The sequence below is a fragment of the Bos taurus genome, chromosome 4, assembly GCF_002263795.3.
Source record: "Bos taurus isolate L1 Dominette 01449 registration number 42190680 breed Hereford chromosome 4, ARS-UCD2.0, whole genome shotgun sequence".
NCBI classification, from domain to species: Eukaryota; Metazoa; Chordata; class Mammalia; order Artiodactyla; family Bovidae; genus Bos; species Bos taurus.
In genome coordinates, this window is record NC_037331.1 from 70000652 (window position 1) to 70072740 (window position 72089).

A 72089-nucleotide genomic window follows, 5' to 3' on the forward strand; every position below is an offset into this window, starting at 1 on the left:
TTGTGACAAGTTTATGATCTGAGAACTAGAACAAGGCCCCAAGGCCCCTGGGTGGGTGAATGGAAGCCTTCAAGATGCCATCGTCTTTCCTTGTCTATTATTATGTATTGAAAGCAAACTAACCCACAACCCCAAATTATAATGGTTTAACACAGCAGAAGTTCAACAAGAAGTTCAACATCTTGCTTGTTGGACCAATTAAAGTCTGTCTGGTGGGTGCCTTTCATGCAGCGATTCAGGGATGCAAACATCTTTTGTTCTGTGGCTTCCTCCATCCCCAAGGGCCTGGAAGTTAGTTGTTAGATTGAGACAGGTAGAAAGAGGGAGTGAAGGGCTGCATATGAGATGGTCAGGCCTGGAAGTGGGGTGTCTCACTTCTTTCTATTCATATTCCTCTGGCTGGGAGCCATTTACAAGGCTGCCTTTCTGCAAGGGAGGTTGGGAAATGTCGTCCATCTGCGTGCCCAGCAAGGAGATGGGATGGGTCTCGACAAGCCCGCAGCACTGTCATTTTCAGGCTTTGGGAGGTTTATGTTGAGGGGCAGAGGGCGTGTGATCTTTGTTGTTGGATGGACTTGGGTTTGGATACTGGTTGGACAACCTTTGGCAAAGAATCAATCTCTTTTAGCCTCAGTTTGTTTAGCTGGGAAATGCGGGCGGCTTGTGGGGTTACTATGAGAATTAAATGGTTGTAAAATGTCTATGTCACAGTACACTTTCACCTTGATTTTAAACACCACTGGGATGAGAAAGAGGGGAAAGGAGGAGAAAACAGACTGAGTTCCTGTGTCTTATTTTGTTCAGCCCTGTGTGCCTGAACTGCCAAGCAGGGCCCAGCTGAGTCCAGAAAGCAGGCTCCATCAGATGCCGAGAGTGGTGGCATGTTCTTCTGTCTCTTATTAAATTTCAACACAATTCATCCTAATCGACATAGCATTTTGAAAGGAAAAGAAAAACAATAACTCAGGAGCATCTATTTTATTTGATTAATAACAATTCAGTCATTTAGCATATAGTTCCTGCTTGAGATTTTAAGCCTTCATGCTCAGGCTGAAACTGACACATCTAGAGAGCAATGATTTAACTGTTTTCTTTTGAAAAAAATAAATTTCTGGCTAGCAGTGGAAAGAGAAATGATCTAAACAGCAGTTGTCACCTTTCACTTAGGGATTTTGATGCTCTAAGACGAAATCTGGCTCTCAAATCTGTTTTCTCACCTTGGGTAAGACCCTGGGGGAAGGGACATGGCTCAAGTCTCCTGACGTACCCAGGACCTGGCACATTAAGGGCTTAATAAATATTTGCTGATATTGAATTAATAAATGAATGAAGACAGGTACACAAGTAATAACAATGAAAACAACCCATTTGCCTCACACACCAAGGTTTTGGGTGGGCAGGGAACTCCCTCTATTGTAGTTTTGAACTCTGTGAATGGTTTCTTTAATTGTAAAGCTAATAATAAAATGTACAGACACACACCCACCCCCTACCCCCACCACCCCCGCCACCGCCACCCCCTACTCCACCACCACCACCTCCTACCCCACCCACCCCCTACCCACCCCCTACCCACCCCCCACCTCCCGCCTCCCCCAACACACACCCAAGGCGACATTCTACAGGGAGATAAAGCCAAGAAGCCTGACTGTGTTTACTTTTTATGGCACTGTCCTTTAAAATAACCTTCCAAGCCGGGTTAGTTAAGATGAGTGGCAATGGCATATTGAAAGTAATAAATAAAACGACGTCCGGGGCTCAGAAGGTTAACGTTTTTTTTTCAAGAAATTATTTTCCCAAGTCCAAGGGTAAAATGGCGCCTGGAATTACCAAATGTGATCCTGTAGTGCCCCCTGGTGCCCCTTCTATGGAATTGCCAGAGCCTGTAATTGTGCCCCGCTTTAGTCATTAGCATGATTCTTGATTTATTTATAAGCTTGGGGCTTACTTAGAGGCAGAGTGGAAGACGCAGGAGGAGGCTGGGAAAATCCTTTCTTTCAGTCCTTTTTCAAATGGGTTACCACCACAATGTCAAAATAATTAATACATTAACACTGGTCTAATATTTAAAACTGAAGCCGTGTGCTATCTTGAAAAAAAGCTCTTTCACCTCCAAAAAATTATTGGTTTTTTAATTTTATTTGTCAGAAGGCAGATTATTAAGCAGTTTCTTTTGCCCATTAAGAGGTTCTTTGTAAATCAGTTGGACAGAGGACAGTTTTTAATTTCAGAGATTAATTATCACATACAATAATTGAGCCATTTTTTATGTTTTTCTTGAGACCTATTCATTTAAATAAAAGACATACAGAGCTAGTCTATGAAACAAGAATGAAGATTGTGGATAAAATGTAGAAGTATTTTGTCATTAAAAAGTGTGTTGAAATTTATTTCAATAAGGATATTCATATTCCCAGGAAAGGGAGACTAGTTAAATTATAGCTATTTAGTAAGCAAAAATTGTGACAAGTAATTGTCAAGGATTTGAGGTTATTGGATGTCTATGGGTGAATTTGGCTTAGCTTTAAATGTTGCAGCCAAGATTATGAAATGTGATGAAAGAAAGAAGGGCCTTTTCTTCTTCTATCCCCTCCATGATGACAAAAGTCAGCTTAATTCAGTTTGCAGATATTTAACACTCAGTTCTGGGTGCCAGGCGCTTTACTGTGCTTGACCAAGGCATTGTGGGGTCCCTGCCCTTCAGGAGCTCCAGGCCCAGGAGGGAGACGTGCCAGGAATTCCCACCATTTCCAATCCGTGGGATGGATGCTGGGCTAGAGAGGGAGCAAGCAGGCTGAGCCTCGAAGGATGGAGCAACCAGGGAACACTTCCCTGGAGGACATGACCTTGGGAGACAGGAATTAACCAGGGGGCAAAAGAGGGTCAAGGGTGTTATAAGAAACAGGCCCTGGCCCAGGCCAAGAAGCCAGAATTGCATTTCTGTCTAGTGAGGGTGTGTGAAGGGAAGAGGACCATGCCTTGAGAGCATCCCCAACTTGTGTACTAAACAGAGGACTGGGCTGCTCTGGAGGGTTTGGCAGGAGAGGTACATGAGGGTGAGTTGGAGGGGGCTGGAGATGGATCAGTGGAGGCAGACAAAAGATTTTCAGTGCAACGACGGTGTGGCGTCTCCAACTCTCTCCTGGCTTTGTCACTGGGGCTTACAGGGATCCTTGCAATATGAGGAGGCAGCTGGGGGTAAAGAAGAAACCAAGAGCCTTGGAACTTGTTCATCCTCATTCAAACCCTGGCTTGGCCCCTGCCAACCTCTGGCAGGTTTCCTAACCTCTCTCAGCTTCAGTTTTTCTCACCAGTGACTGGGCATAATAATGCCTACTTTACAGAACTGGGATGTAAATAGGAGAGGGGCTGACACATTGCAGGCATCCTTTGTAAATGGTACTTAACTTTGATTAAAGTGAAAATGATTCACGTGTAAATGCTCCAAAAGAGCCTGGCCCCTGTGTGCTCTCACAGCATCCTGAAACCATCCATAGTGCCTGGCTGTGTAAGTATACAATGACACCATCAATGCCTGCTCCTTCTCATGTAAGCCGCATGAGGTCAAGGGCTGTATATATTTTGTCACCATGATTCAAGTGCACCACAGGTGCTAAAAATTGCCATCAACCAAAATCCAGAACACTGACAACACCAAAAGCTGGCAGGATGTGGAGCAGCAGAAACGCTCATTCATTGCTGGTGGGAATGCAACATGGTACAGTCACCCTGGAAGACAGTTTGGTGACTTTATAAAACCAAACATACTCTTACTACCCGATCCGGCAATGCACTCCTTAGTGTTTACCCAAAGAAGCTGAAACTTACATCCACACAAAAACCCACACACAGATGTTTATAGCAGCTTTATTCAAAATTGCCCAAGCTTGGAAACAACAAAGATTCCGTTCAGTTACGTGAATGGATAAATAAATCATCCAGACAATGGAATATTCTTCAGTGCTAAAAGGAAATGAGTTATCAGGCCATGAAAATACATGGATAACCTTAAATGAGTATTACTGGGTGAAAGAAGCCAACCTGAAAAGAATACGTACTGTATGATTCCACTTATATGATGTTCTGGAAAAGACAAGACTGTGGCCATGGTGAAAAAATCACTGATTGCCAGGGGTTGGAGACAGTGGGGGATGTGAATAGGTGGAGCACAGAGGAGTTTTAGGCAGTGAAACTGCTCTGTCTGATACTGCGATGGTGGAGACATGTCATTAGACATTTGTCCAAACTCATAGAATGTACAGTGCCAAGAGTGAACCCTAATGTAAACTGTGGAGTTAGAGTGGTAGTGATATGTCAGTGCAGGTTCATCAGTTGTAACTAAGGGGCCATTCTGGTGCAGGGTGTTGATAGTGGAGGAGGCTCTCTGGGGACAGGGGATATATGTGAAATCCCTGTACCTCCTCTTTATTTTGCTGTGAACCTAAAACTGCTCTAGAACAATGAAGTCTTTAAGTAAACGGCCATCAAAGGAAGGACCGAAGACAATACCTGAGGACAGCTCTGCCAACATCTCATCTTGCTGCTGCTGCTGCTAAGTCGCTTCAGTTGTGTCCGACTCTTTGCGACTGCATGGATTGCAGCCTACCAGGCTCCTCCGTCCATGGGATTTTCCAGGCAAGAGTACTGGAGTGGGGTGCCACTGCTTTCTCCGCTCATCTTGCTAGGGTGATGACAAAAGTGAAAAACAGTAAAGGAACCCTCCATTTGGGGGCAATATTCCCCACAACTCTCTGATTCTGGGACTGATAACTTGTTTTGGAAAGAGCAGTTGAATTAGAGGCATTAGCATCCTCATTGTAGCCAGGTGCGAGGATAGGGCAGTGGCAGAAAGGTCTGGCTTCCAAGGCAAGAAGACCTAGCTTCAAGTTCCAATCTCATCACCAACTTCTCCCAGCCTCCATCTGCTCATTTGTAGAGTAGGAGTAAGATGCTTTATTAGCAGAACCCTTCTGAAGATTAAACAAGATAATCCATTAAAAACCCTTAGCACACACTCACACCTGTTATTATTAATTGTTGAATTTACTGACAACAAAAAAATCTGTGGTTTTGGTTCACTGCTGTGTCATAGCAGTACCCACGTTTATTCTCTGCAGTAGGGACAAAGTACCCTATATTCAGCTTTACATTTCAAAGAAATCTTAAAAACAATTAACTCGTCTTTCATCACTAAATTCACATCAAAATTTGTCACCGTACAGATGAAAGTTGTATATAGTTGCATTGGCCAATATTTATCATGTGCCCTTTTCAAGTTTCACATACGTTTTTTGAATATATGTATGTTTATATCTATTTTCATGAAATAAAGAAATTGATGTGTTTGTCTATATAAAATATAAGTACATTTTTATATAAACATGAAATCAACGAGAGACTGGATGAGTTGGACTCATCCTCGTGCCACGTACTGAGTGCTTGATAAATATACCATCCCTATTATTATACTACTTATTCTTGTTTTTGTGTGGGTCTCACCCTGCTCATACATTCATCCCACAAGTAAGGGCCAAGTGCCCTATGCAGGACACTGGGCTAGACTGGGAAGATCCAGAAAAGAACAATGTCCCTGACCTCAAAAACTGAAGGCTCTAGGAGAGGAGACAAAGGAGCAAGCAGCCATCTAAGGTGTGAAGTCCTATGACAGAAATGTGCCCAGCAGGCTGTGGAAACTCTGAGAACAGTTTTACAAGCTCTAAGTGCTTATTTCGGGGTGACCACTGGTGGGGGTGCAGATGAACAAGTGGAGCTGTTAGAGAGGGCTTCCTGGAATGTTCAGGGTTTTGTCTGGAGGACAAAGTGGAGCTGGCCAGGCAGAGATGATCCACCTGGTTCTCTGCCATGTAACTGGGGATATGCTTCTTCCATATCTGCCATTGAGGCAGTCACAATGGGGATAGATTTTAAAAACACATGCCTGCCTTAAAGAGGGCATCAAATGCATCAGGAATGAAAAAACACGTCCTGTTTTGCTCAAAGGATACCAAACTCCCATCACTGAAAAGTGCCACCATTTCTTCCCTAAAGCCCGGGAGTATTCATATGGGGCTCATGGGGCATGCACCCTGTGTGAGGTGCCAGGCATGGAGGTGTGATGTGTCCACTGCTTGCTCATCCCCCTGGGCCTGGCTCTCACCATCCAGAATCTAATTAGGGTGGCATTTCCATCTACTTACAATTTGCTAACCAAACAGCCCAGACAAGCTCCCTCCCACCCGCCACCTACACGGACATGAGATGAGATGCGAAGTCATGGGCCTTCCTCTCGCTGCCCACGTGAACACTTGAGTTAATCTGTATCTGGACCTTATGACTCAACAAATTATTTTGTGCATTTGCTTTATTGCAGACTAGTGGTTGTAATAAAATTAGTTCTATTCCACATTATTGGTTCATAATTAGAATTACATGAACAAAACAGATACAATCTCACCAAGTCTTCTATGGCTGAGCAATTGAACTGACTGCACACATTCTTTTTCCTTACCTCCCCCGCTCCAGTTTCATTTTCAGGTTGTTTTCAGAGTCGTTAAAATAAAAAAAAAGACTTATTTCAGCTGGATTTCCCTACAGCTTTTAGGTAGACTGACTCTATAATTTAGCGTCCAAACTGGGACAACTGTGAAAGTGAAAGAGAAGCTATTAATAGCTGAATTGAGACAGCAGCATCAGCCAGAACTGCCCCAGGCAGCTACCCACTGTGGTTACCCTACTTCTGGGGGTGGACCACCCTCCCCAGCAGTCATGGATTAGTCTTGTTGGTTGGCTTTTTTGCCTTTTCTGATTGTCTTTTTTAAAATGTTAATTTGGGGCAATCATCTTTGTAGAGTAAACATTTCCCCTTGCTACATGGATAGTCACAGTGCAACTTCACAACAGATCTGAGAAATTAAGATGACAAGAAACAAAGTGTATATTTGCATCCAGACAGGTGGATGCTGGGGACTTGCTTTGACATGACCACTTCAAAGGGTAAAGGGAAATCTGAGCTTGCCGTTATTTAAATTTTAAATGTGTGACCTGGACCACAATATGAAAATACATTTATCTTCCCCTAAGGCATAGGGACCTTTGCACAAAATAGCTTTATAATCTCTCTCCATTCCACAAAAGTCAGACTGCATAAATGAAAAGCTCACCTTCTGGCTTGAAAATGGCATATGCATCAGTAAATATGAGAATGTGTTTTTCTGGGAAATAACCCTCACTTAGTAATATCTGGGTGGCATCCAGCGATGCTGACTTTGACTCTGGGTTGATTCAAGTGAAACTGGCTGTTTAGCATCCTTGTCATTAAAGTTGCCATCAGCCATCCATTTTCCACTCTTGGGCAGCCAAGGAATCGTTTTGCTTATTGAAATATCAGACTTTCTACTTTTGGTTTCTCCAGTGATACTGAAACATGTGAACCTGAGGCAGAAAAATAAAGTACCTTTGGGTCCTTGAAGCAGCAGTGATTTGTCCAAGCACAAGGACTACATGTCAGATATGCCCTGCTTACCACCCTACCTGTCACTAAGGTCTGTGAGAAGACCAACTGTGGTAATAATACCTAGTATAAGTGAGTGAAGTCGCTCAGTCGTGCCCGACTCTTTGCAACCCCATGGATGGTAGCCTACCAGGCTTCTCCGTCCATGGGATTCTCCAGGCAAGAATACTAGAGTGGGTTACCATTTCAGTCTCCAGGGGATCTTCCCGACTCAGGGATCGAATCTGGGTCTCCTGCATTGGAGGCAGACGCTTTAACCTCTGAGCCACCAGGGAAGCCCTAGTATAGGGACATATTTATTTTACTAATTAGCACACACACATTGATTATTTCCAGGTGATTCCTGAATGGCTCAGTGGCAAAGAATCCTCCTGGGAGACGTGGATTCAATCCCTAGGTTGGAAAGATCCCCCAGAGAAGGAAATGGCAACGCACTCTAGTATTCTAGACTGGAAAATCCCACGAACAGAGGAGCCTGGCAGGCTGTAGTTCATGGGGTCACAAAGAGTCAGACAGGACTTAGGGACTAAACAACAACGAACCATAGAGTACCAGTACAACGTGAGTTACTATTCTCACTTCATTGTGTTCTGGATGGAGCTGAACTATTTTGGCAGTCACAGAATGAACTGTAGATTTGTATCCCAATCTGTAAATGATAAATTATATTTTCACAAGTTCATGCTTCACTGAAATGTAGCGTACATGTTTCCCTAACTGTCAGAAGCAACCTACACGTAGCAAGGTGGGCAGTAGCCTCAAGTTAAAATGTATAGAGAGTCATAACGAGCTCTAGAGAATAGATGGCTGCCACAAGGAAAGAAAGGAAGGCAAAAAAAAGAGAGAGAGAAAGGAAGGAAGACAGGCAGGCAGGAAGAAGGAATTCATGATGGTTTCAAAATAATGATTTGCAATTCATCCTAAGTAACCAGGGGCAACCACTCATATGACCATCCAAAGGGAAATCTTGTTAGAATGAGGTCATCTTTTCCCTCAAAACAAGACAGTAGAAAGCGGCAGGTGAATTTGCATAGCACTATCACCTTGTGATATGTGGAAATTTGATTCCTCTGTATGGTGTGATGGTCACAGGCACCCGTGTGGACAGGGGCAGGGCAGCACTGCAGAGAGACAGTGGGAGCCCACCAACTAGATGCCTCCTGCAAAGAATCGTTGACAAGACAAATCTTCATCAGTGTTCAAACGATCATCTTTATCAAGAATGTTTGCTCTCTTATCTCATAATAAACCTGTCTGTGTTTGTGTGTGTGGAGAGCAGATGCTGTTGAGTGAGTGCATATTTATGCGTGTGATAGTTTGAGATCTCGTCTGGTGTGATGAAGGGAAAAAACAGGGTGTGAGGACCTGTTCTTTGTTTATTTTGCAGATAAATCTCGTCTCTAATCCGGATGCAGAGCAACGTCTTGTGCAAAGGAAAGGAAGCCCTTCCACCACCCTGATGACACCCGTATAAATCACAGGCTTTATTCCTTTGCTGTGAGGGGCATTGCAGATCGGAGCAACGTCGCAGACTCTCATTGGGTGATGCTTCATTACTTGGTGGAAAATCCCCAGAGCCAAAACATTATTTAAATGTGATATGAAAATAAACATGATTTATACGTGTGTCGTCTGCCGAGACGTTCTTGCCCGTTACTGCCCATGCTGTTATGCATCAGGAATAGGGCCTCGATTTATCGCTAGTTCAAGCTACACACATGCTCCACGACAAGACGTTGTCTCCATTCTTAAGTTCCAGGAAGGGGAACGGTGTTTGCTGAGTGGTGGGTTTCGGATATTCAGAGGTGTCATTGACTTTTATGGGCCAAGGATGTATGTGCATATGTGCGTGCATGTGAACTTGTGTTGGGCCAAGTATGTGTGTGCACATGTGAGGCATGTGTGCTTGTGTTGGACTGAGGATGTGTGTGCATGTGTGCATGTGGACTTGTGTTAGGCTGAGGACGTGTGTGCATGTGTGCTTGTGCTGGACTGAGGATGTGTGTGCATGCGTGCATGTGGACTTGTGTTAGGCTGAGGACGTGTGTGCACATGTGTGCGTGTGGACTTGTGTTAGGCTGAGGACGTGTGTGCATGTGTGCGTGTGGGCTTGTGTCAGGCTGAGGACGTGTGCACATGTGTGAGTGTGGACTTGTGTTAGGCTGAGGACGTGTGTGCACATGTGTGCATGTGGACTTGTGTCAGGCTGAGGACGTGTGTGCACATGTGTGCCTGTGGACTTGTGCTGGACTGAGGACGTGTGTGCATATGTGTGCGTGTGGGCTTGTGTCAGGCTGAGGACATATGTGCATGTGTGCTTGTGTTGGACTGAGGATGTGTGTGCATGTGTGCATGTGGACTTGTGTTAGGCTGAGGACGTGTGTGCATGTGTGCGTGTGGGCTTGTGTCAGGCTGAGGACGTGTGCACATGTGTGAGTGTGGACTTGTGTTAGGCTGAGGACGTGTGTGCACATGTGTGCGTGTGGACTTGTGTTAGGCTAAGGACGTGTGTGCGTGTGGGCTTGTGTCAGGCTGAGGACGTGTGCACATGTGTGCGTGTGGACTTGTGTTAGGCTGAGGACATGTGTGCACATGTGTGCATGTGGACTTGTGTCAGGCTGAGGACGTGTGTGCACATGTGTGCCTGTGGACTTGTGCTGGACTGAGGACGTGTGTGCACATGTGTGCGTGTGGGCTTGTGTCAGGCTGAGAACGTGTGTGCACATGTGTGCGTGTGGGCTTGTGTTAGGCTGAGGACGTATGTGCATGTGTGCTTGTGCTGGACTGAGGACGTGTGTGCATGCGTGCATGTGGACTTGTGTCAGGCTGAGGACGTGTGTGCATGTGGGCTTGTGTTAGGCTGAGGACGTGTGTGCATGTGTGCGTGTGGGCTTGTGTCAGGCTGAGGACGTGTGCACATGTGTGCGTGTGGCTCGTGTTGGACCCTGGACCACGTTCATGTGAAGGACGCAGGGAACAGACACTTTGTTCTCAGGTGCATCAATTTCTGACGGCGGCTGAATGGTGTTCCTGGTGAAAAAGAGAAAGAAGAAAGCATCATTTCCATTTCAGTCCAGGGCTGGGGCCCACATGTTTAGCTCAAAGTCAGCAGAAGTCTCTGAAAAGCAGATTTGGGTTAATAAATGTCAGCAGGTCTTCAGCCCAAATGGGATTTGATTCACAGGAAGAAGCGCAGTTAGGATGTTTCCATTACCAAAGCGCTACAGGGAAAGGCTTGTCTTTGAGAGTGAGGACGATCCCCCAGGTGCCTACGTGGAGCTTTGATGATCACTGTCTTTCCCACTGGGCTATCATCAACACTCAGAAACTGTGCAGCCCTTTGTGAGCCCTACCACATGCCATGGGTGCCATTTCCCTGCTCCAGAAGGGCAGGACAGGTGTCCGAGCTGAGAGCAGACACCCCTGATTGAGCAGGTGACAGGCTCTGTACAAGACAAGACATCCCAAGCTGATCCTCACGACAGCCCTGCCTTCATGCCCATTTTGAAGATAAGGAAACTAAGGGCCACAGAGGGAAAAAGTCCCAGAGCCTGGAACTCTATAGACCTAGAGAATCCAGGTCTTCTCCTTCCAAAGCCTCTCTTCTCAGGACAGACTCTTAACTGGTAGTTTTACCAATCTCATCTCCAGCTCCCCATCCTCTGTTTTTCAAGATTAAGGGTTCTAAATGATATCCAAAATGGTGAGAACCTACACCAAATCATTTTTAGACTGATGTGGGGAAGCAAATAAATAAACTTACAAATATACTCAATTAGGATTTTATTTTCCCTTTATACTTGTTTGACTGAGTTGTAATCTTGTTTCTTTTAAATCATGTCTTTCAAACTATGTTTATAGGCTTTTATTTTAAATAAGAGAGTGGGGAGTGGACTAAATGGGTGAAGGGGGTCAAAAGTATAAACCAGTTATAAAATACAAGTCCTGGTGATGCAACATACAGTGTGTTGACTATAGTTAACAATAATGTATTGCATACTTGAAAGTTACTAAGAGTAAATCTTAAAAGTTTTCATCACAAGGCAAAAAAATTTCAGAACTATGTGATTGATGTTAACTAGACTTACTGATCATTTCACAATGTACACAAAGATCAAATCGTTATGCTGCACACCTGAAGCTAATATAATGTTATGTCAGTTATACCTCAATTAAAAATAAACGAATGAGTATTTTAAAAATAAAATTGAAAAAGAAAAAGACACAGTAACTCTGGGGGGTCTAAACAGGGAGACTTTTTTTTTTAAGAAAAGAAAAAACTTTTACTTTTGAAATAACCTCGGATCTACATGAAAGGTGCAAAAAATAGTAACAAGAATTATTGTAAATTCAGATTCTTCAAATGTTAATATGTTACCATGTTTCCTTTCTCTCTTCGTGTGTGTGTGTGTGTGTGTGTGTGTGTGTTAACACTTTTCTGAATGGTTTGGAAATTGTAGACATGCTGCCTTTTATTCCTGAATGTATTTCCTAGATTCATTTACACAACCACAGTGCAGATATTAAATCCAGGAAAGCAATATCGCTAACTTGCAGATCTTTTTCAAATTTCAGTACTTGTCCTACTAATGTCCTTTCTAGAAAAATGTCTTCACATATTTTGGGTTTGTGTTAGACCTATGTTCCACTTGTGGAGACTTGTGTGAGTCTGCTAAAGTTTTAGGCTATTTACCTAAAAACTCAATATTACCACACACACACACACACACATATATACATATTTATATATACAATTCTGTTTTTATGGTTGTAATGAAATATCCATACTAACAAATTAAAAATCTTTTATTCTAACCAAAAAAATCAAACCAAACTCTAGGTTTCTCCATGCATTTCCATTTCGTGTGAGTCTCTTTACACATCGATTTGGACCCTCTCTGGTGCTGCGCCTTTACCTGTTCACAAGGTTTCTGAAAGTCTCAGCCAAGACTTTGCCTCTGAATACAAAGTGGGTGAAACAAAGGTTTGAAGGGTGTTTGTTTGTTTGGCAACATGTGATGAGAAAGGGTAATCTGGTCTGTAAGTGGGTTTCTATGAAACAATTCCTGGTGAAGTTGTGACACTGGGAATGTCACTCCATGCATCTGCTGAGAGCAGGTCATCTGGCTCCCAAGATCAAGTGGTGTGTCCCGAGACCCAGGGACAGGCAAGTGACAGAACGAAAAGACAACATGAAGCCAGGATTTAGCGCTGCCCACGAGGAGGATTAGTGAGCCGCCTTTACGATGCCGGTGTTGACAGACAGGACTAGCCTCTATTTTATGGGCTATCCACTGAGCTGTATCAGGGTTCTCCTGTGGCAGCAGTTATGTTTCAGCCGACTCGATTCGTCCTGTAGTTTATCCAAATGAGTGTAATAATAAGCTAGGTTATAAGGGCGTTTACTTTTCCATATATGCTCTAGTGAAGTCAACCTGTTATAAAACCAAGCAAATCAAGGCTTCTGTTTCTCCTGCTGGTACCCGGTGCGGGTGTGAGAGTAATCAACCTGTCCCCTCCGAGACAGATCCCTCCAGAAAGTTTGTAAAAGCTCTTTATTCCTCGTAGGGAAATGATTTTAGTCTTAGGAAGGAAACACATGGTTTTCTTCTTACAGCTTCAAACCCCGTCTTGCCAGCTGCGTTTATTTCCCTCGGCGTGGCACTAATGAAAGGAGACTTTGATGAGCTGTGTGAACCGCCATTCCAGAGGAAGGGCTGCAGAAAGACTTGACTTGCTAGAAGGTGCTCATTTGAGAGTATTTCTGCCATATCTCTAGCACACATCCCCGAGAAACATCCCTGGCGTTGGGTGGAAAGCTCAGGGGGCCTGATTTACCTGCCAGAATGGCTTGCTCTGAGTTGGAGTCTGCGGAGAAGTGATAAAGGGAAGGCGAACCAACTTTCACGTTCTGAAGGCTTGTGTCTCTCCTGTTCCCTGCTGGGCCTGGAATACTTTAAAGCGAATTCCTGCTTTGGGGGTTTCAGTGTTGTTTTTTTTAAGGTGTTAGCAATCTGTCTTACGTTCTCCCACCCCTGCTGGGATTTATGATCCAGTTGTATTTTACTACATGGTCTTGGCAGGCTCCCCCTCGTTGAAATTCAAACCGAAGCAACCTGATGGGGGAACAGACATAAAAATATTAATTTGGTGGATATTAAAAAAAATCATGCTGGTTATAAATCAGGGGCTGTCCACTGGTTCCTTTCATCATCTAAATGGTCCTTCTAACCAGACCACAAATCTTACTGGGGAGGAGGTGGGGGCTTAGAAGGTGGGGGTTCCCTTCCTGAGGTTTTGGAGACAGCTTCCATCCAACACTTCCTCAAACCTGGCTTTGTTTTATTAAAGGTAATAAAAAGTGAGTACTTCTGGTACAGGCAGGCTAATTAGCTGGCCTCACAGAACAGACTGGGCTTAAAAGAAAGTTGGCTTGGTCTAAAAGAAATCAGTTGTGCAAATGCCTAAATTTTGATTAAAAATAAGGTTTGGGAGACTCAGGAGGCATGTTTTGCTTCTCCAAGGCTGTGGTGGTAGAAGGTGGATGAAGCAGGATTAGGGAGACGAGGATGGGAGGAAGCTGACCTGGGTGTGCGTTTCCATGACCCAGGCTGAGATGAGGATGGTGGATGCGTGTCTCCACTGACCCCTCGCATCGCAGTCCTTGGATTCTAATCGGGCGCTATATAGATAGAGCGGGGGAAGGGAGGGCAGTTACATTCCCATGGGGTAGAATTAAGAAAAAGTGGCAGAGAATTTCTCTTCCATAATGAGATTTTAATGGACTCTTCCATTTCCATCTTATGGCTGATCTTTATAGTTAAAAGACTCTTGATAGATACTTTAAAATTTTATGAAAACTCCAGGAATTAGTTTTTAAAAACTGTGGCTGATTAGAAGGCTAAATACTTCTATAAGAAGGTGCTAATACCAACTGAATGTATAATACAAGTCTTAATGCTGGTGCTGAGATCTCTTCAGAATAGTTATCATGATCTCAAAGTTTGTTTCAAAATTTGCAAGCATCAAGTGTCAACCAAAACTGAAACCCTAATGAATGTTGAACTGTCGTCTATTGGTGTACTTCCTTTTTAGATTTTTTGGTTCTTTGTTGTTTTTACCATACTGTTTCATTCAAATTTCCTACATGCTAATTTTTTTGTGAAATTTGAGTAAAATTGCAGTATATATAAAAGAACTATTGAGTGTAAATCTCATAGTAAATGTTTTTTTTATACTATAAAATAAAAATAAATACATTTAAACAACAAAAAAAGGAAGTGCTAATAAAAACAGAAAGCCGGCCCTATTACAGATATTCACATATACAAATGGAGGTGTAGCTATGATGGGAAATTCAACAGCATTCTAGAAGTTCAAGGTTTTATTTAATGGCACAAAATCTAATAAAGCAAACAAACCAGAAATTCACCCCAGCCAGGCTCACAGCTAAAGTGTATGCTATAATGAAGTTCCAAGCACATCTGGATCTTAGGGTTAAAGAGAAAGAAAATTCAGTAGCTGGAAAGGGGGCAAACAGTTTTCTTTAAAAATCAAAGCAAGTTCTTTGATTCAAAATACTATCATGAAAATAGGAAGGAAAATGATTATGAACCAATTTTTCTAAGGGAAATGATTTCTAACCAACAATTGGTTCTTATTACTTCTCTGCCATCTCTATAGGCAGTATTAAAGAAAGGGCCTCATTTTTGCCTGATGATTGTAATGATTATCATCTCATCTTAAACAGAGATTTTCCTATTTGGTCACCATGCAATCTAATACCGACAGTGCCTTGGACTTGAAAAATGGTGTTCTCCTGTCTAAGAAATGGGAGGCCAGAGAAGGCACAGTGGTTCTGAGCTTCACTCTAAAGCAATTATGAGCCCTTCGCAACCCTCAGACAAGAATTGATTTTTATTTTTAGATTATTAAGCTGTGGGTATAAGGAAGTTAGGATATGTGACCCAGCGTTGACCTCGTCAATTGAATTCTTGAATTGATTCAATATTAAAAAGGAAAACTTTTAAAGAAGCATTTCTGCCTTATAATCTCCCCAAATTTACTTTGCTTCTTTCCCACCTTTACAAAAATCTTCATGTTCATAAGGATAGATGAATAAACAGGACATAAGTACAGGATATTGGAATATCAGGATTAATTGCAATGTCCTAAAGCAATTCACGGGGTCGCAAAGAGTCGGACACGACTGAGCGACTGAATTGAACTGAACTGAAAGAAACCTAGAAAAAGGGAAAACCTCCAAAAGGTAGTGATATGTTAGATCTGTTTCATGCGTGCTAAGTCACTTTTATTGTGTCCGACTCTGTGACGTTTTGGATTGTAGCCCACCCAGCTTCTCTGTCCATGGGATTCTCCAGGCAAGAATCCTGGAGTGGGTTGCTATCGCATCTTCCAGGGGATCTTCCAGACCCAGGGACTGAACCTGCATCTCTTATGTTCCTGTGTTGGCAGGCAGGTTCTTTACCACTAGCACTACCTGGCAACCTCTGTTTCATGCCTTCATCAAATATATTTCCACTCATGCACCCAGAACACCAAGGTGTCCAGCTTTTATGCTCATATTGTGGGTACTTATTTTACTAGTCGTTTCTAGAAGTAGTGGTGTTTACATATACCTTTATATGCTGAATTTAATTGCTTTAGTAAGCTGAAAAGGGTCCTCCAGCCAGATTCAGGGCCCCGCCCAAGAGGCAGAATGACGGTGGTGACTCTGTGACCATTCGGGTCACCTTGCTTCCGTCTTTAACTCCTTGGAACAGCTCAGAATGTGTCCAGATTGAGCCAACTTCCAATGTCTAGAGTGTGGACTCTGGAGCCCACTAGCTTCCTCCCACCCCAACCTGAGCCTTAAGCAGGCCAACACCCTCATGGCTCCCTGAGAACATGCTCTGTTCATTCCTCACTTAGGTCCTCTTCTGGAAAGTTCTCTATGCCTGCAGCTATCCAGCTCTTACCAAAGTCTTGTGTGCTTCCCCAAACCATCTACCCCAGCTTTTGCTTGTCTTTCTCTCTTCCTAGCCTCTGTGGCATTTCTGGCAGGGATGGCCTGGCCTGGCACTTGATAGTTACATGCTCTTTTCAATTGTGTTGCTTCTCCCCTAGAGAAAATCTAACTTCTTTGAGTCTCAGATTCATTGTCTATAAAATGATAACATTTGCAAAGTTGTTGCGAAGATGACAGAGCACAGGCCTGGCTCATAATAAGTGTTTATGAGGTCCCCCACTTCTTTCTAAGGACTATGTCCCATTTCTGCTGGGTCTTCTTCTCTACCTCACAGAGTAAAATAAAATGTTTTGGGGTGTTGTTATTATTGAATGGTTCTGCAAAAATCAAGCCATTATGCTGTACCTTACTCTGTTGTAGGCAGACTATGATTTTCTTTGATTTTTCTGGAAGGGAAGGGAACAGTCAAATGTTTGAATGGGAATGACCTGGTCTGATGCTGGGTGAGCCTAGAGAAATGATAGAAGCCAAAGCTAGTCATGACAAACACTCTAATTCTAAATCTCAGAGGTGTCTGTTAGATCAGCCAATGCAAACTTCTCATATTCCTGAGAATGACAATCTCTGGGGTAAACGGTGATGGGTAGTCCCAAAGAATCACAAACACAATATTTTCTATTTAGAGAAAGGAGATCATGACAAGAAAGGGGTCCCGAGGAGGTGTTGACACCTCCTTCTGATGAATGTTCGAGAGACCTGGAATGGGTTAACTTTCTGAAGAGCTGTGCCCTTGTTATCCAGACTGTTGACTCGACAGCTACCCCTGGCTCGGGACACAGCGTGCTCCCTTCATGACCCTGCCCCTGTAGGGCCCTCCCAGCAAAATGGAACTTCGGAGGCCATATTCTCACCAACCGCAAGGTGAGTACGCACTCCCAATGATTGCACAAGGTAGAACCGCATCAGCTCAGCAGGCCTCCTGCTAGAAACGGAAATCAGAGGTTTGAATTCATATTTCATGTTCATTGTGTTTGGTTTAGTCTGCGAAACAGACTAAAGTACAATGCATGTGCATACATAAATGCTATAAAATTAGAGCAGACAGCTGGCAAATCATTAATTAACAGCAGTAATGGTCTTCAAATAGCACTCTAGGGAGGCCACAGAAAGAGGAAGTTCCCTGGACCTGGTTTCAGTTTTGCCCGTGACCCGAATTCATCCCCATAAAATAGAGGGGAGGTGGGATGGGACAGGGAGAAAAGCCACATAGATGCCCCTATACCATCTTCTAGCCCCTCTTCCTTCAGCAGCCTCCCAAAAGACAAACAGCAAACAAGCCAGACCACCCCTCTGCCTGCAGGGCATCCCCCCAAACCAGACAGATGCCAAATGAGCAGCCGGCACATGAGGATGTGCCCGGCACAGGATAATTGTGTCATAAATATAATTAAAGTCAGCAGGAAGACCATTATGGAGAAAACCAAACTTAGAAAAAAATTAGTACTAGTGAAGAAAATATCATACATTCTTTTTATTTCAGTCTAATTTTGTTTACATGATTCATACAGTTTCCAAGAGGACCCCTGGAGGATATTAGGCTGGGACCACATGCATAAACATTCATATATAACATGTAAATTAGAAACAATCTCAGGATTTATATAGAAATTACAGCCACTTCTAGCAAATTAATTCAATGACAGAAAAAGGGTTACTGTCTCTCTTCAAATCAAGAGGGGGAAATATTAGGCAAAGCAGATTTATTTATTCAAGAGGCTTGTTCCTTGCCAGGAGCTGATGTCCCCTTGGCCTGAAGATTTCCATTTTTTTTATTGGATATGCATTGGTGATTAAATTTGCTTTGAATGCGGGAGCAGTCCATGAGGACCATGGTGGGTGGTTTTAAGTTATAGCATTGCTAATAGAGTCATAAAGTCCATTAGGCTGCAGGAGTTTGCTGAAGGGAAATGATGGAAGAAGGTAAGTAGCTTGAGTTAAAATATTCAAGAATATCAGATCTTAGAACTGCAAGGTCCTGGAGTGCAGGTTACCATTTTATAGATGAAGAAACTGAGCCCCAGAGAAGAAGGGTTCTGTCCAAGGAAACAAAGAAAATTTACAAAGCCGGCCTAGAACCCAGTCTTCTCCGCTGTAGCTGAAGGTCCTCAATGCTTTCTCAATCCATGCTTCTTCCTTGCTTGAATTCAATGGACAAGTGACATTTGAGTACCTCTTCTTCTAGGCTATTGTACTCATGCGTTTCCCCCATGGCTTAGCAGTAAAGAATCCACCTGAAATGTAGGAGATGTGAGTTCAATCCCTGGGTCAGGAAGCTCTCCTGGAGAAGGAAATGGCAACCCACTCCAGTATTCTTGCCTGGAGAATCCCATGGACAGAGGAGCCTGACGGGCTACAGTTCATGGAGGTGCAAAAGACTCTGACTCGACTTAGCGACTAAACAACGCATTAGTGTTCCTGTGCCTTTGGCTGGTGATTTTGCCATTGGGGACTGTAGCAGAGGATTTGTCAAAACAGCTCCAGTTTTCACCTTCTCTGTATCTATGTCTTTCTCAGGATGACTCTACAGTCCGTGAATCTGGGCTGGGCTTGTGACTTGCTTTGGCCAATGGAACACAGTGACGCTTCAGTTCTGAGCCCAGGGTCTAAGGAGCTGTGTGCGCTTCTGCTGTTCTTTCCCTAGCTCGCAGCGGGAACACGCTGCAGTCACCTGCTAGAGGGACGAAAGAGACACATAGGTAGGGCTCCCAGACTCAGCAAATATTTGGGACGAGCTTATACTCAAGAATACACATATATTTTATCTGAAATTCTAGTTGAACTTGGTGTCCTGTATTTTATTGGTTAGTTCATGTGAAGAGATTCCAGATGGTTCTATTATGTAGTAGTCAGCCAATCCCTAGACATAGATGAGGGCCAAGCCAGGGTCAGCATGTATCTGCCCTCCCCATGCTGACATAGGTGTGTAAGTAAGCCCCACACAAATCAGAACTTCCCTTCGACTCATGAGCAGAAACAAATATTTGTTGGTGTGTGATACTGAGGTTTGGTGGTCATTTATTACGTGGTATTATTGTGGCAGAAGCTGACTACTTAGAACTATCTATAAAAATTATTCCAGGAAAAGGAGTCTGATTTGGGCTTCAGGTGAGGATGATCTAATTGTGATGAAACCCTGTGAGCAAGCAGAAATGGCAAGAAAAACTATACTGACATACATTCCAAGGCTAGAGACTCAATCCATAAAGATACATCAGTAGAATTTGTGTCTTATGCATATTTCTGCCTTTTGGGGATCTTGCCATTGTTCTGATGGTTTGTTTTAAACGACTCACTTTGTGGTTACGTCTTTGTCACAGAAGAACACACCAGAATGAGATCACCTGGCTTTTCTGACTTCTCAAGACCTTTGACATATTTTCTCTGGACTTGTGCTTCTTTGTGCTATTGCTTTCCTGTCTTCACATGTCTCCTGTCCCGTCCTCCAGGGAGGCAGGTGATTTAAGTGAAGGTTCGCTGCAGAGCCCAGTAATTGTACCTGATCTCTACTTACGGTTTCATTTTTCAAATGTCAGCTTCACTTATCAGAGGCCCTGCCATTGTGTAATATTTTGTACTTTCCAAGCCCTTTCACATTTCTTGCAATCCGAGCAGGGGTTGAAATCTCTCTTTTGCAGATTAGGCAACCGAGGCTCAGATACTTCAAGTGACTTTCCCAAGGTCACACAGGCTAGTTAAAGGCAACATTAAAACTCGAATCCAAGTTCTTGTCTTCTAACCCTGGACTCTTTCTGGTATACTCTGCTGTCTCCTTCATCCTGGGGTTTTGGATAATTGATGGCATAGGCCAGGTGTTCAATGGGCACCTGAATAATGCTTCTGTCTAGGACTGACTCAAGTGGAAACAGGACATTCTTAAAGAGGCCATTAGAAATCCCCAGACCTCCACTAAAGCAAGGTATGGTGCAGGTGACTGATGATTGTATAAGTGCTTTCACCTTGTAATAACCAGTCTCAGCCTCCAGAACAGAGTTCTACATTGTGGATTAATCACTCCATATCTCTGTTTTAAAATCATGTTATGGTCATTTAAAGGTATGTTTTAAGACGTAATGTTGTGTAAAGAGGCATGGTCCATTTAAAAGTTGGGCTGCTTGCAGGCTGCTGGTTGAGAACAATTGAATGCAGATGAAGGGGAAAATACAGGATATTATTACCCCAGGAAACATTTTTTTTCTCCAGATTTATAAAGTATTAATAAATGCCTGAGCCACCCACACAAGTGCAGTATTTGCCTTGATTCTCTGCTTCACCTGGGTTCTGGAAGATCAGTGATGTTATCACGAGTCTGAGGGTGAGCAACTGTCTTGAGTTGCCCTGGACCAAGGTGCTTCTTAGGCTTCCCAGGTGACACAGGGGTAAAGAATCTGCCTGCCAATGCACAAGGTGCTAGAGACACCAGTTCCATTTCTGGATCAGAAAGATCCCCTGGACTAGGAAATGGAAACCCACTCCATTCTTGCCTGGAAAATTCCACGGACAGAGGAGCCTGGAGGGTTACAGTCCATGGGGTTTCGAAGAGTCAGACATGGCTGAGCATGCACACCCAAGGTGCTTCTTGGGATGAGGGACTTTCAGTGCTAAGACTGGGTCAGTTCCAGGCTCCTGGGTTGCTCCATCACCCTATTGGATCCTCCAGAGAACCCTTTGATTTGCACTGATGGCACCTCCTCCTCCTCTACCAACTCACATCTCCCTTGTGTGTTCATCCTACACACTAGAATCCTTGTGCAGAGGAAACAAAATGTGTCTCTGCTGAAAGAATGAAAGAACGAATGACTTTTTTTCTGGCTCTTGGAACAGGTCTGTCACTTAATCAGGAAGGGAACTAGGAGCCTGACTCAATTACTCACTGATTGTTTTAACTTTTACCAAGTCATTAATTCATTGCTCTGCAGTTTTCTCAACTGTAAAGAGGGGCAGGGGCTAAGGTCCCTCTCTGTTACACATTCTAGGGTTTTATTGTGTAGGAATCAATGGAGTGAGTCCACTCTGTTCCAACTCCTTTCCTCCTGATGCCCCAGGAGTCTTCACCAGGCCCTCCTGAAGGCCTCTCTTTCAGCTCAGCCCAAAGGATGAAGCCCAGCTCAGGGTCAGACAGGAGCCACAGTCTCTAGGCTCTTGCTCAGGGGTAAATCCTTTAAGTCAATGTTGTCTCATAAATTTTCCTGTGATGATGGACATGTTCTATGGTGGACATGTCCAATATTATAGCCACTAACCACATGTGACTATGTAAATTTAAAATAAATTAAAATAAAATGAAATTTAAAATTTAGTTCCTAAGTCCCGATAACCACATTTCAAATTTCAAAACATATGTGACTTATGGCTGCCATATTGGACAGTATATAGGACATTGCATCATTGTGAACAGTTCTATGGTACACCACAGCCATAGAGGGTTATCTTGACTATGTTCACAGTAACCCAGATGGTAGCCAGGGTAGGAAAGGGAGCAGGAGGGTAGAAAATGGGAGGGATAATTGCCTTTCTCACCACTATACTTTATCTCTTGGTTTGGGATCATGGGAAAGATGTAGCCAGTTTCCTGGAGACAGATCATCTTAAGTCTTAAATTGGTGGTGATCTTATAAAAGTGTTCATGTATGGATGTGAGAGTTGGACTATAAAGAAAGCTGAGCGCCGGAGAATTGATGCTTTTGAACTGTGGTGTTGGAGAAGACTCTTGAGAGCCCCTTGGACTGCAAGGAAATCCAACCAGTTTATCCTAAAGGAGATCAGTCCTGGGTGTTTATTGGAAGGACCGATGTTGAGGCTGAAACTCCAATACTTTGGCCACCTGATTTGAAGAGCTGACTTGTTGGAAAAGATCCTGATGCTGGGAAAAATTGAGGGCAGGAGGAGAAAGGGACAACAGAGGATGAGATGGTTGGATGGCATCATTGACTCGATGGACATGGGTTTGGGTGGACTCCGGGAGTTGGTGATGGACAGGGAGGCCTGGCATGCTGCGGTTCATGGGGTCGCAAAGAGTCGGACATGACTGAACGACTGAACTGAACTGAACTTATAAAAGTTAATAAAAAGAATATGTCCTTTACTTAATAATAAAAATATGCCTTCACTGACACCAAAACAAAAGGACGTGGTAACTTTCTTTTCCCTACTACCCCCGAATGGGCTAATTCTTTAGTCAACTATAGAAAGCACCAGAAAATAAAATTTAAAAGCCAAATGTAAAAGGTGTGGAAAGTTCTTTATTTTTGCAAGGATCATGATTGAAGATTTTTTCCAAGCATCTTATACATGGATACTGTTTTATTTATCTTTGAGGTTAGGTAAAAATCAAAATGCATGGTTAATTGTTAAACTCTTGAAAGCACCATTACTGTCCTTGTTTAGAAAGTAAACAGTGAATGTCACTGGAATTAGAACCCCAGTGACAATGTTGGCAATGAAGAAGTGAAAATGCAGGAGTAGATTCCTAGCTCCATCTATGCCACTAGAAGCTGTGTGACCTTCAGCAAGCGACTTACCCTCTCTGGGCCTTAGTTTTCATCTTTAGTTGGAGAAAGATGGCACTGAACTGGATCCGCCATATCTTTATCTTTGCGGGATCACTTTTGTGACTGTGTTTCTGACTTCTGCTACAGACATTAGAGCTTATACCTGTTACCACAGCCATGAACATTGTTTCTTATTAACATTTATAGATCATCGGTGTTGTCAGTTGCCCCCACTTACAGTTCCCATAATCAAACCTTCAAGTGTGCAAGGCCTGGCAAACCTCTAGATTTTTTGGAATCCTCACATATGAGGATGTTCATCAGTTAGCTGTTCTTTCAGAGTTAGAAGCAAACACATTTCCCAGAATAGAGGCTCCAGCAATCTGCATTTATGCAGGTGAGAACAGAGACTCCACCCTACTTCCAAGTACAGCCATGGTGTCACACAAACGAGGATGACTAGGAGCTGGCTCCTGCTCAGCCATTCATGAACCGCATGCCCCAGGACGTGTTCCTTCTCTGAACCTCGGTTCCCCATCGGTAGAGCAAAGATAATAACATGAGTGTAGGCAGGCTGCTATACCAGGCAGCTAATGAGCCTCAGATCTCAGGGCCCTCATCTGCACGGCACCCTTTCAAGACCCTGGGCTTCATTTTGACTTTTTGTTGTCGCTTCCTGATCTCTTCCTCAAAGAGGGGCCCCCAAATTTTTGAGCTTCAGGCCCCACAAAACTTGGTTGGCAGTATTTAAAAAAATGAGATGGCACCAGGTAGGCTGCTCTCTCTAAAAAGAGATCACCCATCAAACAAGATCTTGCCAAGCCAGCAGGTCTGCAGCTCTTCTATTTCTTCCAGATGCCAGCCTCTTTCACGCCCCAGCACACCTGTGGGCCATGCTGGCTTGCTCCTCTGGATGTCACCGGTGAAGTGACACTGCCCTGATCCTGAGAGCCACTGGGCATCATGGTGCATGTTCTTAGCAGCTGCATAATTATGGCATCTGAAAGCCAAAAAACATTGCTGGGACACTTCACACTCCCCCGCCCCCCCCCACAGATGTTCTTTCCTCTCCTTTCCTTCAAGTTCCTCTCATATAGAGATCCCACAGTCTCCTTTCAAAATCTGGTCTGGTATGATGTCATAGGTCAGGAAGATCCCCTGGAGGAGGGCATGGAAATCCACTCCAGTATTCTTGCCTTGAGAATCCCCATGGACAGAAGAGCCTGGTGGGCTACAGTTCATGGGGCCACAGAGTCAGACACAACTGAGCGACTGAGCACACACTTGATGTCATAGATTCTTAAGAACCTCTTTCTTAGGGTTAACCCTAATTTCTCTTCTAATTCAGTTATGATTATGCCTTTAACTTTTTTTATTGTTTTATGTAGATTACACGGCACTTTCACAGATATAGTCACTTGCTGCTAGCTTAGCATCCTTCTTTTAGAAATAAGTAACTGAGGTTCAGGTGGTTCCTGGGACCCCAAAAAGACAGTTCTACTCTCTTATCCCCATTGTCATCAGAGCGAGTACTAGGCTTCCCAGATGATGTTACACAGTTTGTGAGGGAGTCAAAGCTTGGAAACAGCTTGCCTGACACTCGGGTTGTTTCCACTCAGGTCTACTGTCTCTGCTTCTGTCAGCTGCGCTGGCTCTGTTATTAGAAACCAACTTCTTGGTCACTGGACTCAGAGTTCTCAGTTTCTGCCTTGGCGATGGTCCCAACTTCCTGCAGGTGCTAAGGGAGGGACTTATTTATGTCTCAACTCTTCACATACATGACCCCTTCCATCCCTTCCATTATTAAAAAATGAAGTCATAGTCCATTCTTTCTGCATTTATTCACAATAAAATTATTTATTTGGTACTTGTTATGGGCATGGCACTCATCCTATGCAAAAAAAAAAAAAAAAAAGAAAGAAAGAAAAAAATGAAACAAAGAGAAAAGAAAGCATGTAAAGAGCCCTAAGTATAACAAGTGACATCAGCAAGATGGTAGCATAAGAAGCCCTTGTTTTCCCCATGGGACACTAACTTAACCACAATATATGGACCAAATTTCCTTTGTGAGAATTCCTGAAAAGGCCTAAATATCCTGTTTTCTAGGCAAAGGGAATTTCTAGTTTTTCAGTTGAATAGGCTACCCAACACTTGTAGTCTTTGGAGAAAATAATCTTTTGATTGCTTGCTATGTGTCAGGCACTAAGAGTTTTACAGATATTAATGTAATTTTCACCCCAATTCCTTGAGGTTGTGGATGCTCTCTTATTCTCTTTATGCCGATGAAGGAGAGAGAGACATAAAAAGCTATAAAACTGGCCCAGGGTCACACAGGTGGCCAGTGGCTGACTCAGTAGAGAATCAGTCTGGCCCCAGGGTCTACACTCCAGATTTTGTTTGAAACTAAGAGTTGGCACAAGCTGGGCACATTTCTGTACTGTTCAGATGAACAGATGCTTGAGTTATGCTGCTTTTAGGGATCTGTGTTTCAAAACAAAGATGTGGTCTTCAAAGGAATAATTGAATTCACCCGGTCTTAACTCTTGATTTAATAAACAGAAGATGGAAGGAAGGAGCTGGTTTAAGTTTGGGGTCTCCATCTTTGATCCTAACTCTTGATGGATTTTTCCAGAAAAAAGAACCAAATGATCAATTAAAAAGGCTAACAATGACAGGGAGAGGTCTTTAAGAATAAATATTTCTCACAAATACAATCTCCTTGGTCTAGAATTTCACTATATTTGCACATAGAAGTAGGAACTACTTTTTTATTCCAGGCACTTGGATGTTAGCAATCCATGCACTCACACTTGTAGATTTTTAAGGAGACACAGGTGGAGAGATACTCATAGTTCCTAGATTTTTCTATAATTCAGAAAGAAATAAAAGTTCAGAAAATGTTTAGTTAATGAATAAAATTGAAAAAAAATTTGAGAAATCTGGGTGGCTTAAATTGAGAGACTACTTTTGCTCGTATTAATTAGAGAGAACATAAATATCTCCATTCTGTGTTCTGAAGGTAAACCTCAAGAAGGATGCATGTGCAAAGATTTAAGTTTGCTTGTGGACAATAGGGCATCAGCTCTGATGCCAGAACCCAGGAGGTCTATGAGATTTTTTTTTTCCTGAAAGACTTGATGCCTTTGTAAAAGAGACTACATAAAGAAAACCCAGACATTTCTGAAAGATCAAATGTTTGTCAGCACCTCTAATGGAATAATAATAATTAATTTCCCAGTGCAGTAAAACCATATAATTAGAATGGGTTGGGGTTTTTCAAAATTTTCCAATATGGGATGAGCAAATGGAAAAACTTTCTCTCTCTTTTTTTTTTTTTGTTTTCAGTCTCTTCCTTAACTATTTTGGAGTTGGTGTGAAATACCGAGAGGAAGTGAGCCCATCTGTTTCTGATACTTTCAGGCTGGATGTATCAGAATGTTTTGTAGCAGTTATTTGATGTCTTGTATGCCTCTAAAGTATTTTCCATAAGTTTGAAGCCTGTGTCTTTACTGTCAGGAAGTTTGTTTTCATGGCGTTTTAGCATCAATTTGATGCTCAGAAACGGAGAAAGGAGTTAATTGGTCAATTTCTAAATTCCACCGGGTTTAACTCAATTCAGTTTCGTTGATTTGCATGCTGGGAGAACTTTCGAGGAGAAACAAAAGTGAATGGAGTTATAGATTATTCTTATTATTTACATAGCTCTTCCTCTCCCTTCTTCTGTATCTTATGGCCAACCCTCTGTCCCGGCTATACTTCTCCTTTATGGTAGGAAAGGGTGATCCCACTGGAGAGACAGATAATGGGGGAATCTCAGAATGGAAGAAAGAAAGTTGGAGACCCATCTTTGCGTAAGGGTCAGGAGGAAGGGGAATGAGGCGGCCGGCGACGACTCAGCTGTATCCTGTACTACCCTCATACTCTTCAGCCTTCCTGGGCTTCGCGTCGGGAATGTGCGGGTCGGTGGGGGAGGTAGCGCCGGGAAGGAGACCTTGCTCTGGGGATCCCTTTATACCTGCAGGAAGCACTTCAACGTGCTAAGCCCTCTTCCTGAGCCCTTCCACAGCGGCAACCGCTTCACCAAGAAGGTAACAAAGCCCCCGCCCCCATCACGCTAGAAGCCACACGCTCGCGGGTCTCCCTCTACCTTCCCCGAAACTGGTTAAAAGGGGCGTGGAAGATTCATAATTCAGTTCTGTCGCTCCTGCTCTCTATTGGTACTTATGGCGGGAATTCAGTTCTACCTAGTTCTAAAATTGGTTATAAAGACAGAAAACGGCCAGGCTTGGTGTTCATTGTCAACAAATCTACTGGGCATTTCCTAAGGTAATATTGGTTGGTGCCAACCAGGATACACAACTGCACGGTAGGACTGTTAGGATTAGACTCTATACTAGGAATGACTCTGCTTGGCAGTCCAGGGGGCTTCTCATCACCTCTATGGATTGAATAAACTGTGGCTGACTTGGCACTAGGTAAAGAAAGGATCACTTATTTTTTTAAGCTCTAAGCTGCCTTTTTCCAGTAGTGGAAAGGAAATAAGGAAATCATTACCTTCTTTAACTTAGCTTTTGTTTTTATTTTACCTGATTACAGCGCTTTTAATTTCTCTTCCTTTTCTCTTAAGTGATGCATGATCATCACTGAGAATGAGTGCAATTTGAATTATTGTAATCATATTTAAGGCTATACAGAGTATGATATATTTTCTATATGTACATATATGTTATCTGTAAATGCATACAAAAAGAAATAAAAAGCTCCACACCAAATTGAGGAGGAGAAAGCTGGTCTATGGGAACTTTAGCCCTTTTAAGCTTTTAATGTTTTGATTTTTCAAAGCAAAAAGAGTATTTATCGGTCATTTTAAAAATAAAATGAATCCAAACCAAGCAAAAAAATCCGAAGACCAAAACACATTCATACCATACCCCCCACTCCCGCAAAAAAAAAAGAAAGAAAAATGCAAAAGAAACAAAAAGCTTTGAAAGTATGCCATGTCTCTCATAGGAATTTACCCTACAAAAATAGCTACAGCTGCTGACAAAGATATAATGTCATGTGTGCTGCAGCTCTCTTCATGATGCCAGAAAATCTGACACAACTTAAATGGCTCATGATGTGGAATGTGTTAAATAAACCCAGTTATGATCATTGAAAGTAGAGCTGTCAGCTAATCCAAATAATGTTGTAGAAGAATCCTAGACCAGGGGAAGATTTCCATTATCTATTAAGTGTCATAAAACACTCAACAGTTTACAAAATAGCATGTACAATGTTTAATTTTTTGAATGAAAATATATACACAGAAAAGATTTCAAGGAAACTTGTCACAATCTGAGCGGTGATTTTCTACAGTTGGGGGTAAACTTTCTTGCCTCTTTGAGCTTTTAAAATTTTCTACAATGTACATATGTTACATATATATAGTTTTGAAAGTGTATAAGCCCGTACATGGTCATTTTCAATGTTTGATGACTCTTTGTAGAATCAAAGCAAATAGACCCCAGAGATATTGTCAGCTGCCAACCTCATACTTTAATTTGGTCAGCAAAATACACTCATATGCCTTGATTATCCCTTCAAATAATCTTATGAATAATAGTGACATTTTGTATATGTTGCAGAAGATAAACTAAAATGAGAAGGAGAAAACTGTAGTGATGAAATACATTACTTTTTCCCAGTTTTCCTCTCAGAAATATGTAGTATTACCACCTCTGGAAGTTATAGTACTATTGTACAATTTTAAAAAGAAGTATAATTTTGCCTGACATTCTGTTGTTCACCATCATGAGAATGTGCAAATAACACTGTAACCAAAAGTTGATCCAACATGGATCCTGGAGTTTTTTTCTATACAAAATTCATATTACAATCAAATTTAAATAAATAAGATTGGTTAGTTTGGGGAGGCTGAATATTACTTTGAAACCTCACTTGAACTATCTATGATGTGAAGGGAGAAAACTGAGGCACTTTTCAACATAACCCAAGCTTAAAAGGAAACAGCAAAAATGTTCATTTTACATTTTGGAAATAGACTCTGTTTCTTTCTCCAGATAAATTTTGTCTTTGCATAGAAAGCTGGTATTCTGGCACTATTTGTTTTTGTTCCATATATTGCATTTTTATAGCAAATGAACATTAAATTACTTTCTAACTGCTTCACCACTTTTTAGAAAAGGCCATAGAATACAGGATCCTTAAATAGGGTAACTATTTGTAAAGCTACTCATTTTTTTAAGTCTGTTTTCATTACTTAATTATGGGACTCTGGACACAAAACACTTCTTGTTTCCACGAAACAAAAATTTTCACACACAAATACACACACATCCGTTTTCTATGCTGAATTCATGCTGTTCAAATATTTTAAAAAACATTCATGATGAAAGAAACCTGAAACAAAACAAACACCTCCACTATGTCCTTAATTGTCTTTCTTACGGATGGTGTATAGCCACAAGGGCAAATGCAGTCTTTTCAAATGTATATGAAGCAAGCACCTTCCCAGCTGTGAGCAAGTAACTGGTCAGTCAGTTCTTACATAGAGATTTTAAAATATATGTTCTTATTCAGTTCTTAGATTGTTGCATCCATAAAAAAGTGGCCTTAACTGTTGCTCTTTCATGAAATATACCCATTTCCATGTCTTTTTCCTATTAAACCGTCCTGGAAAATTGGTGAAATCATTCACTTCATGCACGTTGTGCATTTAAATAAAACAAAAGCATAGAACACGGATTTAGACATCCTCGTGGTTGGCAACTTAGTTTAGAAAAAGATTCAAAGGTTCAAATTTGCCATTGGAATTCTTGCTTGAATTTGTTAGTACCGTTAAGTTGAAGGGAGCCAAGATGTAAAAATGAGTTTTTCTTTGCAACTGTCTGCTGTCACTATGAAATAACTTGGCTTAGAAATTTACAGGATATGTGATATATTATAAAGGCTGCATTGTTATGAATTCATGATTTAATGATTAACAGGGTTATTTGCTTTGTTATTGGAATCATAACATCAAGATGGGTAAGACGTAAATAGCATTAGAGACTGTAACGTGAAATGGTGAGATAGTTACTTTGGCTTAATTTAGAGGCCACAAACATAGCCAACCATGTATTTGGTTAAGTACTTGCTTGATGATATTCTTAATTACATGTCCTTTGTGGCTTGCTGGTATTTTCAGGTGCTATTAATAAAAATCAGTATTTCTAAAAGTGCAAATAGATTGGAAGCAGATGCTGTTAGTAAAACATAATTGGGCTAAAGGAAAATTTTTGCAATTTGAAAACAGACCACTGTCTTTAATATGTTGGTTTGCTGTGATTATGTATGCTCATAGAATTTGAAATAGGAATAATCAACAGATACATCTTAAGAGGAGTAGAAAGCATAGGGAAGAAGGCTATTTGTAAAACTCAGAGAAAATGTTTATATGAACAATATTGGAATTGGTGGTTATGTTGTAGAAGATAAGCGGAACATAAAGAAAACTCAGTCTTTGCTTGAGTATGAAAATGAAACTTTTAATAAATCATTTTTAAAGTATACAAAATGGTAAACTAATTTGGGGCATACTCTTTTAACCCAATGGTCCCATTAATTATGTTTTAAAATTACAATTATATAATTATACTGTGTTTTTTAAAAAAATGCAAACAAGTGACAGTGGATTATTTATGAACAGATCATCATACTTTATTTCTATTTTTTGGTAGATTCAAATGGTTATTTTATTAACATATTTCTTTGTAATAGAACAAAGTTTAAAAATATGGATGTAATAAAACTGTAAATTCTTACAAAGTTAAATTACAGTTCAAGCAGAAACTAAGAGCTATGTAAATCTGAGCTTTGGACAGTGAGTTCTTACTACACAGCCCAAATTGTATTTCGTAACAAGAGGAAGGAACAATCCTTATACATAGGAAAAGTTAGAAAGGAAATATAGGAAAATGTTTAACGTTTAATTCTTGACAGTGAGAATATGTGTACATTTTGAGGGTTTTTTCCCCCTGCTTATGCCTTTCAGTTTTTCTCAGATTCTTTTCAGGAACATATATTACTTAGAACTAGAAAAGCCGTATTCATTTAAAAAAAAAAAAGGCAAAGAAAAAACAATTTGATAGCTTGCATTAAAGAAGTTTTCATTTAGATTTGTTAAACTGGTATTTTATTTATCATCCCAAGGCTAATTAAAACAGAACCAACACAGTCATAGAGAGCTAACTCCTAAAACTGATAAACCCGAACATATAACTTTTTGCCATTATATTGTAAAATTAGCCATTTATAATTACTAACAATTGAGTTTATACAACTGCTAATGTTTAACTGGTCTGTCTTACCTGGAGTTCAGGTAACAATTTTAACAAATTATCAACTGACATAATGTTTCTTGGCTTAAAGATGGATTTGCATTATTTTATTGCTTGGAATATCATATTAACATGCATTTTAACTTTAAATCACTTGTTAGAAATGGAAAAATATTTCTGAATATAATTTCAGTTATTATTGTTATAATTATTTCATTATTGAAATGTTTCAAGCCATTTACTTTTAAGACTACAAAATTAAGCATGCATTGAGGTTAAATGTAATAATCACACTGATAAAACTCAACGAAGGTAGTAAGTAAGCAAAGTTTTCTACTTTTACTGCATGTTAAAAAGTGTTTCAGAGAAAAAAATTAGACCACACTGACTTATCAAGAAAACCTTTCCTTTCCCCTTGATCGTAATTTTCCTGGAACCGGTATTCTCCATTGAGAGATCCCTCAGGATTTTACTAATGTAGTACTTGGAAACTTATTTTTGCGCCGAGGAACAAAGGAACTGAAGAAAGGAAAGATGTTATTTGTCTTCTAGTATGGGATCCACACAAAATTTAAGTATGGGATGCTATATATTCGTTACTACTATAGATTTTAACTTCTGTTTAAATAAAGCCCTGCAAGCCCGCTGCTTCTTCCACGGTTCTATCAAATGGGCCTGAGAATAATCTAAGGAATCAACAGTCCCCAATTTTAGTTTGGAGCAAACTACAGTAATTAGTTTTCTGAAAGCTATCGAAATGTTATCCAATATAAACGCATAGAAGGTATTTAAAAACTCAGGTTCCCGGAATGCATGTTCATCCTTTGCTTTTCCAAATTATTTGTCACCTGACATCTTATTTCAAGAGTCGTGAAAAGTTAAGTCTATGTTCAGTTGGACATAAAACAGAAATTTTCGTAAAAAAACCCCAACCAAACCCAAACCCCAAACAAATAAATCACAAGAATAATTCTCTTATTTAAAGAATGTCAACTGAGTATCCCTTGGGCATATTACTGTTGGAAACAATTTAACACTTGCATCATTCATGAGCAATTCACGACGCTTAGCCTGCAAGAATTTTCCACCCTTTCTTGGCTTTTTACACCCTTCAACTTGGCTTTCCCTAGTTCCGCTAGTGGAAAATTAGGGAGACAGGAAATTCATAGTAAAGACATAAATGAATTCTCATGAAAGCTTAATTTATTACAAAAGTTTTTTTCCTCCTCACAAAAGGCCAGGACGCAGATTGAAAGGAAATTAATTTTCTTTTTGGATGTATTGGTAATATATACTTATTTCATGGCACACCCCTGAAAGACTTGTAAAAATAAACGAAAAGACCCATTTAGAAATATGTAATTCCCTTTAAAGAGTGAAATTAAACGAATCTTTTAAGAAAACCGTTTCCTTAAGCTCTTTGCGGAAAGCTGGGCGAGGCTGGTCGGGATCCACCCCTCTCCCGCCCACACCCCCCGGGAAGAGGGGCGAGACTCTAGTTCTCCAGTTACAGCTAGAACCCCGGCCGCCCGCCCACTCTTTATACAAAATAAGCCCGCCCCCGCTTTCATTAACCCAGCCAATGACCAAACGGCATCCCTCCCGGCGGGAGGTGGAGCCGCGGGGGAGGAAGCTAGGAGGTAAACGCAATCCCACGTGTTACGGCTCTCTCCGCCTCTTCCTCGTCTCCACCCTCCGCCCCGCCCTCATTCGGCTCCTCCCATCCACGCCCCGGGAAGAGGCGGGGATGCAGGCGGAGCCAGAAACGCCGGCGTTCTTTTATTTGCATGCCGCCACTCTATTGGCTAAGACTGGCCACGTGCGGAGGCTGGAGGGGCGGAGGAGCTTGTCAAACGGAGCTTCACGGATTGGCTTAACAGTACGATGACGTAAAAGAGGGCCGTCTGAGCAAAAGAGAACGCCGAACAAACGTATCTCCTCCTTCTTGCCCCCACCTCCTTGGCTGCAGTCCGTGAAAGAAGAGCCTGCGAGGCACAGGGTTTTGAATATTTAAATAAGAAATCTAGAACTCTAGCTATTTAAATATTCATGAAGAGGCGGGATAGTGTGGCGTGTCCCCCGGAAACTCTTCGGATTGGCTTGTTTTCTCAAGCTAGTGTTAGCGTCAGGAAAAGACTTGCACCTCACCGATGAATTAAATGATTGCTGCATTTTTTCTTCCTCGAAAGCGCAAACCATATACACTTATTTCTTTTCTCGGTAATTGATTTCATGTGTGGTCCGACTGGCTCAGCTTTGTCACTCTTTCGCTGTCTATATATTTTCTTTTTTGTAACTCAAGTCCCATTTTCATCAGTTTTTAAAATGCAAAGATGTAGTACAGATGGAAACAATTAGAACCTCCGCTCTGCTGATGTGTATAATCTTATTAGTTTAATGGGTCACAGGGCGCAGGACCTATTTCCTATGGATCAAAGTGAAAACAAACACGGTTAATATCCCATTTTGTTTTAGAACCACATCGGATCGGATTCCCTCTGTTGGCCGTGGTAATGACAATATTAAGAGATCTTGGATTGCCTTGAAGTTTAGAGGGAAAAAGAAGTCATTGAAATATTCTGGCTTAAAAACGCATTAATATTAACACCAGGTAGCCGTTTGCCAGTTCCACAAGTTCTCTTGAGTTTATCACAATGGCATGGCTATTAAAGGATTTCAGAATTGCTTGTTTTGATCTATTGCGTTAAATCTAGCGAAAAATCGTGCCTAGGTTCGCTGCTAATTACACCAGCTTCTCAGATTTCTTCTGTCCAGGCCTGACATAAGGCTTCGGAACTCTTAGTGTAAATTTCAACTTATGGCTTCTTGATGGTTTTTTTTTTTTCTTTATCTGTGAGTGGTGGTCACAAACTTTTTTTTTCAAAGTTTGATTTTCAAAAAGTTAAAGAACCCCATAACTGCTACTCAAATTTTAACTTTCCATTTGAGGGAGTTCCAAGGCCAGTTCACAGACCCCATAAGCACCCGTGGATCCTAGTTAACAATTCATGTCTTAAGGAAATATTTTTTTATATTTTGGGTTGTGTTTGTGTGCGCTTTTCCGAAGCAAAAATACAATCTTCCAAGCATCTACGGGGTTGGGCCGCGGCTTCTCTCTTCGTGCAAAGGCCCCCTTTGGAAATCCCCCGCAGTAACTTCTCACCCCAATAAATTAAATGCAGCCACAGTGTGGTCCATTACCCGGGAGTGTGAGGTGACGGCGCCTGTCAAAGGTGGCCGGCTGAATACAGACCCTTGAATATTCCTACAGATAATAAATATCTGTTCAAGGAACGGATGTAAATAATAGGTTCCTATTCGATTAGAAAGCTCTGAAGTACAGCAATGAATAAACGCATTGCAGACTTGATGAATGTTCCCAAGTTCTTCACGAAGGTGGGGGGCAAGTATTGAAAATATTTTGCCCTGTGCTTGGAGGCCGGGTGTGGGGCTCTAGGCGCTGAGGGCCATGCACCTCTGCGAGATCCTCAGCGGGGCCTCTAGGAATGTAAATACAACGAGTTTAGACAGGCTGGGGCCCCGGAAAGTGCGAGCAGTAGTTATTAGCCAATCATTTTAATTCCGAAGCTGTGCAGAACATCGGCTTTCCCTTGGCTACGCGGGGCTGGGGTTGCTAAGAGAGAGAGCTGTTCTTATCCTCTTATTAGGAAACAGTGTCATTGAATCCTGGGCTCGGCATTCGTAGGTTTGGGATGAGTTCACCAACATGCGGAGAGCGAAGCCCGCATTGCTCGCTGGGATTGCAGGCGCTCCCTTCCCGGTTCCGAAACCAAAGTGTAACAGCGTGGAACACGTTACAAGAAAGTCTGACATCTGGGACAGATGTGGCTACTCCACCCCTGGCCATGACAGCCCTTCATATAAACCCTCAAGGCCTTTTTGAAAATCTGCCTTTGAATTTTTTATTTTGGCGCGTGATCTTTAAACCTGTCTCAACATACCAGTCTTCTTTTTGTTTTTCTCTCTCTTGAGGTTCTCTATGCCCTTAACTTTATTTTGGGAAACTATTATTGCCCCCTCCCCCGCCCCGCTCCCCACCAATGGGGAAAATGATCAAATCTCCAATCTGTTATTTCCTGAAATTTAATCCTGCTTTTACTCATGGATCATAAAATATTTAAACCGTCAAAAATGTATCCATCACTGAACAACTTCAGAGTTATTTTATGCTTTTTAAAATGGAAATATAATCCCGGTGTGTGGGGGTGTCTGTGTACCGTAATTATAGACAGATCATGTTAATCTCCCTCCCACGGAAAAAAGAATATTTACATGTGTGAATCCAAGTAGTTATTCATCTATGATCACGAATTCTACCAGCTTGATTTTTCGTTTTCGGATATACTTTTTGAGGGGGAGGGTATCTAATATGCAGGGACACTAACAAAATATAGTGTTAAAAAAATTTTTTTTAAAGATTTTCCGGTGTACTGGAGAGAAATGGCTGAGGTCCAACAACAGATGCCTTTTCTTATTTTCTTTTTCTTTGCCCCCCCCCCGCCCCCCGGTCAACAATCTCTTTCAGTTGCTTACTTTAACCTGGTGAGCCCAAGCTGTAAACTCCACGTAAACCAGGGCGCTGTGGTTGGCTCTGAGGCAGTCACGTCCCACTCGGGATGTGATGCGCAGTTCTGGGGTGTTCGCGTCAGTGCCCGCCTGGAAAGAATCCGGGAGAGAAGAGAACTTCTATGAGCGGCAGCCCACTAAGCGCACCGGGCTTCAAGGATCGCTGTCGCTTAGATTTTTTTTTTTTTTTTTGACAACGTGTTGTTTGACTTTATCTTAAAATTTTGTTTACTTATTGTTACTGGTGGGAACGTGGGCCCTTGTGATGAAGATTTTCCTACCCTTGGGCAGATATGCTCCCTAGCTCCCACCGCGATGGCTTTCATATAGGGAGGGTTAGCCTTTGGATTCAGGTAACATTTCTCTTAATCTAAGAGTCAGCTGCAAGGTGCTTGGTCCACGCCTGGGGTTTTCCGCGCGGTAGAGCCGGCAGAAAAACCTTGACTTGATTTTTACCATCACACCGGGATGGCCCCATCGGGACTGGAGGCGGACCCTTCGCGGCTTCCTGGGCGCGCCTGGCCCAGGATGCCACCAGCGCTCTGTCGAGTGCCGCGTTACAGGCCCTGGACCAGCCAAGATCAGAGGCTGCAGGGCTTGCTCTGCTTTCACCGGGGCTCTACTACCGGAAGTCATTTGATAAATCTCAAGCAGGCCTTTCTAACCTTTACTACTCGGCAGAGAATTGCAAATCTCTAAACACGCTGTAATCTTCTTCTAACTGTGCTCTAGACACACTTGAGGGTTGGGTTTTATTTTAGGGCCCGGCGGAATGGAAGTGGCCACTTTAGGGCCTTCTCTGTGGTCTAGCCCCCGCCCCCTCCCCCCCCACCCCCGCTGCCAACAGCGTCTTCTTGAGACCATCACCTCGCCCAGTAAACCGATTCCCGCCCACCCAGCCCCAGGAGCCCTTCTGCCTGGGGAGGCCGCAGACAACCTGTGGCTGGAGGATCACCGCACGCCCCTGCGGCGGGCGGCAGGGAGAGAACCTTTCGGGAAACTTTTAGGACTGGCGGGGGTGGGGCGCATGATTTATGACCCTGATCAACTTTTTAGGAAGCAGAAATTAACCTGAGGGGGATTAGGCGAGCTTTGAAGTTCATGGTTTTGTTTTCCTTCAACTCAGCCCTTCGATCAAACAGTTCTTATTTCCTTTTACCCACCTCCTCCTCCTTGGGTCTCTCATCACCCCATTCCTATTCCCCAGCAACCCTTCCTGTATAGATTTTCATAATTTCAGGTAGAAATATCTCCAGACCAGCGACTTAAGTTCCTGACTGTGACCTAGCTATCAAAGACTTTCCAAACCCCTGCCTTCTTTGAATCGTGTCTCACGTTTGAAACTTGTATTTATATTTGGAGGTCAGAAGTAGCAAACTTGTATCCATCCCCCCCCCCCCCCCCCCCCGCCCTTGCTTTTTCTCGCTTATTCCACCCTTGGAGACTGGTATTATCCCGCAGAAGTGCAGCCATTGTATAGCACGGTCAGCGGCTCTGTGGGTGACCGCTAACTTCTTAGCGTGTTCTCTGAGTCCTGTGGATTTGGGACGAAAATTCAAATACAAACATGAAAGACCTGCCTTGCCACCCTGCACTCTTACCTTGGCCCCCTTTATTTCTATACCCCCAGACTCCCCTCCCCTTCAACTGCAGGTCTCCAAGGGGAATCCGTCTCCTGCGGCTCTTTCCCGCAGGCGCCTGCTGAAAAGGCAATTTCCTTAGGGGTGTGGTCGGGGAGAGAGAAAAACAGAAACCAGGATTGTTTGGGGCCTGAAACCATCCAAGTTTTATTGCATCCGCTACAAAGTCAATTAACTCTTAATGAGCATCCAAGCGGAAAAAGGCCGAGGTTTACTCCATGTTAAGGCGGGGGAGGGAAGGGGGTACTTTGTTTATTTCTTTCTCTTGCAACCAAAGGTTGCAACACCTTCTCGAGAGGCTCTTCCCAACGCCAAGAATACAGGCACGAAAGTGGAAGGCATCAGGTTTCAGTTCCCTGAGTGATCGAAGATCATTCGGCCACGAGGACCTTCGAAGTTGGCCCTGTCTACAGCTTGTAATGAAAAGGATAATCTGTCTTGTAATAAAAAACAGGACCCACACAAACAAACCCGGCATCCAACCACCTTCCACTGCGCCTCACTCTTCCTTAATAAGGGCCAGTGACAAATATTGCCATCCAGTTCCACCCCAAAAAGAGGAAGCAGTAGATCTTCCTTTTAATAACTTCCCAAAGTGTTACAAATAATAAAAGAGACACATAAATCATCGCGGGGGCGGCTGAAACGTGGACCACGGAAGGATTTACTCTCCTCAAGCCTTGACTTTCAACCGCGCTCTCATTGGCTGTTTTCTTGTAGCCCCGGCCCCCAAATCCGCCCTCTTATTGGCCCATTAGGCGGGGTGACGCACGGAAAGGGCGTGGGGTCGGTGCGGGCCGGAGTCCATCAACGCGCATGCGCCCTGTGGCGTGAGTGTATGATTGACAGTAGGGGTGTGCGCGCGTGCGCGTGTATGTGCGTGTGAGTGTGTGGTGGGAGGGTGATGGTGGTGATAGTGGTGGCAATGAGTGCTCGAATTGAAGCTGCTTCTTCTGGTTCGGTGGCTGTAGTCCTCTTTGCGGGCATTTTCCGCTGAGTCAGAAGGGCTGACAGTTAGAGACCCGGCACTCACTGGCTGGGGAGACCGTCTGGAAGCGATTTATTGAGGAGGGTCTCTAGCAGCAGGTTGATTGGGGAGGGAGTAAAGAGAAGTAAAAAGGCATGCATGCTTTCCTGGGTCTGAAGAAGATAGTGAAAAACTCAGGAAGAGATTTAATTCTACTCCTTTGTCGTTTGTGCGTTTCTTGTAAAGCACACAGTAAGTCATGATTCGTATCAAAGCTGAGCCCTCATAGGCACCTCACAACTCACTTCCTCTGAGATTGACACAGCCAGCTCGATCCCCCAGCACACAGGTACACACGTATCTTAGCCTCCTGTAGTTATGCAAACCAGCAACTCAGGGCGAACTTTCAAGACTCGGAACACAGTGATAATCCTTAACTGGAAGGTAAAAGGAGTAAAAGGAATAAAGGAAGGAAGAAGAAAAGGAAAAGAAAACTTGTAGCAACCAATAAGACAATAGTGTTAAAAGATACAGAAGAAAAAAAAAAAACCCACTGGCTATTGAATGTAAAATTTGAAATTAATTTCCCAATCAGGTCTATGCCGTAGGAGCAGTTCCAGTTTATTCCAGTGCTTCTTAACGCCTGGTACAAAATTCTTCAGAGACGAGAGCTGGCTTACTGGAGAGCAGAAACATTTCTCCGTTGCCCTGTTGCATCCAAATTCTCGTTTCGGAGAAGTTTCTTCGGAGTGCTGGAGCTGGGCAGGAGGCTGGACAGTTTTCTCTTATTATAAGGTGTTAGGTCGTTGGTTTGTGTTTGCACGTATTTTAGTAAGATAATAAAGGTCTTTCAGCTGTGCACGTATTTTAAGTTACACTTGCCCTAGAAGAATTTTGTTAACTGGTAAAAGCTTCGGTTTTACGAATTCTGAAATTTAAAACTTGTAATTACCTCTTCGCGGGCCCTGAGTTTTTTTTTCTTTTGTTCTTATTTTGAGGTGTTTCTGTGTGGGAAGAAATGCACAAATACAAGCATTACAAAATCTCCATTCAAGTACTATCCTGTGTGTGCACAGTAAATAAGTAAAAAGAGCAGAGTGATGGAAATATAGGACTGTTAAAATAACGTTCTTTTAAATCCCCGTGGTGCATTTTTTCTTTTGAATAAATGCTTTCAGCCTGCCTAAGTATTTAAAGTCATGTTTTTAAACCCTCACAGTAATTTTATTTAGAAACCCCATGTTCACCTTTAATTTTAAAATTACTATTTATATGACATGAATTATTAGCAACCATTCTCTGCATTTCAATATGCTTTTTACAATTTATATATTTAAAGCAGCAAACATGAAATAAAATTAGTAAACCAGGTTTTGATAGCTGCTTATTTTTGTTTAATCGAATATATTTTATTAGATAAACATACACTTAAATTTACTTAAAAATAAACAGCAAAATAATACTTTTCTTTCGCTTTGCTAGAACAAAGTGATTTTTCATTCTTCTCCGTCCGATTCTTTCTCTTCAGCAGCCACAAACGACTGACGAGCTCCTAAGGACCTGCGGACTGGTATGCAAATTTCAGATGATTGACACATAGGGTAGAAACCAATCACGCTGGAGTAGGTTGCTGATTGGTTGACAAATGTTTGACGTAAAATTGACGTTTTAAGCGCCTAACAGCCAATCAAGGCAATACATGCAAATGAAGGAAGGAATCAGATTACCAGTGGCTGGATAGACTTGAGTGCGCCCTCACGTGTTCAGTGGTGGATATTGCACAGACGCCTGCACAGTAAATAAATGCAGCAAAATGTTCAACCCCACAGTATGCCTTCACCGTTCCCAAACTTTTATGTCACTGGACTATAATTATCCATCTTAAAAATCCAAGAGTTAGGTAGTGCATATGCTTAGAAATCCATGTCATGTAACGGTGGACTTTCATCGCACACGATTTTCCTCTCGTTTTTACCAACATAGGGAATCTCTGTCTTCAAATTAATCCTTGGAGAGGGAGGCTGTTTCCCTCCTTGGTTTCAAAAGGACAAGATTTACAAAGCCTTTCCAGGCACAGATGGGCGATAAATTTAGCTTCTTCAGCGAAATTCCGCGTGGCACCGCCAGATGGCACAAGGATCGCCTTCTAATCTCAGTATCCCGCCGATCCCTATACCCCGCAAGTAATTTAGAAAAATTGAAAACCAAACACTTTTATATTTCATAGCTGAATGAAGTGAGAAGGTACTAGCACTCTTAAGGATCTCCATATTACGAAAATAAGCTTTTGTTGGTCCTTGCTTTGATGTAAAACTTCCTCTTGAGATTTTTGTCCAAGGAAAGTTTTTCTTCGATTAAAATACTCATCCAGTTAATTTTTTTGCAAAAACATTTCCTTAAAGTGTGCACCATAAGCACAGTACCACGCGAGATGAAAAGGTTAAGAATAAAAGGGGTAAAAAGAAGGCTAAGAAGTGTGTTCGGCTTCCTAGGGATTAAAATGAGATTGAGGGTGAACCTAAACTTCTCAGTGAGCTTGGCTGGACCAGTGGGGCCGAGGTCGGATCAAGCTGCTTTTAGAGCAGAGACTTTCCTTCCATAAGTCTCTGTAATCAGAGCAGCGCCTTTGCCAACCTGCACAGTGATTTTGGGGAGTGGACCCTGGAAGGTACTGACCTCCATTTCTCATGCCTTTGACTTTATGAGTATATATGTTTTTCTGTTTATCAAGAATAGAGATGTTCGGCTGCCCATACTTCAAGGCCAGACTTAGAACTAATGGTACTGACACAGGGGAGAAGGGCGGATAGAAGAAAATATCCAAGTAAAGTAACAAGTAAAGCATTTACAAGTTTATTCTCTCTTCCTGGGAAACTGTTTTCTTTACTCCTTTATACAAGCAGGACAGTTGTACATTTACTTTCGGCCATTTTACCCCATAATCTTGCATTTTAGAATCTCAATCAGTAGTTAAAAATATATTTTAAGTTGGCGTATTTATTTTAGAAAATCTTTCTGAAAAAGCCTTCACCTTACAAAAAGGGGGCTCCATTAACTTTGTTGCTTGGCTTTGTCGACTTTTGTTTGGGCAGAAAGTAATGGTTAGTGTGCTCAAGTGAACTCACGTCTCTCTGGGCATCTTAACTGTGAGTAGTTGTCCAACCTAATACCATATTCCTTGTGCACATTTTCACCAACTAATGTTTCTAGTGATAAAGCTGTAGGTAGGAAAACTCATCACAGCCAGCCAAATATATGTACAAAATTTGAATAAAATTACGTTTTACTTTAGAACTACCACTTAGGATTTCTTAGTTCAAGTTGAAACCATACGTTTATTTCACTATTTGCACACCCCTAGACCCCCAAGTGATGTTTGATCAGAGAGCATACAGAAGCTAATGGAAAAGCCAAAATTTTAGGGAGAGCTTATTTCTTTTAGGTATTAAGAATGATGAGGAGAGGCAGAGAACTCAGCAACGAAACTCTCGGGCCATTTATAAGAAAATCTTAAGTTTCTAAGCACAGTCTCGCTGCTCTCTTAACTGTTTATTTTCTGAGCTGCAAAAAAAAACACAAAAAACAAAAAAACAGCAAATTGTGTTTAAATAGAGGTGGGACCTAGGGGTTCCTAGGCTTCTCTGGGGACCTCTGGGAGCTAGCGTCTAAGTTCCTTTTGCTTCCAACCGCGTAAAAGCAGCCCAAAGGTGCGAATTTGGCGCCCCGCGTGCGGTGGGACAGCAGCGTTCTTGGGCTGGGCGGGTCCGCGTGGAAAAGGCCCGGGGCTTGCGCGGCGGGCGCGCGGGGCAGCGGTCCGCCGGGGCAAGGGAAACCCAGCTCTCCCAGGAGCTCAATTCCCGGCACAAAGGTGGGCAGACACCGGGAAGCTGCCTGGCCGCTGTCTCGGGAGCCCAGCCCGCGCGGGTAGTGGAGGCTGGCCTCCTCCTGCCCCCGTTCCCCTCTCCCCTTTCAGGGCCTCTTCCGGTCTGAGCCTTGGGAGTCGGTTTCCCCGGTCGAAGTGATTTCGCTCGAGTCCGCCCGGCGCGGCTGTAAATCACCCCCTCCTCCCCCACACCCCACATCGCACCCCCAGCCGGCCGCTCTCTGGAGCCAGGGCGGGGGCGCGGGGACGCCGGGAGGCGCAGGGCTGGGCTCGCGGCCACCCGAGGCCCGCGGCCGCAGCTGGATCGGCCGCCTCCGGCGCGGCGGCGGGGGTTAAACGCCGTGAATCAATCAATCAGCCCACGCCGCCCTCCCTGAGACCCGGAGCGCCGCCCGCCGGGCCTGCTTTGTGTCTCGCCCGCCTGCCGGCCCGGGGCCTACGAGGCCGGGCCAGGCCGCGGCGGGGCCCCAGGGGCGCGGCGCGTTCCTATCAGGGGCCGAGGTGGCCTGAGAGCCGCTCCACCCAGTCCCACCCAGTAACGGGGACAATTCAGGCCTATGACAACTCTGTCGCTCCGCTTGCCCCCTCATTTGATCACTCCCTCGTGGCTTCCAACAGAGTGAGGCCCACTCTCCTCAATCTTTCCTGGCAGCTTGAACCCCCAACCCTGTCATCCCCAAAGACCAGAGTGGCCCGGGTTATGGAAATCAATCCACAGCAACCGGACACCCAGAGCGTCAGTCTTTCTCGGCCTCAGTTTCTTGTCTGCAAAATGAAGCGACTGTTAGGATCTGCATTGTTTGCCCAGCTCTAATGAATTTTTGTTTGGGGGTGGAGAAGCCTTAACTCTTTTGACTGGGTGTATTTCTAGAAGTTCATTCCCCTCACGTTTATTATTCTTCCTGTCCCCCTCCTTCTGGACACCCCAGCTGGCACCGGAGAGCTGCTCCAGGAGGAGGGCAGGACCGTTCAGCCTTCCAGCTGAACCTTTGACCATGTATGTTTCGGAGACGCCACCAGGGGGCGATGGAGCCCAAGGATAGAGCAGCAAGGCTCCCTAAGGTCTTTACGAAAGTTTTTCAAACTCGGAGTTGATTCCTTTTTCTATTTGTGTGACTTATAAATGGCGTAGACTTCTTTTAAGATTCCATTTGGTCATCAGCTCTGGATGCAGTCTGAGATTTCATGAGAAATCAAGTACAAAAGCATTAATGAGGAACAGGCTTGCACACACCCCCAACACCCAGTGGCCCACCAAAATAAAGTGAAACTTGCGAAGTGCTAACTTTAAAAACTTTCTTTGCATACTTGGTGGGCTCGAAGGCCCGGAGAAAGCATTGGAGGTGAAGGCCAAAAGGCACTGAAACAGTGAGGACACACAGCAGTGGATGTTCCTCCTCACTGCCCCTCTTTTACTTTGTTTTGCAAACATCGAGTTCATTTTGGGATCATGAACAGGGGGTAGGCTGATGGAGTGGAAGAATGCAGAAGAAAGCATTTTAAGAGAGAGACATTCTCGGAGTGGGGGAGGAGGTGGGGATGGTTTAGGTTAGAGAGCCCTAGTGCAGCGACGTTCGTAAATTCTGTAAAGTTTCTGTCTGCGTGAAAAAGAAAAGAGCCACGTCTCTGCCCCTGCCTCTGACGGCGGTGTCGGATAGTTCTTTCATTTGTTTCCGAGAATGTTTTACAATACGGATTACCGGGGCCTCAGAGGAGACTGAGACTTGTTCACTACAAACAGCCAAAGTATCTTCATGAGAAAACGTGTTCGAAATAACATCTTTCCCCACACATGGAAGCCTCTTGGATTGTGTTTGCTTTCAAAGTCCATAAATGTTTTTATTAAACTGTATCTTTCCTGTGGCCCCTGCGCATATAAAGTACTCTTAGCGTATGCAAACGCTTCCATTTTGGTCCTCCTCTAGGGAAACTTTGTAGCTCCGCAGTAAATATTTGCTCTAAGGTGAATCTTGGCAAGCACGAGCTAAAGTCTAAAATCTGGTTTCACTCTATGTTTGTGTGCACGCGTGTATGTTTCAACAATGTATGTATATATATTGGAAAATTTGACGGAGAGCTTGGTATTTTTACTTCTTTGCTGCACATGGGGAGGTATAATGACTGTAATTACTTGGATGACATTTAAAAATTAACAAATTCTCCTTCAAATTCGATTCTTCCCTGTGTGCTGCCAGCGCTCTTTCCTCTAATCACGTCAATTAAATGTTCTTACAGTGTCACCCTCCATAACACCCTTTAATGTAGTGATTTGGGAAGTATATTTAAAGCAATTAAATGTTGTTTTTGCTTCTTAAATTCTGCCTTAATAATTAGAATGTTAAAAAAATCAAATCAAGATCTTTATTGTTCTTTTAATGTTTATGGTTTTACTTCTTATAAGGTTTTAATTTGTAAGTCGTGCCCAAAAATGTCAGGGGGAAAAATGATGACAACTCAGCAGTATGGCACAGATGGAGTTAGACTTTTGGGGTCTCATCCCTGGAGGAAAATTTGAACTGAAGCTCTTCCTCTGTAAAGAAAGGGGCTTTAGTTTTATGAAGGTGTTGAGTCTGCTGAGGTTGATTAAAGACAATTCTACGGAAAATTATTTTAAAATACGCACACAGTAGATGAGCTAGGGCTGCGTGTTAGTCATCTTGGAGGGAATAATCAGGAGTTATTAACTCGGTTCAGTCTCATGAACCTGGCTACAGTGATTGCAGTCTGTGGATTCTGGGGTCTGCCTCTCCCCTCCACGCTGCTCCCCACCCCTCATTGCTGAAGTCTACTATCCAAAAGCCGTTCTCTATTTCTTCCTTTCGTTTTTCTTTTAAACAACAGAAGCCACAAGGAGAAAGCTATCACAAGTAGAAATTTCAGAGTTGTGTGTTCGTGTGCTTAGTGTATGCTCTTTCCTTCCTCTGTCCTGGAGGGGACAGGGATCACAGACTTGCCATTTCTGAGAGCGCCCCACTGTGGAAGAATGTAACTTAATTACTTCTGGCTGATGGGGCTGGGAACCGACAGACCTCACAGTTTGTTTTTCTTTTTTCTTTTCTTCAGCCCCTTGCCCCCCAGCACTGAAAAGATAGTGTGTACTCTGCTCCTTATATTGACAGTCAGGGTTTTATTTATTCTAATGACTGCTTCAATGATAGCATGCAGCTCTGAGCAGAGAGAACAAGGTCCTCTTGGTCCACATTGTGGTGAGGTGGGCTAGCTGTTAAAGTTAGCGTAGCCTCTGGCCAGAGAGCCGAATACACAGCTGCCCCTCCCGTGAAAACACCGTCCCTGGAAAACATCATGTGGGTCTGAGTCATTCTCTGGAGGACCTGTTCCCCAGAGTTTGGTTTGGCAGTTCAGGCAGATATAATCCTTCCTTTCATATTTTTCCCTGCCCTTTTGAAGAGTAATCATTTTCAGTCTCCTTATATGAGGGGCACTTTGAGAGATGGCCTTGAACCCCATGGAGGAAGTCTCTTTGGCTTGGCTTTTGGGGGCTTGGCGAGATTTGAGGCTGTCGCAGATGGGGACTGCACCCTTTGAATGAAATGTTACACAGATGTGTGAGTGAATCCATAAGAACAGAGGCTGTCCGCTGCAGATGTTAGGGAGTTAGAGAACTCTGAGATATGTGTCAGTTTGAAGATAGGCAAGATTTCCTTTAGGTATAGCTGGTGTGTACGGTTGCCCTGGAATTGGCCTCAACTCATCCGTGCTTGGAAATAATGGTAGTTATCTGACCACTGAAAGTGTAGTGCAACTCAAACCAGGGGCAGGGAATACATTTTATGGGGACTATAGATGGGGCTTGGGCAAGCAGTCTATGTGTACATCCTGTATCTTAGAAAGACGATGGATAATTGATCAGACTTCTTCAGAATTTTCTTTTTTTAGATCATGTAAGTCTAATAGAAATATGATGTGAGCTACACAGGTAATTTTTCATTTCCTATAGGCCACATAAAAGTTAAAAAAACATGAAATGATTTCATAGTTTTAATTTCACTCATTATCTCCAAAATACCTTTTTAATGTATATTCAGTATCAAGTTATTGATAACATATTTTACATACTCTCTTTTTTTCTCCCCACATCTTCAAATGTCTGGTGGGTGCTTTATATTCACAGAACATTTCAATTCACATTTCAAGAGGTCAGGAGCCACAAGTGGCTAGTGTCTACTTTATTGGACAGTGTGGTTCTAGAGGGGCTTGCCAGGTGGCGCTAGTGGTAAAGAACCCACCTGCCAATGCAGGAGACATAAGAGATGGAGGTTTAATCCCTGGATTGGGAAGATCGTCTGGAGGAGGGCATGCAACCGATTCTAGTATTCTCGCCTGGAGGATCCCATGGACAGAGGAGCCTGGTGGGTTACAGTTCGGGCCAGGAGTTGCAAAGAGTTGGACAAGACTAAAGCAACTTAGCACACACGGATGTGGTTCTAGAGAGTTCCAGCTCTAGAAAGTAGAGATGCGTGTGTAAAGTCAATAGCAGATTTCCTCCCAATTTTATGTTAAGCTCAACAGAACTTTTAAATATCAGAGAAAAGACTGAAGAAAATAGTTTGTAAAGCAGAAATGTATTTTTAACATTGTTATTTTAAAAAACTTTAGAAAGGAGAATCCTAGATCCCATGCCATGAATTAAGGAAAATCTGGTGTTTGAAAGAAGTAGATGATGCCTTTTAGGGATTTTATTCTATTAAATTAAAAAATATATATATAAAATGAATCCTTACTGTTATAGAGCACCTAGATGATACAAAGTATAGAAAATAATAAAAACTATCTATAATATCAGCATGCAGAGATGACCACCATTCAGAATTTGGGATATTGCAGTTCTCACAGGCAGATTGTTCCTATAATTGTGACTATATGGCAAATGCAGTTGTCCACCTTGCTGCTGTCCTTTTAATGTAATTTCAGAGCATTTTAATATGTTTAAAGCTCTTTGTAAGAATAAGTTTTAGTGTTGGGATGGTATTCCATCGCATGGTGGCCATAGTTTACTGAAGTTGGTGACCTTTGGTAAAGTGAACATTGCAGTGTGCTTATTAAATGGTAACCAAGGCAAATGGACTACTTTATGGAAAAGCTGCCCTCCAGTGTGGTCATCCTCACCCCTCAGGTGGGGAACTTGCCTTCCATGACTGTAGTCACAGCTGGCAACCACCTCTGCTTAGTTTTTAGAGAATAGATGTAAATATCTTAGAAAAGAATTGCCCCTCCTCATGACTAGTCATCCACTTGCTCAATCTAGGTGTGTGGTTACTATTTTGCCACAAGTGGATTATGACTTAAGGGTGAAAAGTAAATTTTTCCAAAGAGATTTTGAATGGGAAATAAGAACATTATGGAGATACTCATGAAGCATTTTCTTTCTGTCTTGTTGAACCCATGCCCCTTAGGATCTCACGGGACCCACTGAGTATAGGTACAGCGCCACCTTTGGTTAAATCATAGTTGGATTTATTTTTACATCCCCCTTTGGCCCTCTTTCCCACCATTTGTCATTTTTTCAGGCTTTCATGACATAAATCTTGTGGAATGTTGGCTATGCACATAGCATGAAGGATTCAAACTCTCCCATTTCAGGCGGGTTGGCCAACGAAAGCAACAGAGGGTGGTGGAGATCGAGGGTAGATATGGCTGGAAGAGGCCGGGATAGAAGGGCCTTGGAAAGAACACATAACGATGAAAACAACAGCTCTGAGATGGCTCCACTTCTGGAAGTTTAGCCAGGGGTGATTGCAATTGACTGATGAGCACCAGGTAATAATACAGTCCATTGGAAGTCGCACAATTTTGAGCTGTCATTATATATATTTTTTCTATCTCTATGCAAAGACCTGTGAACTGCTTCTCTTGACACAGTGCTTTTTGGGTGTGCTGTCTGGCTATGGTAGATGCCTTCTCTGGGGATCCAAACACTTGCCTTGAAGGAAAGCTCAGGACTGTCTTCCTGGGGCTGGTCTTTTCTTCTGTTAAGCTTGGCTCCCCAAACTTCCAAGCACAGTTGGGCTGAAGGGGTGGGGGCTCTTTGACAACTTTCTCTTTGGTCTCACACTTTCTGTCACAGAAGAGCTTTTCCTGACTTGTTGAAGAACATGAAGGCACGCAAGTGCTGGTGGGGTTTTATTAAGTTGGCAAATATTAATACAAGTTTACTTAAAACCAGTGGGTCTTCTCTCTCTGAGTCTGGCTGAGTTTACACTTTTTTTCCCCTGGAGCTCTTTTTTGGCCCAAGCAATTCAGGGCAAGGAGTTTGAAGGGTATTTTGTTTCTGAAGTGGGCAGTCTGTAAAATAGTGGACCTTTTAACATCACACTGACAGACACTTTCAGGGCTAATATAATTGATGTATTCATAGAAGCTTAAGCAAAATAGCTTTCCAAAAGGGAGAAAAACTTGTCTTTTCACCTAAGCACTGACCGATTTGTGGTTTGGATACTTACACGAGATGTTAAACAGACTCGATGGAAAAGGTTTGTTCGCCTCAAGTTTGCCTTTCCCTCATCTTGTAATTTTTGGCTGCGAGTCAAGTTTTTGTCCATTTCCCCTGCACTCCTTGGGTCGAGGCCAGAGCCACGGGCTTGCTCTCTCCATGGTGTTGACAGAGTGTTTTTCAGCTGTACCAAAGGCCACAGATTTTATGTCAGACTGCGAGATGCACAGCTTGATAAACATGTCTGCCTCTGGCGATTGGCAGCATTCTTTCTGGAAAAGAAAACAAAAATTGTTTTACATAAATAAGGAAAGTGGTATGAATAGCATAGAATAACATGACTTGGAAGGTATGCCTGAGCCCTGAACTTTTTTGCAGCATGTTTTGATCTTCAGCTCGCTTCATTTTTGAATTCTTTTTTCACCCCACCACCATATGATAGCTTTCAGTGGCCAGATGTGTCTGGTTCTGTAATGAATAAACAAATCAACAACTGATTTGTTTGGAAAGTTGGAGGGTGGTAAATAACTCCCGGATAGTGTTTTTAAAAAGTATCTTGGCTTTAGATCGATATTTTCTTTTTCATGCTGGATGAAATGGCACCAAAGCACTTTTCATTCACTGTAGTTTAAAGACACTCCACAATGATCCATCTCTGATATTTCCTAATGGAGATTTTTTTTTTTTTTAACGTTGACTTTTTTCCCTTGGCCAGGGGTCAGGCCACGAAATTTGGGTAGGGGATCAGCACATGGTTATGACACAATTAAGTTCCATGCTAATTAGAAAACTCACCCTTCAGGGTAGCAGTCAACTCTTTACTGATTCCTACAATAGGAGGACGGGATAACTTCTTTTGACAACTCCTGATGTTCGGAGAGGACTCTTGGCTTACCACCTAAACTTCAAAGTCTCTTGCTGGGAAGGAAGAGGGGAAAACACACCCCAATGGCCAGCACTTTCTTCCTGAAGCTGCTCTGTGTTTGAGCAGATGTCCTGGAAGCCTGCAGGTAATACTGACTTTCAGGCTGACCCTCTTTTTGGAAGACTGATGGGAGGCTGGAGGGCTGTTTAGCAAGCCTATGTGGATGTGGGGTCCAGGGCCAGTCTCTGCTATAGGTTCTGGCTCAGCTGGATACTGGCTGAAAGATGCAGGCTGTCAGGTCCCTTGGAGATGGCTCGCCGGATTCCTCAGTGGCACTTAATGTTAACCACCCCTTCCCTGGAACCAGCGTCAGTCCCCTGAGGTCATTGCACGCCTATGATTAAACGCCAGCTCCTAGAGGAGCCCAGTGACAGGGAGGGTCATCAGTAATGGGTCTGAGAGAGGCTTTAAGGCCCAGGGTAATATTTTATTCATTATCAATGTCAGTGGAGGAACTGTGAATCTGTCTGTTGGTTGGGAGCCCTTTATCTGACACCTCCCCAGGGTCAATGCTGGGGCTTCTGGTGGCTGAAATGTAGTTTTTGTTTGATGTGTGTGTGTGTGTGTGTGTGTGTGTGTGTGTGTGTGTGTGTTGGGGGAGGGGTGTAAACACCTCATAATAGTATCTTATCAGGTAACAGAGCTGGATAGAGGTGAGACAGGTCATCAGTTTCAATCAACTTTAGAGACCAGCATCCAAAATAATAATTGGTCAGTCCTAGACATGATAATTCATACATACATATAGACATATATGTGTGCTTGTATGTAGACACATCTATGGTGGTGTTTTTGGTGTTTTAGAATGAGCTTTGATTTACGACATCCTCAGTCACATCTTGAAGAGTCCTTGTGTGCATCTGTTCTGTCTCTGGGGGGCAGGTTCTTAACCTGGGGTCCTGCTTGGTGGCACACAGTTGGACTTTAGTAAGGTCTGGGAATCCCTACAATCATAAGCAAATTTTTTTATGGGAGGCTAAGTAACTCAACCTCTCCAAGCTTCTAAAGGCACCCGTAAGATGGGGGAAATGATACCCACCTCATTGGGTTAGTGTGAAGATTAAACAGCAAAATGCACTTAACACCATGCCAGCCACTGAAGTATTCTCTAAATACTAGATGCTACTGTTATAATAACTGAGGTTATTAGGATGTGCCTCTGTGAATTTTAGAACTGGACCTGGATCAACGGACTGGTTCCAAATTGGGAAAGGAGTACATTGAGGCTGTATATTGTCACCCGTTTATTTAACTTATATGCAGAGTACATCATGCAAAATGCTGGGCTGGATGGAGCACAAGCTGAAATCAAGATTGCCGGGAGAAATATCAATAACCTCAGATAGGCAGATGACACCACCCTTATGGAAGAAAGTGAAGAGGAACTAAAACGCCTCTTGATGAAAGTGAAAGAGGAGAGTGAAAAAGCTGGTTTAAAACTCAACATTCAAAAGACAAAAGATCATCGAATCTGGTCCCATCATTTCATGGCAAATAGACGGGGAAACAGTGGAAACAGTGACAGACTTTATTTTCTTGGGCTCCAAAATCACTGCAGATGGTGATTACAGCCATGAAATTAAAAGACGCTTGCTCCTTGGAAGAAAAGCTATGACAAACCTAGACAGCATATTGAAAAGCAGAGACATTACTTTGCCAACAAAGGTCCATCTAGTCAAAGCTATGGTTTTTCCAGTGGTCATGTATGGATGTGAGAGTTGGACCATAAAGAAGGCTGAGTACCAAAGAATTGATGCTTTTGAACTGTGGTGTTGGAGAAGACTCTTGAGAGTCCCTTGGATTGCAAGGAGATCAGATCAGTCAATCCTTAAGGAAATCAATCTTGAATATTCATTGGAAGGATGGATGCAGAAGCTCTAATTACTTTGGCCTCCTGATGTGAAGAGCTGACCCATTAAAAAAGATCCTGCTTCTGGGAACGATTGAAGGCAGGAGGAGAAGGGGATGACAGAGGACGAGATGGCTGGATGACATCACTAACTCAATGGACATGAGTTTGAGCAAGCTCTGGGAGATGGTGAAAGACAGGGAAGCCTGGTGTGCTATAGACGATGGATTTGCAAAGAGTTGGACACGACTGAGCAACTGAACAGCAACAACAACAATGTGAATTTTAAAGGGATGTAAATTTTTTTATCAGATGTTCAGAGGGACCTTTGGATCAAACAGGTCAAGAACCACTGTCCCTGCTACAGCCATTGAGAATAAATCTTTACTAGAGTCCAGCTCATTTTGTCAGAAATAGAAGATGAAGATGTGTGATTTGTCATGTTGACCAATCTGAGGAAATTCCTATGATCCTCCCAGAGCAGGAAGACTCAGCCAAAGTTTTATGTCACCACTGTTTTTCTTCCACCTTCTACTAGTTAAAATAATTTTGCTTAATCTCCCCATGTTTTTTCTCTGAATAAAGTCCACAGGGCATAGTCATCTGTTTTGTACATAAATAAAGCCTGTTTTCCCACATCTTGCATTCTTTTGGCATCTTACCTATAACAGCAGTAATATCTTTTTATCATTTAGTTTCATTTCATAATTATAAAATACACATTTCAACACTAAACAGCAGCTTTTTTTGTGGCGTAAGTAAATGTTGCTATTCCTACTTTACAGGTTTGCAAACTGAGCCAGAGATGGGCACATTTTCTTTGTATGTACTAAGTCAGAAATAGTTACTTTCAATTCAGGTTATGCCAAACCCATGTGCCAAGAAAAACATCACAAAGGGGACTTGCTACAGTCGAGTGGCCCAAGGAATCTATTGACCGCAAACTCTTTTGGGGAAGACGTGTCTCCCTTCTGTCATAAATCTGCAAACCCTGTAGATATGGCTGAATGGTTGAAACTACACTCCTGATAATCTCTGATTTTTCACACAGAAATGAAGACCAATAGCTGCGAAAGTTACAGAATAAGAAATTTCACGTAGTAAAAACAGATGGTTAAGCCCTTCATCTAAAAATTAACTTAACTGCTTGAGGAAAGATATGATTATAAAGTTAAATGGCGTAATTTCATGTATGGAAATGGCTGTCCTTTCTTATACTTAAAATTTACCTTAGGACATAATTACCTCTCCACGAAGCCAATTTTTAAATGGGAAACATTCCTCTGGCTGGATGTTCTTTCCATTGCTTGGGGCCCCTGTGGAATAGTGCTACTCAGTGATCCGGGGAGATGGTGTCAGCACTCAGAAGCGTACTTCCTCAGTGAGAGCCTCGCTGGAAAAGGGCCTCATTCATCACTATCTGTTCTCATCTGGAGGCGGCACACCAGCTTTCCATCCTATGGAATTTGGCGGGAATTCTCTGAGATGGCTCTTCTGGGGGTGAGAAACTACCCCATATGCAGAGGGGTTTCTGGTGCAGTTGCCAAGGAGATCAGAGGGATCCCTGTGTAGTCAACTTACTTTGCTTCCCCTACATCCTCTAGGTGACTTTAGAGCCCAGTGTTGTTCTGAAGGCAGGACTCTATGGTGCACCAGCGAGAATGTAATTCAGGATCATTTCACAAATGACATTCTGCTTTCCCATCTGCCGTGACACCATTTCTCTCTGGAATTGGATTCATCAAGCCTTCCTTGTTCCCATAGCTCTTCAATTAGCCCTACAGAAAAGCCAGTTGATGTTGATTTTGCCTGAAATTTTCTTGTTGTCAAGGAAGCAGAGGTCTTTTGTATTCTTTGAATCTTAATCGGAAGGGAAGTCCCATGCGATAACATCATGACTTACGAAGCCAAATACTCATGCTGATGTTGGTCCCCTGAGTTCCAGAGACAGAGGCAGTAGCTACTTTGCTCATTCATGACATATTTGTCCGGCCCTGACTTCATTTGAGGCACCGTTGTGGGTGCTACGGAGACTGCAAGGGTGGATGGGATTTGATTCCTGCTCCAGAGGAAGCAGATGAGGTGGGGAGGATGGGCATGTTCACATCGAAGCATAAAGAGAGCCTGCACAGGGCGTATTGGGAAGATGCAGAAGAATTCCTACAGAAGCTCAGAGGCAAGAGAGATTGCTTCTAGCTTTTAGATGGGGCAAAGTTTCTTGAGGAGGTGGCGTTGAACTAGGTGAATATTATGGGAAGATCCAGAAACAAAATAATGTGGAAATGAGATTTTTGACTGCTTGCTCCTGAAAAACATCATTCTAAGTACGTCTATTCTTTATGGTAATTAGGGTTGGATGATGATCACAGTGGACCTTTCTCTCAACTTTCAACTTGACATACTATTGCACAAACTGTGTGAGTAGAAAGCAAGAAAGTGGAAAAAAAAAATAAAAAAGACAAGAAAAAAAAGCAAGTCAACGTGGGCATTATGGATTATAAAGGGTGTCTCTTCATATCAGAGTAATTTGTCAGGTCATCATGCCAGTTAAATATAATCTCTGGAGTTAAAAAACACGACCAAGCTTTCAGTCTTTCATTACCAAGTGGCTATCACGTGGTCTTGCCTTGTTTACAGAAGGAATCTCAGCAGAGTAAGTCTATCACCCTTTCCCGGAAAGCAAGAAGGATGCATTTCCTGGCCCCGTAAATAGAACCTCTGTGAGCCTGGCCACCCCCTCTTCTTGTAGACTGCAGACGGTGGAGGGTAACACTCCCCCTCTCCCAGTTATTTGGGCAGGAATAATTAATGGCATAAGTGTAGGTTTGTGGCTTATGTGCAGCCAGGGTGAAACTGCTTGTCCATTTCAGCTTTCGCCTAAACCGCCAGGACACTTACTTCCTGAGTCGATGGTGATCCTGCAATGCTAACAAAAGACCCCCATTGATCACTGCCCTCTAGTAATTGCTGCCAGTGTGAGGCTGTCCCTCACGACTTGTTGACATCTCCTGACAATTTAAATACTGCCCCTGCTAAAGGCCTGAAGCCGTCACAACACAGGGTGAGGAATGAAAAGGCAAATGTGAACTTTTCCAGCAAACTCAAGTTGGAAGGTTGAGTGCAAAAATGCATCTCCAGTGATGACATTTTAACTGTGTACTAGGAGTGTTTTCAGTGGAGCCTCCAGATCCTCTTTGTGCCAACACGTTGCTGGTTAGCTCATGTTCAGTGGTCCCCATAACATTTGTAAATGAGAACTCAGGAGGCAGTGGTGTAGCCAATAGCACGTAAACATTCCCTTGAAGCTTAAACAAAGGAACCACTTTGAATCACTTTGCTGTACAATAGAAATCAACACAACATTGTAAATCAACTCTATAGTACTTCAATAAAATGAATTTTTAAATACCTAGGTAAGTAAGAAATATGCAGATAAGACTATGGAAGCTCCAAGGGGCGTAAGATGCCACCAGTTTTCCCATGCTCCCTAAAGTCATGGGAGGCTGGACTTGTTAGTTACACGTTCTAGTATCTTAGGGCAGTAGGATCAGAATAATGAAAAAGAATTTTGAAGTTTTCATAGTAAGTCTGACGGAAGGAAAAGTCTCATTCCAGGACTGGGGGTGGAATTGTGGCAGCCATTCGTCTGGACTCAACACTGAGCAAACAGCATGAGGGCTCAGCAAAATGGCCTTGGGCCAAATCTAGCGCAGTGCCAGTTGTTAATAAAGTTTTACTAGAACACGGTTACAACCATTTGTTTATTTAGGGCTGCTTCTGCTTTGTAGGGCAGAGGTGAGTAGTTGAGGTAGAGACTGCATGATCTACGAAGCCGAAAATATTGCCTATCCAGGCCTTTACAGAAAAACTTGCTGACTCCTGCTCTAATGTGTGAGGCCTGCTGACAATTTTCATACTAACTCATTGAACCGAGCTTTCAGTAGGAAGGTCTATAATCGTAGAGAAGCTGTGCAATTCATTATGGGCTTTGAGGACTAGAAAACTGGGCTTGAGAGAGATGGGGCCCAGTCTGGTCTTTTCTTATTATGAAAACTTTAAAATTTGTTTGTGTTATTCTGATTCTACTGCCCTAAGATACTAGTGCTTGTAGCTAACAAGTCCAGCCTCCCATGACTTCAGGGAGCGTGGGGCAACTGGTAGAATCTTAAGTCCCTTGGAGCCCCCATGGTCTTAGCTGCTTATTTCCTATTTAAAATTTTATTTTATCCAAGTACTGTGTAGTTGATTTACAGTGTTATGTTAATTTCTGTTGTACAGCAAAGTGATTCAGTTATACACATATACATATTCTTTTCTGTATTCTTTTCTGTTATGATTTATGACAGGATATTGAATATGGTTCCCTGTGTTCTACAGTAGGATCTTGTTGTTTGCATCTGCTTGTCCCAAACTCCCAATCTATTCCTTCCCCACTGCCCCTCTCTCTTTGGCAACCACAAGTCTGTTTTCTATGTGTGTGAGTCTTAAACTCCTGATTTCTTAAGTGGAGGTGTAGAAGCTCAACATGAGATTTTGATTGGCTTTTGGGTTAGATGACTATAAACATTCCCAGCACCACAGGTAGATTTAGTAAAAGTTTGGTGTGCTTTTTCTGACATTCCATGGTTAAGTTCATACTTTCTGGACTGCTTAGAGAAATAATTCTTCTTTATAACTGGAAAGGAATTGACCTTTAAAGCACCGAACTGCTATAATGTTAAAATTTTAGTAGTTGTTTGGGTTGTAAACTCTAAAATGTACTTATACTCAGTATGATTTAGGTCTGTCACCAACATGGGTGCTGAATTGAGACCCAGCACTCAGGCTCCTCTTCCTTTTCCTTCCCCTTTCTGCTACCAACTTTGTAAAGCTCTCACACACATAGAAAAGATGTCCTTTGCCTTGGATAAAAAGCCAGTGGGTAACCGTGCTGGGAAAGATTCTGAGGATGCATTCAGGAGCAGTAGGAAAAAGATCCATGATGGACGATTGAGGTCTGTGATAATTCAAGAGGGGAAGTCACGTAGCTTATGCTATGTAATTCTAACCTTGCTCTGTGGCTTCAAGGGTTTCTCAGTTGATGAGCAGTCTTTCGTTTCTTTATCAGAACTCTTTCTCTTTTCTGTTGTCAGCAGGACTGAGACTCCACGCTCCTGTCACCAGGTCTTATCAGCAGCTCATAGTCTGTAACCTTTGGTTACTTCACTTTTTCACCCCCTTTCCGGATTTATGAAGGCTCCTCTTGACTGTAATGACTTCCCTGGAGAAGTCTGTCTTTCTGACCAGTGTGGTCAATGAGGTGCTTCTTTCTGCTCCCTGGGGCAGGTGTGCAAATTGTGATCAGACAAGGTTGCCTGGGTAAAGGGAGGGGGTGGAAGCTTAAATCCAGAGTGCTCCCTACTCCCTTCACATTTCTATTTAATGGAAGGACCTTTCTTTCCCTTCTCTCTCTTTTTTATCCATTACTCACAGATTCCATTTTATTAAGTGGATTATCATCCATTTGTTTTGATGCTCAAATTGCCTCAGATTTGGCTAATGGAAACACTTTCAAGGGGGCTCCTGTATGCTTTTGACAGATCTTTGTCATTTTGGTGAGAGCTTCCTTCCTTTCTGCACAATAAAATATTCCAGACTCATCTTTACCTTCTCTGCCCCAGTCCTGGAATCAGTCATTTCTCCAGAGGTCCCTGGTTCCTTTTAGTTGTGAATGATACTTAGATACCAAGACTTTGGTGCCAGATGTACTAACAGCTAACTGGAATGTAATTGACTTTAAGTATTTTTCTTTTTTAAATTATTTTTATGTATTTACTTACTTGGTTGCACTGGGTCTTCGTTGTGCCATGTGGGATCTTTAGTTGCAGAACACAAACTCTTATTTGCAGCAGGATCTAGTTTCCTGACCAAGGGTCAAACCCGGGCCCCCTGCATTGGGAGCACAGAGACTTAGCCACTGAACCACCAGGGAGGTCCTCTGATTTTAGAATTTAAAACATATAGGAAGTTATTAATGATATTATGAGTTGATATTGATACTGTCAATTCCAATCCAAACCCACAGACTCTTCCTTGTGTTCCCCATTCCATTTTTATATGTCTTTATAGTTAGAACCTTGACTGTCAGCATCACGAACCCATTTACTCATTTGTTCTGTTTTATAATGTGTTTAATTTATATTTTTATCTATTCTCCCTTAGACATCGTGTAGTTACAGAGATACTTTTGTCTTTTCTGTTTCTTTCTTTCCTTAGTAAAATGAACTCTATTTCTTCCTATTTCTTGTCTATTTTTAGTTTTAGTTTTTTAATATATGTGGGTTTATTTGAAAGTAACTCAGTCTCAATCAGTATAATGTCAATACTCAATCAGTATTGTGTTATATGTGTCTCAGCTTCATGGTTGGATTTTTCAGGGAGAGTTTTTATTAACTGAAATATCTTTTATAGTTTTGTTTTCTTTTTACAGTGGTATTACATATAGTGGGTTGGATTTTTTTGATTCCCAGGCATTTTGTGGACAAATTTTCTCTCCATGAGAAACTATTCTGCATCTCATTTTTGGTAATAGAGTTCAGTATCCATAAAGGATAATATCAGTGGTGATAGCAGTGGGGTTGACTGGAATCAGCCGAGATGCTGTAATTCTTTTTGTTTCTATAGAAATTCTAAAAATTTCTTAGTTGTTACCTTCTTATATTCTTCCTATCCTCATTGCTGCATCTCCAAGGCACGTGGCTCCTTTTCTACGTTTCTGATTCTTTCCTAGAAAGAATGATTCTTCAAGGCTGCCACCTCTGTCTTGTTCACTTTCAAAGCTCTTCCAGTAGCAGTTCCCTGAACCACCAAGTGCCTGATCACTGTTTAATATTTTGGCCGTTAGGGTCAGACTTGCCCTTTCTGAGACTTTCTCCTTTGTCTTCAGACCAGAAATCTCCTAATGTTACTTTTTTGCTTCTAGGTCTATAGGTCAGCTCTGACTTGACTTGGCTCTGCTGAGTTCCACTTTTCTTTTTGTTCTAGGACTTACGTTGAAGCAGCTGTCCTTATCTGGGACACATTCTTCCCATGGCAGGGGGGAGGAACAAAGAAATTGACCCAAATTATTCAAGCACATCCAAAGCTTCTGCTTAGATATGGTCTACATAATACTGGGGGCTTCCCTGGTGGCTCAGATGGCAAGGAATCTGCCTGCAATGTGGGAGACCCAGGCTTGATCCCTGGGTCAGGAAGATTCCCTGGAGAAGGGAATGGCTACTCACTCCAGACCAGATGGTGACTGCAGCCATGAAATTAAGATGCTTGTTCCTTGGAAGAAAAGCTATGACAAACATAGAAAGCATATCAAAAAGCAGAGACATTACCTTGCCTACAAAGGTCTGTATAGTCAAAGCTATGGTTTTCCAGTAGTTGTGTATGGATGTGAGAATTGGACCATCATGTTGAGGTTTGACAGAAAACAACAAAATTCTGTAAGGCAATTATCCTTCAGTTAAAAAAAAAAAAAAAGCTGAGCACTGAAGAATTGATGCTTTTGAACTGTGGCGTTGGAGAAGACTCTTGAGAGTCCCTTAGACTGCAAGGAGATCAAACCAGTCCATCCTAAAGGAAATCTGTCCTGAATATTCATTGGAAGGACTGATGCTGTAGCTTAATCTCCAATATTTTGGCCACCTGATGAGAAGATTTGACTCACTGGAAAAGACCCTGATGCTAGGAAAGATTGAAGGCAGAAGTGGATGACAGAGGATGAGAGGATTGGATGGCATCACTGACTCGATGGACATGAGTTTGAGCAAGCTCCAGGAGTTGGTGATGGACAGGGAAGCCTGGTATGCTTCAGTCCATGGAGTTGCAGAGTTGGACACGACTGAGCAACTGAACTGAACTGAACCCACTCCAGTATTCTTGCCTGGAGAATTACATGGACAGAGGAGCCTGGCGTGCTACAGTCCATGAGGTGCCAAAGAGTTGGACACGACTTAACAACTAACACTTTCACAAAATATTTGCTAGTATTCTACTGGCAAAGGCAAGTCCTATGGCCAAGCCTTCCAGTGTGGCCAGAAAGTAGATTTTGCCCACAGGAAAGCATAGAAAAGGCGAAGCATGGCTTCTGCTTTTATAGGGAAGAAGATGTTTAAATGCTCAAGTGCACAGTAAATCTTCCAGTGGGAGGTCTTTTTTTTTTTTTTAAGCAGAATTTCCAAAACTAATTGACCACAGAACCCAGAACCCTTTTCTTGAGGTCCCTCTCAAATTCCCCAGAGAACACTTTGGGAAATGCTGCTCGGATTCATCGTGAGGTGTTAGAACCAACCTTAGAAAAAACATTGCTTTGAAAGTCTGGGTGAAAGGAGTATATAGAGTTCTGAAACTCATGTTTCAGTGAGTGAGAACCAGACATGAAAACCTTCCCATGTCAGCAAGTCCAATGCCTCTTTATTAGCTAACACGTCTTCAGCCCTGAAGAGCTGTAAAAAATAGATTTGGAAAAGAATCTTTTAAGTTCTCATGCTTTCTGATCCTTATAGATCATCAGTAATCTCTTTAGAAACCAGCCCTCTCCCAACCACCACTTTTTTCCCTTAAATAATTTGTTGCTAAGGAATTATCATTTGTATTTCTTCAAATAATAAAACCAAGCAACTCCATTTGGTTGTTTTATGTCTCTTTTCTGCATGAGTTTTATTTTTCTCAGATTCTAACATCAGTCAGAACTGAACTGTTTAACTCACTAATTGTATCACCTAGCTTGGTATCTGATATGTGAATAATAAATTGCTTTTAATGATGAAAAATTGCTTATTGAGCATGTGATGAGTACATGGCTGACTATCGTCCTTCTGTGGGCTTTGGCTATATGCAAAGCAGAGAAACAAAACTGAAATTAGGGCTATACATTATTTCTTTATAGCATAAGATAAGTGTTTCATAATCTTGAAGTTATGTGATACAGGTCATTGGGCTGAAAGATAAAGTGGAGATAAGGGTGTTCTCATTTGACTACCCTACCTGGGGTCAACTTATTGGGTAATCTATTATTCTTTAGTATTTAGTATTCTTTAGTATTCTTATTCTTATTTATTCTCACCTTCAAAATAAGAAATCCTACATAGAGTCTTGAAGAAATTCTGCTAAGGAAGACTGAAAAGATGAGAAAAGTGTTGCAGAGGGATAGAAATGTGCTGTACAGAGTTGTTTAAGTTGTGTTCATTTTCTTTTTATCCAAACATGTGATCTTTCAAGCCCTTGTTTTCTAAGGTGTTTGTTATGATAAACTACATATATATACATACAAAACAAAATTGATCATTTTAATAGTTTCCAAGTGTAGAATTCAATAGCTTTTAAGTACATGCATGAGTGTTTTGCAGCCATCACCACCATTCGCTTCCAGAACTCTTTCATCACCCTAAAACAGAAACTCTACCCCTTAGGTGAAACCTCCGCCTTCTCCCCACCCTCAGCCTCTGGTAACTTCTAGTCATTCTTCTGTCTCTATGAATTTGCCTATTCTAGCTGTCTTATATGGGTGAAATCATGTAACATTTGTCCTATTGTGTCTGCTTATTTCTCTCAGCATCACATTTTCAAGTTTCACCCATTTTGTTGCGTGTATTTGCCTATTCTAGGTGTCATATGAGTGAAATCATATAATATTTGTCCTATTGTGTCTGTTTTCATTTATTTTTACAGCCAAATGTCATTCCCTTGGAAGTGTCTACCACATTTTGTTTATCATTCATCTGTTGATGGATACTTGGGTTGTTTCCACATTTTGGCTACTGGGAGTAATGCTGCTATGAACATTGATGTGTAAATTCACCCTTTTCTGGAAAATTCCAGTCCAACTCTGCAAGTCCTGACACACAGCTCTGGGTGGAGGTAGGTGAATGCTAAGTTGCTTCAGTCATGTCTGACTCTTCGTGACCATATAGACTATAGCCTGCCAGGCTCCTCTTTCCATGAGATTCTCCAGGTAGGAACACTGGAGCAGGTTGCCATTTCCTACTCCAGGGGATCTTCCTGACCCCAGGGATCAAACCCTTGCCTCTTATTTGTCCTGTATTGGTAGGTGGGTTCTTTACCATTAGCACCACCTGGAAAGCCTGAGTGGAGGAGGTACAGCATCTGACAAAGTTCAAGTGGCAGCAGGCAAATAGTTAAAATTCTGGCTTGACATTTTATAAACTTGGTTTCCCCCTCCTTTTTTTATCCCTTAGGGCAGAACTTTTCCTAGAATCAAGTTCAGCTCTTAGAACCACCCTCATGGGTGACTGAGGGACAAAGCAATAAAGCTGACTGAATCCTGTTCCTTTCCATATTAACGAGGCCATTTGCTGCTGTGGAATTGGCTGTATTACAACTGAGTGACAGTTGTTTAATATTCTAATTACATAAACTTTCTATTTTATGGTTTTGCCATTTGACATATTAGATTTCATAAAGTGATTGAATTTGTATGTAGGAGCCATGTTTATTAATGGGGACTGACACAGTTCTAGTAAGAATTTATGTTAAACTGACTGAGAGATGTGGGAAATCCATGGTGAGTGTTTGAGGAAAGCTGGAGCACAAACTGACCAGAGTCTTTTCTGTTTAAGTTTCACAAGAAAATTTCTTGGAGATGAAATACATGTTTTCACTCATTTGGACACTTTCTCCGATGATTGGATGTGAGATGAGGGAAGACTGGCTCAGAATAAGAATTTACAGAGGCCAAAAGTCAAAGGAATTACTCTGTAAAGAGATTGCCCGAGGCAGGGGTGGGGGCACAGGAAAACACTTAAAGAGTCTGATTTTATTATCTTTTTCTTTCCGAATGCTTTCCTGACTGTGGGTATAATTGTGTAGGCGTTAGCAGAAGCTTCAGGCCTGTATTTTTTCTGGAAGATAGCTAAAGTCTACTCATTCCAAGCTAGATAGCTGGGTTTGGAGCCATCTCTGTGGTCTAAAAATGTGGCATCCTGGTTTTTGCTTCTGCACTCAGCTTAGAGCTGAATCAAACTGGGACTCAGCCAGGAGGCTTCAACAGTTTATAATTCAGTGAAGTTAGACTTGCCCTGGTCTCAAAAAGCGGTTTAAATTGAGTTTAAACCGATTTTGCAAAACTCTAGTTCAGTATTGAAAGTGAAAGTCGCTCAATCATGTCTGACTCTTTGTGCCCCATGGACTCTATAGTGTCCATGGAATTCTCCAGGCCAGGATACTGGAGTGGGTAGCCTTTCCCTTCTCCAGCGGATCTTCTCAACCCAGGGATCAAACCCAGGTCTCCTGCATTGCAAACAGATTCTTTATCAGCTGAGCCACAGGGGAAGCCCAAGAATACTGGAATGGGTAGCCTATCCCTTCTCCAGTAGTTCCCAACCCAGGAATCTAACTGAGGTCTCCTGCATTGCAGGCAGATTCTTTACCAACTGAACTATCAGAGCAAGATCAAAATAAATCAGAAAACTATAGTCTTTTTCATTTTCTGGGATAGTATGGTTTAAGCTATGTTTTTAAATTTGTAGGCTAGCAAGTTTAAAAATAATAAAGCAAACATTTAAAGCAAAAAATGATAAAAGGATTCTACCCCTAATCAGGTTACAACTTTAAAAAAGGATTCTATATAAATTTTTTAACTGATGAAGGTAATGCAGTTATCTTACAGAAAATATAGAAAAGAAAAAAAATTACTCATAACTCAGCATCCTAAAGCAGCTTCTATGAACTTTGGTAAAATTCTTTACCATCTTTTCCCTCAGTGTAACTATTTATCTATTTTTTAATCTATTTTTCTTTACCTATTTGTCATCATAAGTTAAAGACAAATTTGATTCTTATTCTTTTTATTTAATGTCCCATCAAAACATTTCTCAAATTTCCATATTTTCTTTTTCGAAAATTATTATTTATTTATTTTTGACTGCCCTGGGTCTTCGTTGTTGGGTGCAGACTTTCTCTAGTTGCGGTCAGTGGGGGCAACTCTTTTGTGGTGGGCAGGCTTCTCGCTGAGGTGGCTCCTCTTGCTGTGGAGCACAGGCTTCAGGCATGCTGGCTTCAATAGGTGCAGCACTTGGGTTTAGTAGTCTCAGTGTGCAGGCTTATTTGCCCCTTGGCATGTGAAATCTTCCTGGACCAGGGATTGAACCTGTGTCCCCTGCATTGGCAGATGGGACCTTTATCACAGGACCACCAGGGAAGTCCCTCCATATCTTCTCCATAGCTGTAACTTTACGTGGCCTGCTTGAGGGAGAGCATGTAATGTAGAGGATTCACCTCACTTCCAATTTTATAGTAAATCAGACCATGTGCATTTGCATATTTGTCTTTGAGATTTCAGCTCAAGCAATTCCAAAGGGCCAGGGCATGTGATAAGTAGTAATCTTAGTGAAGCATTAGGGGAATGTGAATCATAAGATTAGAGTCCAGGAGCTAGCCAAAGAGTCCTTGAACTGACTGCCCAATATCAAGATATGAGCATTTGTCTATTTGTCCCATTTGAATTTTATGGAGGAAATTATTTATTAGTTTTTGCTCTATAACAAATGAGCAAAAACTTGGAAGTTTAAAACAATATACATTTATTGTTTAGTTTGTGATTCTGTGGTTAGCTGAGATGGCTAGGAGAATTCTGGCCTGTGATGGCTTGGCTGGGGCTGGATAGCCTTGGAAGGGCTCACGCACATACCTGGGGTTTGCAGCCTGTTGGTGAGTGTGCCTCGGTTTTCCAGCACAGAACCTTTCAGCAGACTAGACTGGACTCACAGAGGCCTCAAGGTTCAAGTGCAGAAAGAGAAAGCAAAATTCACATGCAAATATTTCTCAATCATTTTTCAGTGTGCTTCCATCATATTTGCCAGTGTTCCATAGGCCAAAGTAAGCTCTATGACCAAGCCCAGACCAAAGGATGGATAAACAGATTTTACCTCTTAAAGGGTAGACAAGCAATATCATATTGCCAAGGAGCATGCATACTGAAATGGAAACAATTATTCTTTGCAAATAAACTAACACAATTTCATATATAGATATATGGTTAACTTTGGGAATCTGCAAATACCTCTGGAAGATTCTACCAGAAATCCAAGGGCCACACAGCTTGCAACTCATGGTGGGTGGGGGAATCACTTGTAGTCATGGGCAAGTATTATAAATAATACTTTAAAGAGCTTCTTTGTGAATATGTTTTAAAAAATATTATGAGTGATTTTTTTTAAAGATAGATTCCCAGAAGAGGAATTACTGGGGCAATGAGAATGAACATTTTTATGTCTTATGCTTATTTCAAACTTGCTTTCCAAAAAGTTGTGGTGAATCATGTGCTGTCAGCAATGTAGTTTTGATTATGGATGAGATTACCTGTTTAACTGCACTTCAGTAAGCACTGAATGTTATCATTAACAAAATTTGGTAGTGGAAAAGTTAAAAAATGGTTCCTAATTTCTGGGGGTGTTTATTAGTCTTCTAGGGCTGCCATACAAAATACCACCATGTGGGTGGCTTAGACAACAGCAATTTATTTTCTCACAGTTCTAGCAGCTCAAAGTCCAAGATCAAGGTGTTGGCAGGTTTGGTTTCTCCTGAGGCCTCTTTCCTTTGACTTGCAGACGGCCGTCTTCTCACTGTGTCCTCACGTGGCCTTTTCTCTGTGTGCGTGCAACTTAGATGTCTATTTTCTTATAAGGGCAGCAGTCACATTGAATTAGGGCCCGGTTTTTAAGGCTTCATTTAACCTTAATTACCGCTTTAAAGGCTGTGTGTCCAAATACAGTCACACTGGAGGCTAAAGCTTCTATATATTCACTTTGGAAAGAGTACAGTTCAGTTCATAACAGAGTAGATCTAGGTTTTGTGGAGTCTGAAGCTTATATAATTTGGGGGCATTCTTTAGACCTCCCTGGTGGCTCAGTGGTAAAGAATCTGCCTGCAATGCAGGAGCCACAGGAGAGATAGGTTTGATCCCTGGGTTGGGAAGATCCCCTGGAGGAGGAAATGGCAACCCATTCCAGTTTTCTTGCCTGGAGAATCCCGTGGACAGAGGAGCCTGGTGGGCTACAGTCCCCAGGGTCACAAAGAGTCTGACATGACTAAAGCGACTTAGCAGCCCCTAAGGATATTGTTCTTGAGTAAAGAGAGGCAGGCAAAGAGTGTTATCCTTTAACACAGGTTTGAAGCTTTGGATTTAAAGAGACCCATAAGGTTTTAGCAAAGGGCTTACTCGCTCCAGTGGAGCAGCAAACCACTTATCTGGTGCTTTTGGTGACCAGAGATATGTTTTATTACCTTAAGTATTACTGCTGTCATCTGAGCACTGATGGCTGAAACATGACTAGGAGGAAACAGGTCTTCATTCTTAGGTAGAATGAAGCTACTTTCCCCTGGGAGAGGAAGCACACCAATTGCCTGATGCTAGATTTTCAAAGGGTTGGTTATCATACTAGGAAGCCAGGTGGCATGGAATTCTTCAGTGTGTGTATTTGAAGTGAAGGTACTGAAAAATAAAGTTTGGGGTGCTAATAATAAGCTTTTACTCTTAAAAACTTTGAATGAGCCAATGCTAGCTATAGAGGACAGGTTAGTTTTGTCCTCGTGGCGAGTTTGTTCACATGGAGAATCTGTTGTTTTAGAAATGTGTGTTTGCTGCTATTTCTGCTTCCCTCCCTGTCAGACACAGGGGCCTGAACACAACTTGGGACTCATGGGAAGGGGTGGGACTCTGAGGGGACAGACATTGCTTTAGACCAATGAGAATGTAGAGATTAATGAAACAAGGGTCTTTAGAGGTTCAAAGGAGTTGGAAAGTTGGTTTGCCAGCGGGCTGGGTGAAAGGCAGAAGTAACATGGGCATAGAGGTAAAGAAGAGAAATTAAGAAGAAAAACTCTTGTGAAATAACATGCTTTTTAAAATAAATAAATTAGTTAAATTAAAAAAATATATATATTTATTTATTTTTGGCAGTGCTGGGTCTTTGTTGCTGCACAGGCTTTTGTCTAGTGCTAAGTTCGCATGCTACTCTCTCGTTGCAGTGGGAGGGCTTCTCAATGCGATGGCTTCCCTTGTAGAGCGTCGGCTCTAGGGCATGCAGGCTTCAGCAGTTGCTGCATGTGGGCTCAGTAGTTGTGGTTCCCGAGCTCTAGAGCACAGGCTCAATAGTTGTGGCGCACAAGCTTAGCTGCTTTGCACCATGTAGGGTCTTCCCAGATGGATGACTGAACAGCATCTCCTGCATTGGCAGGCAGATTCTTTACCACTGACCCACCAGGGAAACCCAGGAAATAACATATTGAAAGATACATTAATTACATACCAAAAAGGTAAATCTAACTTTCTTTCCCTCTTGCTAAATAATACAGATGATTCATATAGCTATAGAGATCATTATTCAAAATCACTGTGAACTTTCTGCCTCCTGGAAGATGGCCAGGGAGATTCCCAGAGATTAAAGGGGCCTGTCTTAACCACCAACCTGAGTTACTACTGACACTGATACCAAACATGTAGAAAAATATTAGTGTTTCCTATTCAAACAAATATGATACAGTCTGGGGACACAGGGTTATCTAATTTTTCTTTGAAAAGATAACATTTAAGAAAGCACTAAGTTTAAACAGGAAAATCACTCTGCACAGCATGACCAGTGATGTAAAGTGGGGTAAGCCTCCTATCCTCTGAGAACAAGCAAGGCTTTGTCTCAAGGATGGAGGGAAAAAGCACCCCCTGATTTTCTGAGTTTGTTCTGAATAAAATTCATGGTTAGAATCTATGGGTATACTTTCTTTATCCTCCTCTTGCCTTTCTTCTTAAATTTTTTTTTTTGCCTCATATTATATATATATATATATACATATATGTATCAATATATATTTTATCCTCCTATTTTTAATGGGGCTATCTCAGTGGATGTTGAACTAGCCTGAATGTTCAGAAAGAGTACATTTCCTAAGTAAACAAACACAACCCAGCTTAAATAGAAAGGAAGGCAGTCTTGTCAACCCGAAAGGACCCAGCACATGGTAATTTTTGTAACTGAAGTATTCCAGGGATTCCAGAGTGCAGGAACAATCCATAAAAAAACGGGAACTGGACCACACAAAAACGCCCCCTTGGCTCCAGCCGGGCATGTTTGAAAATAAGCAGACTGTTGAGAGTAGGAAGCAGGGGGGTTGCATCAAATGATCTTTGTAGATGTCTTTCTAAAATTGAAATCCTCTCTAAACTTCTTCCAGGTAGTTGTCTGATGGGGCTGGAGGCTGTGAAACCCAAGTGTTGCTGAGAGGAAGACAGACTGCCGAGGTCAGGGCTGGAATGACCTGACCTTAAGACTTTATGTTTTCTTTCTCAAGGTCTTTTATATGCATCATTAGAGTACAGTCTCAAGTCTGGGATTCCAGCAGAATTCATATCCACTGAGAATATATTGTACCTAGGCACAGAACTAGATGGCTTTATAGACATTCTTTCATTTGGATTCTTCAAAGACAACGTCTAATTATCCCCAGAGAAGTCATAGCTGAAAAGATTGGATGGTGAGAGAGTTCGTCAATCTATTACAGACCTGGTTTTCTTTGAACGTTCTCTGCCACAGTCAAAGATGCTTTCTTGATTATCTGTTGGCAAGATCCTTGATTGTTCAAATTCTCTGAATAACCATCATTGGAGCAATCAGATAATTTTTAAAAACAGGAGGAAAGATGTTAATGTTCTAAAATATCATTTATCTATGGTTCTTGCAGCTTCCATTCTAATTCCAAGGGAAGGGCTGTGGGTACCAGAGTCCAGGTGAGAACTGTGGCACCTCCAAGGATTTGCAGAACATGGGAGAAAAAGCGAGACCCATTATCTTTCCACTGGGCTGTCCGTATAGCCTCTCAGAGATGGAAGTCATGATTTCCTTCAGTATAAGTGGAAGCTTTTGACTGGTTGCAAGGAGAGCCTGGGTTTGTTTAATTTGGAGTAAAGTTTTATGAGTTAGTCTCCAGTGAGGGAAAGCAGCAGTAAACACAGAACATACTGGTCATTATTCTAAGTGTTTCTACATTCTTTCTCATGCATGAAAGGAAAAAAAAATTCAAAAAAAAAAAAAAAAAAAAGTGGGGAGCATGGTGCTCGAATATGTGGTGTGTGTGTGTGTGATTTTGTTTTGACCAAACATCTGGTGACAGCATGCCCCAGGAGGATGAAGGCAAACATTTACCAGGAGATTCACATGGTTTCTGCTGTGTATACACATATTTGTAGAAGACTCTCCATGTTTCTAGAAAGTGGAGATAAACATAGATTTCTCTATGCATATATTAGCCCAGTCCAACTCTTTGCAGACCAAACTGTTATTTATTTTAGTGGGCCTTATAAACTCAGGTGGGTTAAAATGCCAGAGAAACACATGCAATCTGGAAACGATCAGTGTTGTGTCTGAGGAAAACTACCTTTCTCCTCAACTTTAATAATACGGGTGAAAAATTCTGGGATATTGTGATACGATTGTGTGCTGAAAAGTGGATTAATCTCTATTAAATGACAACATAAATAATACCTTAACTAAGAATGCTAAGAGTGAACTTGAAATGGTCTTAAAAACAAAGGAGGTAATTTACCTGATTTATTAGGGGAGAGAAAAAGTAGCTTGGTGTGTGTTCTGTAGATTTTATGTTTAATGCGACAGACTTTTAGGGAAACTGCTAGGATTTGGGATGTTAAACCAAGAGCTCGTAGCATGCAGGCTAGATTTTTAAGAGGATGGGGAAAAGGAAAAAACCACCCACACACCCACCCCATTCATCCATCCAACCAATCAACAAATCAACCAAACAAACAACCATCAACCAACCAGACAAATAAATGCTGAGGGTCCAGGCCTGGGAACAGAACATGGCTATTGTTTGCCGAAGGGGGTCCTGGCTATCGGAGGACCACTCAAGACGGGAGCACTTAAATTTCAAAAAGGAGAAAGGAGATTTATTAGGAGGCTGGAGGGGAATGTTCCTGGTAACTGGGGCTCCCGCTGTTCTCATTCCCCAACCTTTATATTGTTGAAAACCCTTCTGTAAGGTCCAAATATGGTTTGGTTCTTTTCACATTAGCTGCAGCTTGAACATTTTGAACTACCGCCTCGCTGGCAAGTTCAGGATGTAAGGCACTCCTTTTGAAGATGTCTCAATTCTTCATAAAGAGAAGGCCATGTTCAGCTTCATTATGAGGTGGGATGTGGGATGGGGGTGCTGGAAGGTGTGCTTCTAGCTGGTCATGTGTCAGGGGGCAAAGGATGTCACTTCTTGGGTGCATCAGTAAAAGGGGGAGCTGTTCAGCAAGGGCTTTCCAGCTCTAAACCCCCATGAGTCTCAGTGGACTAGAAAACCCAGATTTTGAGCAAACACACCTCAGAGTGGCAGAGTGGAATAGTTTGGGAAAGGTCTTACAGGCAACTGATTGTCAGTTATAAAAAAGAACTTGAAAGCATCCCTCTCTTCTGATGGGGCTGTGGACTTTGGGAAGGTGATGACCATGCCTGTCTTGCTCGCCACTGTATGTCTAGTGTGCCTGGCACATAGCAGGTAGTCACAAGATATTTACCCCATCAATAAATGAAAGGATGAAGAGAAACATGGGACTTCCTGGGAGCAACTCCATTTTAGGAGTAGGGCTTGTTGAGTTCTGTTGGCAGGGAACCTCATGCCATCAGCAAGCAGGAATTTCAGGCAGAGGAGGCAGACACCTGAGCATTCTGGTGAGGGGAAGGACAGAATGATTGTTTGGGAGAATAAATATTTCCATCTGTCATTAATGAAAGAAAAAGAAAGTGAAAGTGTTAGTTGCTCACTTGTGTCTGACTCTCTGCAACCCCTTGGACTGTAGCCCACCAGGCTCTTCTGCCCACGGAATTCTCCAGGCAAAAATACCAGACTGGGCAGCCATTCCCTTCTCCAGGGGATCTTCTCCACCCAGGGATCAAACCCGGTTTTCCTGCATTGCAGGTGGATTCTTTACCATCTGAGCCACAAGGGAAGCCCATCTGTCATTAATACTGATGGCAAATTGGGATTGCTGTTTCACAGACCCACTAGTCAAGTTTGGGAGGCCTTCCAGGAAAGTGGCATGATGGTTTTGACTCTAGACATTGATGGGTAAAGTGACCAACCTTGAGCGGTCTAGAGTTGTATAACAGAGTCACCTAGGCTGATCAGATATAAGAGGAATGGGGGTCACTTGAAGACTCTTCATAAATACATCATAAGTTTTTGAAGTAAACACGTTTTTGACCTGGTGCAAGCAGAGCAAATGAAAATTAAATCTTTAGGAGATAATACTTTACCTGTAACTCTGTGCAATATTCTCTGATATTTTCTGTTCTATTTTGTTTTGTTTTATTGTTTAAAATAGTCAATACAATGCCCTAAGTGAAATACTCAAAGTTATGTTTTAAGGTGGACTGATTGTGGCATATGTGGATTAGGCATTTTCATCTTTTTGTTTTGACTGAAAATAGCTTTACTGAGTACACTTGAAACTAACACAACATTGTAAATTAACTATACTTCAATTAAAAAAAGATAGCTTATTGAGGTATAGTTTGTATACCATACAATTCACCCGTTTAAGTTATACAGTTCAGTGGTTTTTTAGCATATTCCACAGATATGTGCAATTGCTCTTGCATTCAGTTTTAGAACATTTTCCTCACCCTCACCTCAAAAAGAAACCCCGTGGGACCTCTCTGGTGGTCCAGTGGTTAAGACTGCATTTCCAATGCAGGGGGTGCAGGTTTGATCCCTGGTAAGAAAACTAAGATCCCACATGCCCCACAGCATGGCCAAAAAAAAAAGAATAAGAGCTGTTATGCTCAAAAAAAAAAAAGAAGAAAGAAAGAAAGAAAAGAAAAAAACTCCTCATTATTTATTTGCCTGCCACCCACAATCCCTCTACCCTGCTGGGTCCCCAGCCCCCAGAAACCACTAGCCTACTTTTTGTCTCTGTAGATGTGTCTGTTCTGGACATTTCACATAATGGAATCATAGAATATGTGGCCTTTCATGGACTGGCTTCTTTAACTTAGCATAATGTTTGCAAGATTCATCCATGTTGTAGCACATATCAGTGGTTCATTCTTTTTTAGGACTGAATACTATTCCACTGCAAGGGGAATACCATATTTTTCTTATCCATCCCTGTGTTCATTTGCAGCTTCATTTACAACGTAGGACTGGTTGTGATGGAAATGAGGGCCAACAGAGGGCGCCCCCAATTCCTTCTTGGCAGACAGCCACAGTTGGGAAACACGGACAATTGTAGGAGCATTGAATGTATGGATCCACTTGTCAGAGTCCCTGAAATCCTGCTCTGTCTCAGACCAGCTCACAGTGCAGAGCCACCTGACAGCAAGGAGACCTACACTTCGCCCACTGTGATTTCAGAGGAAACCCTTTTGCAGAAGGAAGTTAGTCCCAGTGGAATTTG

The 72089-nt window shown here is 42.3% G+C and overlaps 1 long non-coding RNA gene across 1 annotated transcript; it reads left to right on the forward strand.

Moving 5' to 3' along the window:
- Positions 1–48041: 48041 nt before the first annotated feature.
- Positions 48042–60303, forward strand: LOC132345116 (uncharacterized). The gene is made up of 2 exons (XR_009494246.1): positions 48042–48202; positions 58673–60303. It is a non-coding gene; the product is annotated as an uncharacterized lncRNA (long non-coding RNA).
- Positions 60304–72089: the final 11786 nt, after the last annotated feature.